The following is a 60,948-nucleotide window of genomic DNA, read 5'->3' on the forward strand; positions in this document are numbered from 1 at the left end:
AAACTAGACGCAAATACTTGGTAAGATTTTGTGTTTTTGCAGTGTATCAGACAAAACCACAATGAAAGCAAAGCTTCTTCACCTGACCTGACCTCTGACCCCCGGTGACCTTTGTTAATTAGTGGAGAGTCTTTAATGACAGAATGCTAGTTAACCCCAGAGATTCTGTTATCTGTCAGGTAAAAGGATCATTTAGGAGATCATTCCTGGTTCAGCAAAAAACAATAAGGAGAGATAAAGATGAAAGCAGATTTAATGGACTCTTCCAGGATGCATCCACCTCCTAACTTTACATTTTATCATTAAATTTACAGCTGAAGTCCACAAAACTTATCTTCTATTCTTTTTAGATGTGTGCAGGCCAAACAAGAGCAGCATTGGAGGAAAAAAACTTATTTCTGTCTGCATGGCTGACCAGCTCAAAACAAAACGCTGCATCGTTTTGTCTTTATAATGCAGGAAAGTCTAATTTAAACAATGAGCCAAACTTTTCTTCCAGGACGTCAAATCTGGTCCACATCCAGTAAATACCATCTAAAAGCTTCCAACATATAATTTTAGCAATTTCACTACTAACAGTAACAGTACATATTTACTAACTACATTTTGTTTAATTAGTTTAGATTAAAACACTCGTTTTATGCCAAACACTTTCTTCAAAATGAGTAATGAAAATGTCCAACAACAGTTAAGAATTGGGCGGCTTTCACAGTCTTTTGTGAAGGCAAAAACAAAACATTACCAAACATTTTGATCTAGTTTCTACAGCAAATATCTTACTACACTTGAAACAAGACTGAACTAACTCACAAAGAACTTTTCAGTAAGACACAGGAGTCAACAATTCATTAATAACGATGAAGAAGTTCTAGTTCCTCTGGTAGATTTATTCACTTACAAGATATTTTTCCTGTTATGAGTCAAATATTCTGCCAGTGCAACCAGAACTTTTCATCAAAATTAAGGAGTTATTGATTTAAAACAAGCTCCTAATCTTACTGAAACATTTCCCATAAGCTAGCTGTGTCTCACTTTAGAAGTACTAAGATAGTTGAGTTGGAAACTAAACATAAAATACTGGATTTCTGCAGTGGTTGCAAAACTGTTTACTGTGTATTTTTGAATCACTTTAGGTTTTGTGTTGTCGTAAATCTAATTTACATTTAGATTTAAATGTAAACTAACTAAATCATAGTTAGTTTTGTCTTATTTCACAAGTACTAAGATATTTGCACTAGAAACTAAACAAAAATACTCAATATTTGCAGTGGGTGCAAAACTTTTAAACAATTAAAAGTAGTTTTGTCCTCAATCTAAATGAGATTTAGACCAAATCTACACCAGGTGTTGTCCTCAATCTAAGCCAGATTGAGGACGACACTACCTGTCCTAAATCTAGATGAGATTTAGGACGACACACCTGTTGTCCTAAATCTGGATGAGATTGAGGACGACACACCTGTCGTCCTCAATCTAAATGCCACTTAGATTTATTACGACTAAATTGCTAAAATTACTCTGTATCTTCAAAGCTCCTATTTCTTGATGAAAAGTAACTTGTAAGTGATTTTTTTCTTATTTCAAGTGTACTAAGATATTTGGCCTGGAAACTAAACCAAATTGGTAACTCTCATTGTTTTAGCAAACAATGAGAGTTACTCTCCAAACATTTATTTTTTAGCCCAATTTAAGTCACCATCATGGATTAAATGTCGCACTGGGAGATTGTTTCACTTAAAAATGGGGAAATGTCATTAGTTAAACAATCTGCCGTTGGAACTAGTCGTCTCTTTTTTATCAATGTAAGGACTTAAAGAAAAGCTCCTGATTCTTGCTGAAAAGTTACTTAAAGTTAGTTTTCTCAAGACCAACTAGACCAAACTCCTTGGTCGGACTGTGTTTTTGCAGTGTACCAAAGTTTAAAGGTGAACCACCTGAAGCTGACTCCACCTTCAGTCCTCCAAGCTGTAAAAGGAATCCGTTTCTCCCTCTCCTTCTTCCTGGCGTAAACTCGTCCAGCGGCAGAGATCCGACATCGGCTTCGCCTGCAGACACAGAAGGCCTTGTGTCCCATCATGTACTCTGCGGGCCTGGAGATCCTGGGGATGATCCTGGCGGTGGCAGGCTGGCTGGGGGTGATGGTGGCGTGCGGCCTGCCCATGTGGCGCGTGGCGGCCTTCATCGGCCAGAACATCGTCATCTCCCAGGTGATCTGGGAGGGCCTGTGGATGAACTGCTCGGTGCAGAGCACGGGCCAGATGCACTGCCGCGTCCACGAGTCCATGCTGGGGCTTCCCACCGACCTGCAGGCCGCCCGGGCCTTGGTCATTGTCTCCATGGTGATGAGCATCGTGGGAATCGGCTTGGCGGTGGCCGGCGCCAAGTGCACCAACTGCAGCCGGGACGTGAGCAGCAAGCCGCGGCTGGTGGTGGCGTCCGGCGTGACGTTCGTGGCGGCCGGGCTGCTGATGCTGGTGGCCGTGTCGTGGACGGCCCACGCCATCGTGCTGGGCTTCTACGACCCCATGCTGGAGGAGACCGGGAAGCGGGAGTTCGGGAACGCTCTGTACTTTGGCTGGGCCGCGTCCTGCCTGCTCATCCTGGGGGGCGCCCTGCTCTGCTGCTCCTGTCCGTCTAAAGCTGCAGCAGCTGCAGCTGCAGCAGCTGCAGCTGCTGCAGCAGCGCCGAGTGGCGGCGTCTCCGTGGCGCCCAGAGTGGATTACTCAGCCATCAAAAGCGCTTCGGTCAACGGATACACCAGGAAGGATTATGTCTGAATGACTGACATGACTGAAAATGTTTGTGGATAGAAAAACAGAGACAGAGAACCTTCCCAAGCACTTCCCTCTAGTTTCTGATGCAAAACTGAACAAAACTGACTTACAAGGAACTTTTCAACAAAATAGGAGCTAAAGCTTTGAAGATGATTGAAACTATTTTGTAACTAAATTTATTCATAAAAATCTAATTTTGATTCAGGACGTTATCGTTTATTGAAAAGTTTTCTAAAATATCAGATTCTTAATTAAAATGTTCAAAACAAGCAAGAATTGTGATGTTTTACAGTTTTTTGCAACCACTGCAAAAAAAACAAACAAAATCTTACCAAGTAATTTTCCTCTAGTTTCTAGTCGGATATTTACTTACTAGTAACTTTACAGATAGATTTAGGAGCTTATTCTAAGTCAATAATTCCTTAATATTAAAACACTTAAAACATTGGAAAAATGTTTTGTTATAAATAAAATATCAAACCAGAGGAACTAGAACTTTTTCATTAATATTAAGGAATTATTTACTTAAAACAGGCTCACCTATCTTGCTGAAAAATTTCTTAAAGTTAGTTTTATCTTACTTCATATGTGCTAAAACTAAAATACTTGGTAAAATGTTGTTTTTGCAGTGAAATAACGTCTTTTTGCACCTAAAGACGTAGATTCTGTCCCTATAAACTTTTTGTTTCTTAGATTTTATCTTTTATTTAAGACTAATTTGTTACTAAAATGACTATTTACTTCAAAACTTTGGATATTTTATGCAAATTACTTCAGTACACTGTAAAAACACTAAACTTTACCAAATACTTTTGTCTAGTTTATACTTACACTTGGAATAAGACAGAACTAACTTACAGGTAACTTTTCAGAGGGATATAGAATCTTGTTTTTAATCAATAATTAATTATTATTGACTTAAAATCTTGCTGTAAGGTTACTTCAAAGTTAGTTTCGTCTTTTCAAACCAGCTGAAACAGAGTTTATTTAAAACAAGACTGTTTAGAGTTATCTTTGATTGGTAATAAGTGAATCATTGATCAATATATTTGATGTGTATTTCACTGATGAGTTTTATATTTGACCAAATCTACTAACTGCTTCATAATTGATGTTTTCATGATATGAAGCACTTTGAACTGCATTGTAACTGAAATGTGTGAAACAAATAAACTTGACTTTATTTAATTCAAAGTGAACTGAGATATTCCACCAGAATTAGACCAAAAATACTTGGTCAGATTTTATTTTTGTACATTTTGTTCCTAAAAAAGGGAAAATGTTCCTGTAAAATGTTTCAATCTGAGATTTTAGCTTTTCATTAAAACTAATTGGTTATTAAAATTAATAATTACTTTAAAACTTTTGGTCTTTCTTCAGCACACTGTAAAAACATAAAATCTTACCAAGTATTTTTGTCTAGTCTCTACAGGTAATATCTCACAGTACAGTTGAAATAAGACAAAACTACCTCACTATTAAATTTTCGGTAAGATACAGAGTTTGTTTTAGGTAAATAATTTCTTAATAATGATGAAAAAGTTCTAGTTTCACTGGGAAATTATTTCGCTTATGATATGGAAGAAATGTTTTTGTTATAAGTGAAATAATCCTCTAGAGGAACTAGAAATGTTTCATCAATATCAAGGAAATATTTACTTGAACCAAGCTCCTGTATCTTGCTAAAAAGTTACTCATTAGTTTTGTCTTAATTCAAGTGTACTAAGATATTCTCAGTAGAAACTAGACCAACAAACACGTCGTTAAAGAACGCCTTTTTGTACATCTTGTATGAAGATTTTGTTCCTAAAAATGGAAAACCAAGTTTTTAATTCTGTGCTTTCAGCTTTTCTTTAACTCTAATTTGTTGTTAAAATGAATACTTTCATACTACAAATTACTTGGGTATGCAGAAGCTCGAACACATGCCAGGCCTGTCAGTCGGCAGCGTCTGACCAATAAGACCGGTTCTGGTGCGAGTCAAAATGAGGAGTTTTATTTCAGCGTAAGTGCAGGTAAGGAACAATGGGGGGCTTGTTTCCGAGGAGCGCCTTCTGCTCTCCGTCCGTTGTGACCTGTCCTCCACTTGCAAGGCGAAACTGACTAAGAGATAAAGGTCTCCATCTGTTCGGAGGGGGGATGAAATTTGGACTGCAACTGAGTCCAAACTGAGACAAAGAGTCTATTGATCAGTTGTTTGAAATTGTTTACCTCATCCTTCTTAAGGTGCCGTGCAACACAGGTAAAATGCCTCCATAACTTACAGAAACGTGAACATAAAAATAAAGGAAAGTGCTTCAAAAAACTCATACATGCTGAGATATTGAGATAAAACAGAAGCAAAAAGCTTCTTTTCAGATTGAATTGCACCATTTTGCTTCCTGGAAGTCACACAAATGAAGCCAAAAATGCACTGCAAAAACACAAAGTATCACCAAGTACTTTTGTCTCATTTCTAGTGCAAATATCTTAGTGCACTGGAAATCAAACAAAACTAACTTACAAGTAACTTTTCAGCATGAAATATGAGCCTGTTTTAAGCAAATAACTCCTTAATATAGATGAAAAAGTTTGAGTCCCACTGGTAATATTCTACTATGCCGTTACCTAGCAACCCCAGCCCAGCCCGTTACCTAGCAACCCAGTTATAGCTCTACTGGCTCTGAAAACATGGGGAAAATGTCTTATGAGTGAGATAGCCTGCTAGTAGAAGTAGTACTTTTTTAAAATCAATATCAAGGAATTATTGACTCAAAACAAGAGCCTATAACCTCCTGAGAAGTTACATCTAAGTTAGTTTAGCCTTATTTCCAGTGTACGAAGATATTTGCACTAGAAACTAAATTAAAAAAATACTTGGTAAGATTTTGTTTTTGCTGTGTGTTTAGAATGACTACAAAAACACACAGCAGTGGAAAGTTAGAGTTTTTGGGGGTTTTTTTTTTAGCTCAGACTCATCTGAATGTGGTAGAAACCTCCATTCAGTGACCACAGATATTTAACTTTCCTGTGTAGACATATTTCATGATAAACTGAAAAAAAAATCTGCTAGAGGTTGTGCCAAACCCACAAAATAAGTAGACTATCTTACATTTAAGAGGAAGCTAATCTACAAAGTCAGTCGCAAAACCATTTATGTGAGTAAAAAATGAGAGCAGAACCCTGACATTTACTGAACTCATTTAAGGAAGTGAGGAGTCCTCAAGTAGCAGTAATGAAGGACATCATGAGGATTTAAATGGACGTTTAGACAGATACTTTAACACAGTGGCTCAAGCTTAGCTGTAGAGATACAATCCCTTTGCTCCTGAGGTTACCACCATTTATGGTCCTGGAAAAATCTCCATTTTGGTTTTTTTTTCTTCTGGTTTTCATTCACTATGACAAAGGACACTTTACAAAATATTTGATTATATATGGATTTTGTGGGGTGGCATATAATGCAGTGTGATTGTAACCAGAAGCTTGGTAATACTTGGTACCAAATCTCTAATTCAAAGGCTGGTTATTTGGTTAAAAATGATGATTCATCATTTACTTTAGTAGTTTTACCCATTTCTGCTCAGTTTGATCCACATTCTACTTCCTTAGTGCACAGTTCTATAAATTAAACAAGCAAAAGAAAACTCACTAATTAGCACATCGGTTATATAATCTTTTCAAAAGTGTTCATTCAACTTCTCTCATCAGCTTATTAAAACAGGGCAACTTGTCATGGCGTGTTGTGGAGAACGGTGAGAGAGACGCCGGGGAACCCAGGTAGTCATGATGAAAAGATGATTTAATGATAAACTAGGAGGAACAACGGAAAATCTCTGGCAGCACAGGAACAGACACAGACGTGAGACGAGGGTGAGACACGACGAGGGTCCGACAACGAACACTGACAACAGGTGGGACTAAATACACTGGGAGGGTAATCACAGGAACGACACACAGCTGGGATCAATCAAGACAGAGACTCAGGGGAAAACAGGACTAGACAGACAAAAACTCGAACTCAAAACACAGAACCTAACACAACTGTTAGTAACGAATTAAAAGTAGTACATAATTTAATCAATATCTTAAATAAAAAATATATTAAAGATCTGCTTACATAAGCAAACTATTAATCCCCTTCCGCATTTGTCATGCCAACAGTTGCATTTAGCTAATTCCGAATTAGCTTATTTCCTAATTGCAAATAAGATAATTTAGCTTATTTGCAATTAGCTAAATCCAACTCAACTTAGTTATTGGTTATTATAATCAGCAAATAATATAAAACTTTAAAATATTACTCACTTAGTTAGGTGTACACAAATACAGCTTCGTGGATAGAATAAACCACGAATTCCCGAACTTTCCAATGCCACGGCCCCCTGAACAGCATTAGCTTCTGGCCATTACTACGAAACAGGTGAATAAACATCGACTTTTAGAATGATATTGTCTCACTTTTATTCACTATTTAGTAATTATTAGTCGTTTACCTTCTGATTTTTGTAGCCTTCCATAGCAGGGCTTCTGACGCTTCCTTTTGTCCTTTTCTTGACGGAAACATTTCGTTTCGCGCTAGCTGTGCTAGCTTGAGGAACTAGCATTGGATTTGACAGCCAGTCAGAACAAAGAGCATAGCAAATAACAGTTCAAGAAGTTATAATAATCTGTCATTTTAATAATGATTAAAAAAGATTAAGTTTTATGATGAAAAAAAGTTGTTTTTATCTGTGCCTCTGTGGGTTGAGTAGTCATCTTGTGATCAGAAGGTTGTAGGTTCGTTTCCTCCTGCCACATGTTGATGTGACTCTGACCCCAAACTGCTTACCCACAGACATAATATAAGCATTTTATTTATATTTTATCCTTATATTATGTATATGTGCTTACCGAGCTGCGTATCGGTGTAGAAATGTGTGTGCGTTTGTGAAAGGGTGAAGGTGACTCTCACGTAAAGCGCTTTGAGTAGACAAAATGATTTTTGCATTCCCGCCCCCACCATCTCCCTTTCAGTTTTCTACATTAGATTTCTACCCTATACGACCTCTCTGGAAAGTCCCTTAACATTTTGGGCTTTTGGTTCTGTTATTTCCCTGTATTGACTATTTATTTTTCCCTTATCCAAGTTTATTTACTGCAAAAACACAAAATCTTACCAAGTATTTTTGGTCTACTTTCTAGTGGAAATATCTTAGTACACTTTAAGTAAGACAAAACTAATTTACAATTAACTTTTCAGCAATATATAGGATAGTGTTTAAAGTAAATAGTTCCTTAATGTTAATTTTAAAAAGTACTAGTTCCACTGGAAGATTATTTAATTCGGAACAAGACAGTTTTCCCTTGTTATAAGTGAAATAATCTACATGTGAAGCCAGCTTTTTTCATCAATATTAAAGAATTGTTGACTTAAAACAAGCTCCCATCTTGCTGAAAAGTTCATTGTAGGTTAGTTTTGTCTATATTTTAAGTGTACTGAGAAACTAGACCAAAAATACTGTGCAATATGTTAAGTTTATATTTAGTTTTGGATTTGTTCTTTTGCATTTATCTTCCTGTTTGAGTTTATTTCTTCTGTTAGTTGAAGTTGCTCCTTCTTGTTGAGTATTAGATGTGTTTGTTGGATTTAGTATTTATTTCTGTTATTAATGTTTAGGCTCCGTCTTTGTTCTGTCTCACTCATTTACTCCCCTTCAGCTGCTCATCATTTTCTTATCAGTCTAACTCACTTCCCTCCTTTTGACTGAAACTTGCGGAGCATTTTTGAAACTAGCAGACTCAAAAGTTTCACCTGAGAAGGGGAAAGTGATAAGCCCATCCCCCAACTATGTGCACACACAGAGTTTCATCAGCCTCCACCACACCGGCTCATTCTCTATTTGCAGTTCTTGTCCTTGGAATCCTTCAGACCCACGTCGGTGTGGAGTTATGGGACTTGCATTTATTTAGCTTTTTGGCATTTTGTAGGTTTCGGATGTGTCAACAGTGTAGTTTATTCACAGAATGTTTACCAGACTTTTTGTCTTGGTGTGTAGTTTTTAATTATTTTATATTGTGTGTTGTTTTTCATTGTGATTTGATTGCTTGTCATTGTTAGTTGCTTATTGAAATTTTGTTCTTTGCTGCTGTGACATGAATTTTCCCCATGGTGTCTATATGTCTGGGTCTCTACTGCTTCTAAAAAATACCCAGATGTTTTTGGCAATAAGTTCATCTTTTTTTGGAGTTTCAGAAATAAGTCATTTCAAAAGCCTTCTCAATATAAGGGGAAAATGAGCAGGCACTGCCTGTCACCTAGCAACCCCACAAACTCAGTCCGTTACCTAGCAACCCAAGCAGAGCTCTAGCACGTTTGATTAACTGGTTTTACTGCCGTACGCTACAAAAACAAAAACTTACCAAGTATTTTTGTCTAGCTTTTAGTCCAACTGTCTTAATACACTTGAAATAAGACAAAACTAATTACAAGTAAGTTTGAAGCTTGATACAGGAGCTTGTTTTAAGTCAAAAATGATGAAAAAGTACGACTTCTTTGGGCAGATTTTTTCACTTAACATTTCAAAAATACATGAAATTAGTATTTTTTTAAATCAATTTTACAGCATTGTTGAATTGAAACAAGCTCCTGTATTTTTCTGAAAGCTACTTGTAAGTAGTTTGTCTTTGTTCAAGTGCACTAAAATATTTCCACAGAAATAGACCAAAAACACTTGGTAAGATTTTGTATTTTTGGAGTGTGTGCCCTGTACAATGGCTGCTGGAAAAGACAAGTGTTTTGTTGTTGACTTACAATCCACAAACCACTTGCTGCATTCTTGTTGGTTGTGCAGGAGGTTCCACCAATGCTTTTCAAAGATGTATGGTTGTATAATTACGTATCTGTTTGCAGCTATTTTCAAATGCAAGTGTAAACATTGAGTTGGGGGCGTGGCCAGGAGCAATACATTCTAAATTAAAGTCACAGAGGCCCTAAAACAGCTCAAAGTAGTCTGAAATGAGCAGACTAAAATCACATCATCGTCTCAGAATGAGATAATGAGAATGTTTTGTTTTTCTCAAAGACCTGACCTGACCTGTTCTAGGAAGCGTATTAGGTCACCTTTAAGATGACTGAATGTGCTTCTCAGCAGCAGCAGAGGCTTTTAGTTTGCTGCCTGCTTTCAGTCATTCATTCTCTGTTAGGTTTTAACCACTCTCCACCTGTTTACGCCCCTCACCCAAACAGGTGGGAGAGCTACTGGCTCTGTGGGAGTTGAATGATTAAACTGGAGCTGTTTACATTCCAAGGCCGAGCTTTCCACTGTTCAAACGAGAGAGAATTTGAATTCTCCAATAATCAAGAGGTTCCGCCTTCGATTCCTCCCTCAAAGCAACCTGCTGCTTATCTGGAAGTTCAACCTGCTGGACGCTCACTCGATCCGTCGGTGGGTGCTGATCGTGGAGGGGATTTCTTCAGACATGCCGTCAGCGGGATTTGAGATACTAGGCGTGACTCTGGCTCTGCTGGGATGGATCTCCGCCATCGTTTCCTGCGCTCTGCCCATGTGGAGAGTGTCGGCGTTCATCGGGGTGAACATCGTGACGGCGCAGACCATCTGGGAGGGCATCTGGATGAGCTGCGTGGTCCAGAGCACCGGACAGATGCAGTGCAAGGTCTACGACTCCATGCTGGCTCTGAGCGCCGACCTTCAGGCCGCCCGCGCCCTCACCGTCATCTCCATTGTGTTGGGGGTTCTGGGACTCCTGATGTCCGTCATGGGGGCAAAGTGTACCAACTGCGTGGACGAAGAGGCGGCTAAAGCGCGGGTGATGATCACCTCAGGAGGGGCTTTCGTTCTGGCCTCCCTCACCCAGATAATCCCCGTGTCCTGGTCCGCTCACACCATCATCATGGAGTTCTACAGTCTGGCCATACCAGAGGCGCAGAAGAGGGAGATTGGTGCTGCTCTGTATTTGGGTTGGGCCGCCGCCGCCTTCCTGCTCATCGGAGGCGGCATCCTGTCCTCCAGCTGCCCTCGGGGGCCGGAGAAAAGGTACAGAACGCCGTACTCCCAAACCAGATCGGTGGTACCGAGCGGCTATGACAGGAGAGACTACGTCTGAAGCAACATCTGCTCCGCTCTCACGCGCCGACCAACATCTGCCAGCTCATCAAAGACTCCGGAAGCAGAACTGAAAAGGACAAAAACATCTAAAAACTGAAAAAAAACACAAAACCTTACCAAGTATTTTTGTCTAGTTTCTAGTGCAAATATCTAAAAAAAACAAAACCTTGAAATAAGACAAAACTAATTAACAAGTAACTTTTCACCAAGATACAAGAGCTGTAAATAATTCCTTAATATTGGTTTTAAAAAGGTTTAATTCCATTTAAATTACAACATGGGGATATAAGTGAAATAATCTGCCAGTGGAAGTGGAGCTTTTCATCAAGATTAAGGAATTATTGACTTAAATCAAACTATTTCTTGCTGAAAAATGACTTTCATGTTACTTTTGCCTTATTTTAAGTGTACTAGAAAATTTCCACTAGAAATTCAGCTAAAACTACTTGGGTATATTTTGTATTTTTGCTGTTCAAACTTTGTTTTTCACTTACTCACACTGGGTCAAGTAGTTTTTGCCACCAAGAAAAACCATAAAAATGAAACTTTCTCTCTGTTCAGTAAAAATCCTGCACCATAGTTTTCTTTCTTACTTTTCTGTGTTACATTGGAAGCACTGAGTAAATATTGTGAGTTACATATGGTAGAATTAGTGATTTCATCAGTTTCTTTTAAAGTAGTTGAGAACGTTTGTTCTCAACAAAAAACAAAAAAATTACATTTTTAATTAGCTCATCTGGAATGTCTGCATTTTTAAATGTTGTTGGCTTAATGAAGTGCTGTTGGAGAATAATCCTAAGTATCTGTAATGTTTTAAGGAGCTGATTGATGTTTTTAATTTGGTTTGTATTTCAGTGGAAATATTTTACATGTTGCACTTATTGCCCTTTTTATATGTAAAACATGCATTTTTGAGCCCAAATCAATCCTTTATGGTGGCTCTACTTATTTTACATTTAAAATCGATTGTAAAAATTTGTAGTTTTACTTACCACAATTCTAAACAATAAAGAACTTTGAATAAATAATTGTTGTGTAAATGTATTAATGCTCCAGTTTGATCAGGAGGAGATGCTGATTGGAAAACCACCAAACCAGCTAAGCTTGTCATAAGACTGCAGTGCAGTAACTCTTGTTGCTAAATGCTAGAGCTAAAAACTAACTGAGCAGCAGAGAACATTTAAATATATTAGTTATATTTTTATTGTACTAAAGATGTAAGATACCCGGAAATCCAAACTGCTTGGCAAACCCTTTAAACAACAACATTATTCTAGAGTTAAATTTTTTAAATAAAAGGTTTTAGTTTTCTCAAGTTGTCCTCTGGAATTGTAATTTTATGTTTAATAACTTAAACATAAAATTGTTAAACATAATTTTAATAATTATGTTTAATAATTATTAAACATAATTATCTTGCCCTACAAGCTGAAATGTTGGTGGCTATGCAGCAAAAAGGTCTGCACTGCAAAATCCCAGAATCTTACCAAGTAATTTTGGTTTAAAACTTAAACATCTTAGTACATTTGAAATAAGACTAAACTAAAAGTCTTAGTTTCATTGGCAGATTATTTCATTTATACCAGGGGGGAAAAAAATCTTTTTTAAGTAAAATAATCTACCAGTGGAACTAGAACTTTTTCCAGAGGTAAAAATCAGAGGAAATAACTTTATTTTGCATTATTTTGACGCCGCTGCTTCGAAAAGGTAAAAGGAGAAGTAAATTTGTTTCTGCAAGCCCAGACCTACAGTGAGGGCTGTCCACCTTCCTCATCCATGAGTTGACTTTGTGATAACTGGTCAGGAGGCAGCCATCTTGTTTGGTTTCAGTCAGCAGAGGGAGGCTGGGGAACGGCAGCATTCCTCTGGAAACTGTCCAGACCCCAGAGAAGCTCTGGATACAGACAGACTCATCGAAATCCCCCACAGTCCACCGCTAACTTCACTGCAGCTGCAGGAATCTGATGTTTTCTTTACTGAAGTGAATCATAAAACTATTCACAGTTTTCAATATTAAAACTGCAAACTTTCACATATGTTTTTTTACATTTCTATATAAAAGACTCCAATAAAATAGAAAGACTGAAACCTTAAATGGAAACAACAAAGAACAACAATTTGTACGTCTAGCCCTAGTTTCTCAATTCTGACTCATGTCTTGACTTTGACTAGACCATTCTAACTGATAAGTCATTACACTGAATCCCTGGAGCCCACACTGCAAAGACAGAAAATCGCATTAAGTATTTTTGGTTTAGTTTCCAGCACAAATATCTTAGTACAATAGAAGTTTGAAAAAAAGGAAAAAAAAACTTACAAGTAACTTTTCAGCAAAATATGTGACGTTTTCACTCTTAAAATGTTCCCCCCATTTTTCTTGAAGTAAAAATCTGCCATAAATCTTTCATTAATATTAAGGAATTACTAACTTAAAACAAGTTTCTTTATTATGCTGAAAAGTCATTTTCAAGTTAGATTTATTTTATTTCAAGTGTACTAAAGTACTAAAACCAAACCAACAATATAAGACTTTGTGTTTTTGCAGTGTACCAAAGTAATTTGTAGCAAGAAAGATGAAAAGTTTGAAGTAAGCAACGATTTTATCAACAAATTAGTCACAAATGAACACTTTCTAGGAACCTTTTTCTATTTCTGTGAACAAAATCTGCATGCAAAATGTCTTTGGGTACAAAAAGACGTGTTTCACTGCAAAAATACAAAATCTCCCAAAGTATTTTTGGTTTAGTTTCTAGTACAAATGTCTTAGTACACTTGAAATACGACAAACCTAACTTTTCAGCAAGATACAGTAGCTTGTTTAAAGTAAATAAATCCTTAATATTGATTAAAAAAAGTTCTACTTCCACCAGTAGAATGTTCCACTGCGCGTTGCCTAGCAACCCCAGCCAAGCCCAGCCCGTTACCTAGCAACTCAGTTCTAGTTCCACCGGCAGATTATTTCACTCATAACATGGAAAAAATGTTTTGTTATAAGTAAAATAATCTGCCAGTGGAACTAGTACTTTTTTTAAAAAGCGTTTCTGAATTTGAATTATTATTGCAGTTGCTGAAAAGTTCCGTATTTCACTTGTGCTATAATATTTCCACTACAAACTGATCAAAAATAAGGTTTTGTGTTTTTCATTTGAAAAACATTTTTAGTCTGGTTTCTAGTGCAAATATCTAACTTACCAATATGTCTTCAGCAAGATATAGGAGCTTGTTCTAAATCAATAAAACGCTCTAGTTCCACTGGCAGTTTATTTCACTTTTAAGTAAAAGAATCTGCCAGTGGAACTACAACCTTTTCATCAGTATTAAGTAGTTATTGGCTTAGAAAAAGCTCCTATTTTGCTGAAAAGCCACTTCTAAATCAGTTTTGTTTTATTTAAATGTATGAAGATATTTTAACTAAAACTAGGCCAAAAACTCTTGTTGAGACGTGTTTTTGCAGTGTACGGCCTTTCGGCTGTAAAGAGCCTCTTTGTGGCCGGGCCCTTTGTGGTGCTGGCCCTGTAAGCCGATAGCAGAGAGTCCTGAGAGTCCCCAGGTCCTTCCTCTCCTCCTAGTGATGTCACCTCCATCCCAGACTCCTCCCCTGCTCCAACCCACTGGTATAAAACGGATACTTTACCAGTCCAGGTAACAGATCATCACACACTCACTAACACTAACTGGGCGACATCAGCAGCCAGTATGTCTATAGGACTGGAGCTGATTGGCATCTCCCTGTGCATCCTGGGATGGATCATCGCCATCGTGGCGTGCGCCCTGCCCATGTGGCGGGTGACGGCGTTCATCGGCAGCAACATCGTGACGGCGCAGATCATCTGGGAGGGCCTGTGGATGAGCTGCGTGGTGCAGAGCACCGGCCAGATGCAGTGCAAGGTGTACGACTCCATGCTGGCGCTGTCGCCGGACCTCCAGGCGGCCCGCGCGCTCACCGTCATCTCCATCCTGCTGGCCATCCTGGCCGTGCTGGTGGCCATCGCCGGGGCAAAGTGCACCAACTGCATCGACGACGAGGCCTCCAAGGCCAAGGTGATCATCGTATCCGGGGTGCTATTCATCGTTTCTGGCGCCATGCAGCTCATCCCCGTTTCCTGGTCGGCCCACACCATCATCAGGGACTTCTACAACCCGCTGCTGACCGACGCCCAGCGGCGGGAGCTGGGGGCGGCGCTGTACGTCGGCTGGGGCGCCGCCGCTCTCCTGGTGCTCGGAGGAGGACTTCTCTGCTGCTCCTGTCCGCCTCGGGAGACACGGTACAACAGCTCCAGGATGGCGTACTCAGCCCGGTCCGCGGGCGGCCCGGTTTTAGAGAGGAAGGACTACGTATGAGTGGAGGTCAAACATGACCGGATCCCACAGGAACACTGAGTCCGGAGGGGAAGGGACTTGAAGAAAACAAGAGTTTCACTGCAAAAACAAAACTTTGCCAAGAGTTTTATCTGCAAATATCCTCCTGAAAAAAGACAAAACTAACAAGTAACTCTTCAGCAGCTTGTTTTAAGTCAATATTGCTTAAATACTGATTTAAAAAAATACTAGTTCCTCTTTACAGCAAGACATTTTTCCCAAACGTTAAAAAAAATCTACCAGTGGAACTACACTGCAAAAACATAAAATCTTACCAAGTATTTTTTTGTGTCTATTTTCTAGTGCAAATATCTCAGTACACTTAAAATAGAACAAAACTAACTCAAGTGATTTTTCTGGAGCTTGTTTTAGTAAATAATTTCGATGGAAAACGTACTGGCAGATTATATAACTTAAAACACTGTGGAAAATATCTTGTTATAAGTGAAATAATTTGGTGATGATAATAAAATATTGGTTCAGGACAAACTCCTATATCTTACTAATCAATTACTTGTAAGTTAGTTTAGTCTTATTTCAAGTGTAATAATTTATTTGCACTAGAAACTAGATTTTAAAAAGTACTAGCTCTGCTAGTACCAGAAAAACATTCTTCCATAAGTACAAAATATAAAACAATTAATTAAATTATTTCTTCAAAATAATATTAAAAGTTTCCATCGAAGCAGATTGCATCAAGTCATTGATTTCCAGAATTTAATTGATCAATATGAAGAAATTAATTACTTAAAACAAGCTCCTATATCTTACTGAAAAGTTACTTGAAAGTTAGTTTTGTCTATTTTAAGTGTAATGAGATATTTGCTAAAATCTGGGAAAAAAATACTTGGTGAAATGTAGTGTTTTTATAGTGTTGAAACTGTTTATACAAATAGCACGTTTATTCAAATTTCTTTGTGCACTGTCATTTTAAGAGCCTTTCACTGTAAAAATCAGTTCTTTTTATAAGATTGTAGCTTTTTAATGTTTGCAACTGAAAACTGATGTCTGATTTTTATCACCAAAACCCACTTTAAATAAAAACACGGTTGAATTTCCAGTAAACGGAGCTCCAGAGTTGTAAATACCAGCTGTAGAAACAAACACAGATAATAACTGTATTCAACACAACTGCTAGTTTGTTGTGGTGAAGAGAGATTATGGTGTTTCCAGACATTACGTATTAATTTACAGTGAATCACCTTGAGGTCTTAGACACTCACTCCTGTGATGTTTATGTTGGGTTTTTTTTTATAAAAGTGTCTCTAGCTGCTTATTTGTCTGGTTTTGTGTTAAAAGTTGAAGCTTTCTGCAGCGAGTCCAGGTGAGAAAATGACCTCGGCGTTTATCAGAGATGATGGAGTGTGCGCCGAAGCTTCGTAAGACAAAACCTCGACATTCAATCCAGGAGGACGGCGTTACGTCAAGGTGGCAACGCGGCTGTTAGCGATTAGCCACAAGATCGGTTTTACAGGCAGGGGTGAGAAGGAGGAGCACCAAGGGAGGCGAGTCGAGTTACTCAAACTTTTTACACTGAAGCTTCAGTTTTCAGATGTGGACACATTTTAAATTGTTGCAGAATGGTTTCAGAGGCAGAGAAATGAAAAATTGATGAGCATTTCACAGTAAATGTGGGAGAGGTGCTTGATTCCATATCAGGTTACTCATATCGGTGTCACCGCCACCAGAGGGGAGGTTACAGTAACTACAGATTAGGAGACATTTTACTGTAACAAACTGCACAGCAGGGGGCAGGGAGCCTATTGTTCACAATCTGAATTAGCAATAATCCTACAAATTCCTGCGATTTCTGATAAATATAAGGCTTAAATCTAATAATAGAACAAAAATAAACCACTGGTCTGCTTTCCACCATGGTTCTTTTTAACATGGGTAAAAATAATAAACCGATTAATATTTTTAAATAGAGATATAATAACAAATCCAGGTTTTACAATGTTTTTTCATGGCATAATTGCATTAAAAGACATGACAGCGTATTATGGTGATGCTAAGAAAAATAAAATAAAAAGTCATAATTTTATAAGAATAACCATGATAGTGGTAATGTGAGAATAAGGTCACACTTCAAAAATAAAGTCAAAATTGCAACTTTATTGTCGTAATTTTATTTTTTATTAATTTATTTTTCCTAGTATGGCCCTTAAACTTTATCAGCAACATGTTTTTAAATCTATTTTTCTTGTCATTGGGTTGAAAACTGTCTCTAATATTCTCCAGAAAAATCAACAACCCACTAAAGAAAATTTATTCATCCTCTTTTTGCATTTTTTATTTTTTTTTTAAATGTTCTATTTTATTCTAAAACACAGAAATCTAAATAAAATAGTGGTTATCTAAGAATGACAATGCATTTCCTGCAGTAGATGTTCATCAACATTATAAATTGTTCTAAATAAGTTTCATTAAGCCGAACTGAGGGCAAAAATGGCTCTTCGGTTTGTAAAGGTTTCATGTTTCTGAAATAAACCAACACAACTATTGTGTTAAAACAACTGCACTCCAAAAACACAAAATCTTACCAAGTACTTTTGTCTAGATTTTATAGCAAATATCTTAGTACACTTGAAATTTGAGGAAAAGAACTTAGTAACTTTTTAGCGAAATATAGTAGCTTGTTTTAAGTCAACAATATTTCAACTTTGATGACAAAGTTGAAATATTGTAAATAAGGAACTTTTCAGCAACATGGGAGCTTCTTTTAACTCAATAATTTCTTAATATTGATTAAATTCATAATTCAACTTGAAAAATACTTTTTCAGAAAAGTTACACTGGCAGGTCATTTCACTTATAACAAAACATTTTCCCTATAAGTGGAATAATCTGCCAGTGGAACTAGAATTGAGTTGCTAGGTAACGGCCTGGGCTTGGCTGGGGTTGCTAGGTAACGGCGGAGTGGAATATTCTACTAGTGGAATTAGAACTTTATCACCAATATTAATGAATTACTGACTTAAAATAAGATCCTTTACGTTGCTGAAGAGTTGATTCCTAGTGTGCTTCGATATTTACACTTTAAACTGGATCAAAACTTCTTGGTAAGATTTTGTGTTTTTGCTGCAGTGTAAGATAATTTCCTATTCCACTGACTTGCTAAAGACCTTCAGGCATGTTTGGTCATTGCTAAACTAATCACTGGATCTCTGATTTGCATGTTAAATCCAGGAAACAACCCCCTTTTCTTGATGTGAATAATTTCCAACGAGACCAGCAGGTTCAGGTCGTTTTGAATCAAACACAAAGGAAAGTTGGTGAATGCTGACCAAAACCCCCGAGGCTCCGATGAAACAGTATCTCATCACATACCTGGACGGCTGCAGGAAAAGAGAAGAAAGGAGGTTCTGTGAGCGTGTCTTGTCGTGCTCAGTTGGTTCTGGCCAAACTCTGCTCACGTGACTGATACTGGGGAATGTGAAGGGCAGGGAGGCGGCCTGGACCCTGAAGGTAGAGGAGGAAAACTCAGCCCCCGCCTGAGACTAACACAGACTCACTGTGTCCACTCAGTGGGAACAGAAACTCATCCTTCTGGTAGAGTTAAGGTTTTAACTATTTGTTTTCAGAGGGTAGAGTGGCCAGAGTAGAACTACTTTAACATATTTTTACTCAAGAAAAAGTAAAAAGTGGCCTTCCAAGAAATTACTCAAGTGTAAAACAGTATTCGGTAAAAACACGACTCAAGAAACTGATCAAAACTTCAATCAATTAATATTTAAAAATTACATCATTAGAAGGACCAACATTTAAAGTTATGTGGATGTTTTTGTATTTTGAGGACCAAAATGAAAATAATTTATATAACTAATATAATTACAAAATTATGACAGAGTATAAGGGCCACACTAAAAAAATATCATAACTTTATCGTAAAACTATCACTTTTGACTTTACTCATGCAATACGTTATTGTCATAATAGTACTTTTTTATTGCTATAGCCCTAATACTCCATCACACAAAACAACAAAACCAGGCAAAAGAAAACATTGTCCAAATTTTGTCCAGGCAAAAGAAAATATTGTCCAAATTTCAAAATGTGTCTGCTGAATTTTTGGTTAAAACATGTTTTTCATTCAATGGGTAGAAAATCCAGAAATTTGACTCAAGTAAGAGTAGAGATAAGTACTCAAGTACTGCTAATAGTACACTTTTCCCAAAAAGTTACTCAAATAAATGTAGCTAAGTAAATGTAACTAGTTACTAACCAACTCTGTTTTCTTGCGGTTTGGGCCGCGTTTTTCGTTTGATTTTTACCCAGGAAGCACATTGGCTAAACCGTGAGTGAAACAGTCACTGGGACTGACTACTATATATTACATTGAGGGACAGCAACTGTAACATTACATAAACCTTTCTGAACAGGAGCTTCAGGCGAGGGCGCACTTTCTCCGTCTATTATCAGACATTAAAGCGACTTGAAGACCAGACGGGCCAGGGGGCAGCCGCCCCCCTCAGCCTCCCCCATAGATCCGCGCCTGGCTCAGTGAAATAATCGCTGATCATTTGACCATAACGTCATATAATGAGTTAGTTCGATGCTATGAAGCTTACCGGAAATTGCCTGCGTTGTAAACAACCATCCTCCACTGCAAAGAGAGAAGTAGCGAGCCGAACAAGATGGCTGTTGATGTTAATTCCATGTTTGGAAGCATAGCCTACACGGACTCATTTGTTCACCTCCTCTGACGCCATTGCTAAAGCTACAGGTGGCGCAGAAAATCGACGTCATCGTTCCGTCTCTCCTTCCGTTCGCTGATTGGCCTGGTTGAAATTCTACCGGAGAAATCAAAGTAAATGGGAGATTAAAATCGAGCGGGATTGTAGCCAGATTACGGACATATAAAAGGTGTATATTTTTATGTGATATATTTTAAAACCTCAAAACGAAAATAAAATTATTGCTAATCCATCAATTGTCCAATTACACTTTCCTAGCGCCTAACTAACGTGCAGGTCACCATTACTGGGGAAGACTGGTGATCTGATCTGGACAGACGTTATGAAAAACATTTGTTAATAAACACATTTGTCAATGTGTTTATTAAAATCCATTTGCTGGTCCACCTGCCAATCAAAATGAACAACAACCAATAAAGGATTCAGTCTGTAAATGTTTGTAAAAAAAAGAAAAAAAAAACATTTGGCATTTTCTCTTTAACAGGAACATTTGCAGCACTCAGTAGGAAGCTCCACTCGTCTGTTTACGCTACAAGTATTCTTCAGAAACTTAAATTAAATGATAAATTGTGAGCATTTATTCATATAATGTATGGGAATGTTATGTGTATAACATTTAGGTGTTGGATCGGGTCTTTGTCTCAGTTGTTTCAGGTCCAATCTTTCAGTGATTAACTCATTTGGACGCAGCGGACTCTACTGCCCTCTAGTGGAAAGACATAAAATACAGAAGAACTAATGTGAAAGCCTTAAAACCTCTAAATGTGCATCATAAATAATCTGCATCACCACTTTTCATTTAAACTAAACGATTTTCTGAGATATTTCCAACAGGCTCCATCTTTCATAAACCTAAATTTTAACCATATTTGCAGATTTTGTTCCTATCTGTGAATGTTATGATGCATCATTTCAAACTATCCACATGCAGAAAGTGCAGTTCACTGATTTGTGGTGACAGTTTAACGCAGACCAGAAGCTTTAGACTTTTTGTAAATTTATTTTTAATGATCTGTACATTTTCATAAAGAAAAATAAATTAATAAGCAAAGAAAAGTCAAACAAGAGCTGGAGTAGAAAGCAAAGACCGTAACAAAAACATTCAGTATTGCCCCGTTATTCATTATTCACAGCAGAAGGAAGAAGTCACCTTATTTTGATCATGTATAAAGTTCTGATTATGGAAAACAACAAAATTAGCCCCTTTAGTTAATTGTTTGGCACAGACACAAACAGAATATCCAGTCATTTCATTTCTCGTCTGTATTCAACGCCACCCCTGCATGGTCGCTCAGTGGAGTGTAAAAGTACGCAGCGTCGTCGTCTCCGTAGATGATGGCGACAGTCTCACCGGCGTCCGACACAGATGCACTCGTCTGCAAATACGCCTGGTGGAGAACCAGCAGAGAAAACATAAGAATGATAACTCTACTGCCGGAGCGTCAAGCTCATTTTTATTTTGATCTAAATTAAGATTATGAATTCTGGTTGTGCCAGAATGTATCGATAAAACCCATTAATCTGTTAAAATATTAATAAATATCTGGGCCTGCATTCAATAAGTGCTTCTTAAAGTTTAATAATATTGAACAACATTTTGTGATTGTTTTTCTGATTTACATCTGTGCTTGTGTATGAAGCTAAGTGTGACTTTACAGACTATAAATTGACAAGTAAGGCTGAGGCAACAGTCATAAAAGTAAGAAATGCTGCCCCCTGAAGGTGGGACCAAGCATTACATAAATGGGGGAAAATTAAACAAAATTCACATTTTCCAGGTTTTTGTACTTCCATTTAAGTCTCTACTGCTTTAAAAAACAGCCTTAAAAGTCCTTTAAGTAAAAAGGACTTTTTAACACTGCCACACAAAACCTTTATTTTTTTTTGGCAAGAAGTTGATGTTCTTTGGTATCTGGAAAATGAGCCGTTTCTAAAAACCTTCTGGAATGTAACCCCTCCAATCAGCAGGCACTACCCGTTGCCTAGCAACCCTTCCAAAGCCCAGATCGTTACTTAGCAACCCAAGCAGAGTTCCAGCACGTTTGGACAAAACTTGCAAAGTATTTTTGGTCTAGTTTCTAGTGCAAATATTTTTAATACACTTGAAATAAGACAAAAGTAACTTACAAGTAACTTTTCACCAAGATAAAGGGTCATTTTTAAGCTCAATAATTTCTTACTACTGATGAAAATATTATAGTTTCACTAGCGGATTATGTCAGTTGTTACTTGTGAAAAATGTTTTGTCTTGTTTAAACTGGAATAATCTGCAAGTGGAACTAGCACTTCTTAGCTATACTAAAGGATTATTGACTTAAAACAAGCTCCAACATCTTGCTAAAGTTACTTTAATTGATTTTTTGTCTTTTTAAAGTGTACTTCAATATTTACAATGGAAACTAAACAAAAAATACTCATTAAGATTGTGTGTTTTTGCAGTATATACACTGTATAATGGCTGCTGGAGAAGACAACTGTTTTGTTGTTGACTTAGCATCTAGAAACCACTTGCTGCAATATTCTTGTTGACCGAATAATGTTGCATCCGTTTGCATAAAAGTGTAAACGTTGAGTTGGAGGGGGCGTGGCCAGCAGCAGCTTACTTGGATTTAAAGGGACAAGACGCCCTAAAATAGCTCTAAATAGGCAGAACTGACTAAAATCTCAATATCTAAGAATGAGTTTGAGCAAAATATGTAATGAAAATGTTTTGCATAGGCCACAGACCCAACCTAACCTGTTCAAGGAAGCATAACGGGTGAAAAACTGGAGGGACTAACTGATGTAACTTGGCTCATGTAGTCTAGAAGACCACATAAAATAGCTAAGGTGGGCCAGATTCGGCCCCCGAGCCTTGAGTTTGAGTGAGTGAGGTGTTTGGATAAATACCCTCTCCAGCAGCTGCAGCCGCTCCTCGTTGAGCATGTTGCTCTGCCTCAGCTGGCTCACGGTGTTCTCCAGCCCCAGCAGCTTCTCCAGGTGCCGGCGGTGCCGCTGCTGCAGCACCTTCACCTTCTTCTGCAGCTCGGCCACGATCGCCTCCAGCTGCTCCTTACTCAAGCTGTTCTTGTGGTAGCTGCTCGCGTCACAAAGACACACAAGACGTGAAAACTGCGATTACACATGAGGAAAAGATCTGAGCAAACTGTTGTTTTTATGCTTCCAAGGAACCACGTAAGAATGTCGACTTAAAAAAAAAAAAAAAAACAGACGGTGTTTTCTTTCAAAGCTGTTCAAGGAAGCATAATGTCACCTTTAAAACGCCTGACCTGCCGATTCCTGGTTGGACCGAATCCGATTTTTCGACAGTGGCTGATTTTCAGACGTTTGCAGATTCAGAAAATATTGGCGGATAAGATCGATTTCTCATGCAAGTATTGGCTGATTGTCTAAAATTAAGGAATTTAATTTACCCATGAACCTCTAGCATGTATGAACACAAATTAGCTACCAGTTAAAAATGGTCAAAGCCACGATGGATGTGGCTTCTAATAGTTTGGAGTTTTTCTTTATGTTTTAGTTTTATTTCACTGACTTTTAGCCCAATTCTTTTAGTTTTTAGCGTTTTGCTAGTTTTAATTAGTTAAATGTTTATTAGCTCTATAAAAACTAAAGTGAAAGTTTTTATGTAAAATTTTGCCAAAAACTTTTTGCTAATTTTTTTAGCAACAAATGTACTAAAACTTTGTTTGCTAATATTAGTTTGTAAAACTAATGAACAGTTTTATTTGGCCAATTTATTAGTTAAATATGCTATTAATTATATAAACAGTGCACTAAAATGTTTTAGTTTGTGTAAAAGCCAAAAACATAAAAAAAAAATTAAATTTTTTGCAATATTTTTTATTATTTATTTGATAAAATTAGTTTTGCAAACAATTTTTAGCTGAAAACTAATTAGGAAACAAATTAATTAGTTATGGTGTGTTTGATACTTTATATTAGTTAAATGTTTAGCTTTTATTATAGCAGTAGTTTAGTTTGTCCACATTTTGGCTCATTTTTAGGTGCAGAATTAAACAAAGTATTGTGATTATATTTGGATGCCATTTTCAGAGCATCCAGCTGTTGATGGTGAGGTAAACGGGTATCTGTCCTCACCAGTGCTCCTCCAGCTGCTGGTCGTCCCTCTCCGTCTCCTCCGTGTCCGTCATGGCGTCCCCGTCCTCCGCTTCGTCCAGCCGCTCCAGCGTGAGGACGAGCGACGGCGGCGGCGGTGGCAATGTTGGGACGTGTTTGGACACGATGGGCAGAGTGGACGAGATGGGCTTGGAGCTCAGCGCCGGCGACAGCACCGTGTCGGGGGGGGAGGTGACCCGGGTCGACGTCCCGCCGGGGAGAACGTTGGGTACCGTCTCAAAGTAAGCCACCACTTCCTGCGGGACGTCTTCGCCTGCGAAGGACGCGAGGTCCGGATCGGGCGCCGCCTCGTTGAGGACCAGCACGCCGCCCTGGCTTAAGATGGCAGCCGTGATTCCGTTCACCAGCTCCACCTGGCCGTCCTCTGCGGCGCCTTCTGACATCATCAGCAGCTCCGCGGCGCCTGCATCGCTCATCAGGCCGTCTGCTGTCTGGTAGAGAGTCAGTGGAAAGTTCAAACCCGACGCGACTCCATCGGCCTGGTCCACTCCTGTCTGCAGAGAACCCACGCTCGCCTCCATCGGACCGGTTTCTCCATGCGGCGACGCGGCGGCGGCGAGCTCCAGCAGGCGGACCGTCTGGTCGGCCGTAGTCCCGTCCGCCGACACGGTGAAGCTTTGGGCTCTCAGGCGCTTCGGCTTCCTCTCGCTGTCGTCCGACGCTTTCCGTTTCTGAACGTGAAAAATAAAGTCCGTCAGTTTAGTTTAACTTATTTAATTTGAGCAGAATAATCAAATATGCAGAAATTAGCACAAATAAAACAACTTAGCAACAATTCACAGGACAGAAAACATTTTATTAAAAGGATAAAAAAAAACAAAAGAAAACATTTAAACAAGAAATAACAGGATGAAACAGGATAAAAACAGAATTCAAGACCTGCTGTAAGCACTGGAAGAGGTTGTTGCTCTTTAAGCTTCCTTTTAAACAAGTTATCATAAATCTACGGAATCTTCTGAGATAATGAGATTTCAGCTGCCTATAATGGAACAAAAATATCAAATCTTGAGTATTCTTGTCCAGTTCTAGAGGAAATATCTTGAAATAAAACAAAACTAAATTACCAGTAACTTTTCAGCAAGATATAGGAGCTTGTTTTAAGTCAATAATTCCTGGACATTGTTGAATTATTTCACTTTTATCATGGTAAAAATGTTTTTTATAAGTTTATCTGCCAATGGAACTAATTTTTTAAAATTAATATTAAAAACTTATTTACAAAAAAAAGCTTCTTTGTATTGCTGAGAACTCTATGCTTAATGGCTACAAACAGTTGCACAACTGTAAAGCTGTGCAGCTTTGAAAAGCAGAAGTGGAGCCTCCTGCACAACCAACAAGAATCCAGCAAGTGGTTTCTGGATAGAAAGTAAACAACAAAACTCTTGGTGGATAAAATCAGCTGGACAATAGTCCTGGTCTTCTAATAATAAAGTGGGCGGAGCTCCGCTTAGGTTGCTAGGTAACGAGGGGCGTGCCCACAGATTGTTGTCCAAACACCAAAGAACATTGACTTGGTTTTTTTTTTTTTTTTTAGAAGCAGCAGAAACCCAAGTGGAAGAACGAAAATGTGAAAAAAGTGAATCTAATCTAAAAGGGTTTTATTTCCATTACCTCGGTATCCGGGAAGACCGTCGGCACGGCGTCGGCGTCGAGGTAGCGGATCCCCCAGCGCACCTTGAAGCACGACGGGGAGAAATGTTCGTGGCAGATGTACTGGTGTCGGGAAGGAGTCCAGTTCTCCCGGCCCATATTCCTCACCCACTGCTGCAGCCGGGCCGGGTCCTGGAGCGGGAACCTGGGGAAACACGGCTCAGGTTTACAGCAAACCTCACAGTGGTTCATGGAAGCAGAAAGAATCAGAGTTCATTATGAGCCGAAACCAACAGAGTCATCAAGTTTTAGCTTCTGCTCTCGGTTTCTAAGCTGTGATTTGATCCGACTTCTTTCTCAGCTGCAGGTTGTTCTGCTGATTAAAACAACTTCTGCTGAAAACAGAAGTTAACAGAAGACTAACTGTGTTTTAATGACAGAAAGAGGAATATATGAAGCAGGCATGTATTATATTTAGCAAGGTTTTATGGATGAGCCTGTCGCAATAAGAAATTAATCAATAAAGCACATGATAATCATTAAAAAACAAACAAAAAATATTTTTTATCATTTGTGACTTTTTTTTCTAGGGCCGAACAAAATCATTTCAAGTGCCACAAATGGCCCCCGGGCCTCACTTTGAACACCCTTGTTTGTCTTGAGATTTGATTCGATATTTTTACAAACCCAGTAAAATGAAGGAGCTTAAGTAGAGATAAAAATAAAATTTTTCACAATTAAATTTAAAAGCAAACATTTGCAATATTAAAACAACGATATGCTCTGTCATAATCGCTTCATAATCTCAGAATATCCTGGTTTTAATATTAGTTGTGGGGAAAATGAAGCGCATTGTCTGACGTAGATCAGATAATTTTCTCAAGGCACAAGTTGTTTTTTCAGTTAAATCATTTCATAATGACAGGGTTCATTTCTGTCCAGCACATTATACTCAACCATGTGGGTAAAAATCAGCTTCTTACGGTAAATAAAACGTAGACCAAAGCTGCACTTTTCTGTAAATACGAATGAAAATAGATTTACATTATTTTCTATGGGTTGCAGTCACTGCATTGAGTTTGCAGTTGTATGATGACTCGCAGGTAAATGTCACGTGGTTGAACAAATATCTCACAGAAAATTAAAGAAAAACTTTTTGACATCAAAAATGCATAATCTGATTCTGTCGTAACAGAAAAGTCAACCAGTTTTGGATTAAATTATAAATAAATAATTAATGTAAACATTACTTTTAGATTAGTATCGCAGTGAAATCTTCACATGTAATATTCCGGAAGAACTTCAAAATAAAGTCAACATTAATAATACTAGCGTCATTAATATATAAAAATATAAACGTAGACCGCGTGTCTTCGCTGGATGTAAGTTTAGACGCCATCTCTACCAGCGAATTTGAATCAACCGTTTTCGAAGGTTAAAAACAAGAAAACAAACGAGCCTTACTAACTTGTAAAAGCTCTTCCTCTCGCTGCTGTTCGCGGAGTCGCTCCTGCAGTTCGGAACCGAGCAGTACTTCGGCATTGCTCCGGGATTCTTCTCTTCTCCTACCCAGCCGGATTCATTACAAGGTGAAACCAAAGTCCTTCCCTTCCTGTAGTGATACGTCTGCTTTAACTCGTGTCGTGCGTGTTGTCAATTCACGGCGCTCGACTGACGAACGAAGGATCAGCTGGTTTACAAAACGGGACACGTCAAATACCTGCGACCTGTCACGTTGCGAGACGCTCCGCTCGACTCTGATTGGTTACTTCGCGACCGATTACGTCACGAAGATTCGAAAATGTCGGTTCGTAAACAAGACGAAGCGGCGCTAGTTTACAGGTAGTAACGTCGGTTCGAAACGCTCTTATGGATTTAAACCTTGATTGAATAAGCCGTTATCTGCTTTACAATTAAAAAAATTCTAAAAACAACAAACACTGTGAAGAGTCATTGTAACAGTAAAGCTTTTAAAATAAGCTTCTCGTTAAAAATGTTTTAATCTTGTCCAACAGAAACCAAATGAGAAAAAGGCTGAAACGCAAGTGTATTGGGACATTAGTTAGTTTGAGATATGAACAGATATAGATAGTAACTAGATACTGTTACTTGCTTACTTTTCCTGAACCGTTTATGGTTAAATGAGACCACTTGTTCATTCACAAGCTTTGATCTGATGTTATTTTCTATCTGCTTGCGCCACTTGAAGGTCAAAAGGACACATTAAAATATATTATCACTTCACCTTATGTTAGCTGACAGTATATTTGATTGGTAAAGTGGTGTTTTGTAGATAAGATATTTAATGGAAGACTTAAATATCTAAGCCTTAAAGAAGCAGTATCGTGTATTTTCAAGGTCTGTAGTGCAGTTTTATAAAAATCAAATAACCGTTACCTTCAGTTGTCATAAAAATGCCTTATACATCAAATACGACTTTTTAAAAAATTGATATTTTAATTTAACAGCTTGAAATTGGGCCTCTGTCTCTTTAAAAACTCCTGCTCTTTCTAAAACTCTGCCTTCAGGAAGTCATCACAACATGGCTCCTCTATTAACCCTTTAAAAACTTCTCTCTTTTTTTACCAGCATTTCACAAAGTAGCTTCTAGAATGAGCTCAGCTGATATGCATTTCCTCCAGATGTCTGCTAATTGCTGCTGGCGAGTCTGAAAGAGCTGAAGGGGGAGGAGCTGTTTCTTGAAGGCGGAGCTAGGCCCACCAAGACGTTTTGCACAGTGATTAAAGGATTTCTCAAACATGCCTGACACACACCGTTTTTAACGAGGGAACAACATGGTAACGCGATTTAAAGTTCAAAAAAGTTAATTTTACATGAAACTGCCCCTTTAATAAATCAAATCAGTAGGTGATTTGCAATTTGCAGGTTCTTTTGGTTGTTTTTCCAAATATTTAAAGTCAAACAGTTTCATGTTAAGCTCATTGTGAATCTAAGGCCAGACTTTGATTATGTCTTGCTGTCAAAATGACACCAAGCCATCAGGAAACACAATGTGTGTAAATATCTTTGTTCATCCATCCACTGTACCTGGTTTTCCTTGTGGTGTTGCTGAACCTGCTCCACTCTGCAGCCCTACAAACATTTCAAACACGGGAAACAAGAGCATTCTATAAACAAAGACACCAGTTTGTTTCAAAAATCACTGGACTGTCTTTTTTTAATTCAATAATTTTCTCCAAACATTACACAGAATCTTTAAATGATACAGTATATATACATACACTAAAGTGTATTCATTTATCTAAAAAGTTCAGGGCCGTTAGACAGTATAGCTGTGCGTTTCACGACAGGATTGTATTCTGGACGTTTTTGTGTAATGTAGTAATTCACACATGGGATAATAAGCCTGAATATGAATTGAAGACTAGAGTGCCATCAGTGTTTGCTAGCTAGCTAGTTAGATGAGCGGACTGTGCAGGAGCTGCCGAGTCGGTGGCACGACAACGATGAAGGATGAAAACATGGAGCGGCGGTACCTTCCCCAGCAGGAAGCAATGCAGAAGTGCAAAATAAACGGTACCAGCAAAATACATCACTAATGGCAAACAGCACCTTTAAAAGTGTACCCAGAGTGGTTTTTTTAGATCACAAAGAGTTCAATTTTGTATTCTTGAAATAAAGTGGAACATACTGTAAGTTGGTTTGAGAAACACTGACAGACATGCGGCTCCTTAAACCGTTTTACAAACTGCTTAACTGTGAATGCAGGCCAACGTTGCGATGCTAATATCCAGAGTCCTCTTGCTAAAACTGAACAATCATTTTCATTACGTATCTTTGGTACAAACCAGCTAATTCGAGCCATCTGCTGAGCGAATCAGGAGTTTTAAAAACCACAGATCTTCACTACAGAAATGCTAAATCTTACCAAGTCTCTTCCATCTGCGAATATCTTAGTACGCTAGCAATAAGAAAACTAATTTACAAGTAACTTTTAGCAACATGTAGGAGCTTGTTTTAGGAAAATAATTCCTTTATATCAATGAAGGAATTATTGATATAAAGGAATTATATCAATAATTTTAGATTAATTTACTTCTAACAAGATATTTTTACTGTGATAAAAGTGAAATAATCTGCTGTGAAATTAGTATTATTAATCTAAATTAAGGAATTATTTACTTAAAACACGCTACTATATCTTACTAAAAAGTTAATTTTGTAAGTTAGTTTAATCTTATTTCAATAGTAATAAGATATTTTCACTAGAAACTAGACAAAAGTACTTGGTAATATCTGGTGTTTTTGCAGTGTTGGTTCGTAACTCAGTAATGGCACGCATGAAGCAGGCAAATGGACAACGGAAATTCTCCAGGAAAAAAAAAACAACGTGAAGGAATAAAAAGGAAATCTGGACTGGGCTCGTCTAAGGTCGCTCTCTTCCCATCAGAACTACGCCTCGATTTCTGCACAACAACTAGCTGACGTTTGTGTGGGAGAGAGACCCCTTAGACTAAGCAGGAACGACGACATGACCGAGCCCCGGAGCGGCTGAGCTGGGAGGGAAGGGAGCGACTGCAGGTCATCGCCGCGCGCGCAGCCTCTACATCATCCCCAGCTGCATTAGCGTGTTGGCGTACGCCATCGGCTTGACATTCGGATGAGGCTGTGGAAGCAGAGAATCAGAAAGATAAATCTTGGGGAAAGTTCTGACAACAAGAAGAATTGATGATTGTATTGTAGAAAACATAAAAATCAGAGAATATACTGACCACAGCAGTGAACTGGTGAAATTCAGGTTTGAGGTCTGACCCCCTGAGGTGGATGTATGCTCCTTTGTTTCCCATCTGATCACTGTTGGACAGCAGCGAAACAGACAAATGAAGCAAGCAGCAGTGTTTAGTCCAGGGTTGGCCAAACTTTTTGTCACATCTCAAGTCAAAACAGACAAAAAGTGTTTCCCCCTAAATCAAAGGTTTTTCCAAATAGAAGACTAGACTCTGCATGTCCAGTATGAAAGGCCAAATGTTCCACAACGTACCAGTAGTTGGGTGCTGAGAACACGGTGATGCACTTCCCTGAGTGAGTGACCTCGTAACCCTCAGCTTTGACCTCATGACTTCGCACGATGTAGTCCAACTTGTTCTGTTCCAGGAAGTGCTGCGTCACATCGGGACCAAACTGACAGCTCACGCCTCGCTTGCTGATCGACCGGCCGTTCTGCTCCAGACACAAAATAATAACTCAGTAACAGGAGAGAAGGGAGACTCCATGTTGATGACGGAGGCAAACTCACCTGAGGCTGTGGATCGGACCACAGGAGGTCGCACATCGGCCCTGGAGAAAGGGGAGCAGACGGTGTGATAATTATGACAGCGTGTTGGGCAGCCGTAGACAGAAAAGAAGACAAAAAGGACGAGTTCATTTCTGCCAGAGAATTTTGAGATTGATCTCAGAAATGTTCTAGAAACAATCTTGGACATTTCTGAGTTTGAACAATCAAAAATTTGGGAGAAAAAGCTCAGAAATGTTTAGATTAATCTCAAAAATGACTACATTTCAAAAGTAAAACATTTGCAAGAAGAAACACATTTTTAGATTCATCACAGAAATTTTCTCAAAAAAATTTGGAAATGTCTGAGTTTGAGAAGTAGAAAATATGCAAGAAAAAACTCTGAATTTTGTACTGCTTTTCTGCTCCGTCTACGATGGCTGTGATACGCCGCCGTAAAGGTTAAAGGTAATTTTATTCATACAGCACATTTTAACCACAAAGGAAATACAAAGTGCTTGTAGAAAACTTTCTGAGGCATTTTGTTTTAGACGTTTCATAACGAATGCTGGAGTTTGGCCGTACCTGAGTCCGGCGGCTGTCTGTTCCTATCAATCTTCCTCAGATCCTCCAATGTGACACCGTCTTCGCTGAAAAGTCCTCCATGCATGACCTGAGAGCAACATTATCGAAACATTAGCAGTTATTGGGATCTAAAAGCTGAAGATGTCTTCATATGAATTGTTTAAAATGTATTCTTTTAAACTACTGTTAAAATCCTGAATTAATTTCAAAACAGGAGATTGATTTAAAATTAAGCTGTTTCACTGAATATTTAAAATTAAATTATACATTATAATCTAAATTAGAGGCGCACCAATTGCAGTTTTCTTGCTGTTTTTATGCAGCCTGTTCGGTCCAAACAGGATGCCCAGTTTGGACAGAAGGGGGCAGTAGAGAGTAGTTATCAATTGTTTGCAAGTAGTGGCTACTGTATTCAATTCAGTTAATTTATATTGCATTAATTTAGAAAAAAAATTATAATTTCAATTCGGTCTTAAATACAATCCAACTGATGCTAATTATCAAACATAAGCATTAAGTTTATTATTTAAAAATTATTATTCCAACCCTGGGAGTTTTAAAAGCAAAGTGTCAGAGTTATTTTAAAGTTATTTTCACATCAAAGCCTCCAGTATCTGTTTTTAAACATCTGTAATATTTTGGTTTTATCACCAGACAACAGCTAAAGGATGAGAAATGCAACAAATGATTATAAATTAAATTTAATTTCTGTTACTGACTGAGAAATGTATCTGGTTTGGTGACGTACGGCAAACTTTGATAACATCCCTGCAAAAACACAAAATCTTATCAAGTATTTTCGGTCTAGTTTCTAGTATAAATATCTTATTTCAGTTGAAATAACAGAAAACTAACTTACAAGCAACCTTTAAGAAAGTTATAGGAGCTTGTTTAAAGTAAATAATTCCTTTATATTGGTGAAAACGTTCTAGTTCCAGTGGCAGATTATTTTAATTATAACAAGACATTTTCCCATGTTATATGTGAAATAATCTGCCAGTGAAATGGGTTGCTAGGTTACGGGCTGGGCTTGGCTGGGGTTGCTAGGTAACAGCACAGCAGAATATCCTACCAGTGGAACTAGAAACTAGACCAAAATACTTGGTAACATTTTGTTTTTGTTTTTTTTGTAGTGAGAAAACTTTTCTAAAATGAATAAGAAAGAACTTAACACCAAAAAACACTCTGAACCTCAGACGCACTTAATTAAAACATAAAATAAGCCTAAATCAAACTGAATAATAATAATAATCCAGTGAAACTGAAACATTTATGACTTCCTACCAGTACTTTGTTGTTGATGCACTGAGCAAGAGGAAGCCACTGGAAGACCTCACTGAACAGCTGGAACATCTGGGCTGTGTATTTGGCTTTGACCTCGCCTTCAAACCCGTACATCTGGTTCATGTTGTCCGTCTCATGGTTCCCTGCAGGTACAAACATCAGTTTATTTCCTGTTTTCGCCTTAAACCAGCCTTTCTCAAACTGTGGGAACCCTGCCCCCCCCTAGTGGTCCGGAGGGTACTGCATGTAAACGACCGTTTATTTGCCGAGACGTGAGGTCAAAGTGCGACGCTACAGTTAGCTTAGCTAAAAAGAATAATGGATACGTGGCTTAAAACCGGGTGACTCTAAAGAAAAACTAAACATACCAGAGGAAAGAAAACAACGTCCGGACTATTTATATCAGAGGAAGCCGAGTCAGACCTACTGAGAGTATTGAGTCGTTCGCAAGCGACTCGATTCTTTTCAACGGCTCTATGTCGTGAACGGTTCCAGTCTCAGCTGGTGAAAACTGTTCTTTGCTTGCTTGTAATGCTCTGCTCACACTTCAAAGGCTATTGTTATTTTTACTAACTAAAATGCTTAAATTAATTAAATACGATAGATAAATACAATTGATTCAAATGGATGGATTATTTTATATTTAATAGTACAGAAGAGTATTTTTTGTTTCTGGCAGAGCAACTCAATTATATTTTTCTTCTACTGTGCTTCTAAATTACAAATAGCCCTAAAATGTTAACTTTCAGAATCTGCAAATAACTCAAAATGACCCAAATGAACGTGTTCATTCCTTTGCCAGTCAGAGCACTGATTAACAAAGAAAACAACAACAAGCAAATTAAGAGACTAAGATTTTCATTTCAGGTTGTACATATTAACATGCTGTTATTGCAATTTCAAGTTAGGTGGTCTGTGAGTGTTTGGGTTAAGTGGTTCTTAGCCTGAAAAGGTTTGAGAAACACTGCCTTAAACACTTGAATATTGGACGCAGCCATTAAAGCGGTGGAGTTGTTGTTACAGCTGCTGTCACCTCGGAGCAAGTGGAAGTGGTCTGGGTAGAGCAGCTTGAAGCCAAACAGGGTGAGAATGACCTCAACAGAGAAGGAGCCTCGGTCCACAAAGTCGCCATTGAAGAGCTGGAAGCTGTGGTTAAGGTCAGTGACGCACAACTTCTGAGGCTCCTGACGCATTTTCGACCAAAATAGATCAAACCAGGAAAAACCACTGTATGAATAGAAAACATGATCTGTTTGTGTTTTTTTTAAAGGAAAGGATACGTAAGGGTTGGTCTCTGAGGGTAAACCGTTCAACTCAAAGATGTTGAGGAGGTCGTAGTACTGACCGTGGGTGTCCCCACAAATAGTTAGTTTGTCTGTCTGTTGGTGGAAAAGCAAAATATTATGTAGACACCAAATAACACACGAGGATTAGGGTCACTACCAAAAAAGAAGTCTGACTTTTTCTCAGAATTATGCCTTCAATCTCAGAACTGTTACTTTCTTCTCAGAATTGTGACTTCAAACCTAGAAATTCTCACTTATTCTGAGATTAAAATCAGAATTTTTGGGGGAAAAAGTCTAAATTCTGATAAGAAAATGTTCAAATTCTGAGATTCAAATCAGAATTACGCGAGTAAACTCAATATTATTAGATTAATGTCAGAACTATAGGATTAAAGCTACAATTCTGAGTTTAAAGTCAGAAATCTGAGGTTAAAGCCCAAATTCTGAGATTAAAGTGAATTATTTTTCCATGGTCCTAATCCTCTATGTTCCCTGCGAAGTTAAATCAGCCTAATCTTACCTCTTTTATTGTGATTTCAACCAGACTTGGTAGCTTTGACAGAACGTCCTTTACTTGTACTAAAATCTGTAGGAATACAGTGAAGGTGAGTGGGACGAGTTAAATCCAGGCTGAAGCTGTTTGGTATCAGTGAACGAGTGCGTTTACCTGATAAGCACATTTTCTATGCAGCTTCTTCTGGTCTTTGAACCAATCCATCATGTCTTTCATGAACTGCAACGTCACCTTCCCATCTTCAAGTTTGGGCCCTACGTAGTCGTCCTCGATGGCTGCAGGAGTAAAATCAGCTTTGACTGACTTGTTCATAATTTTAAATGTTGAATCCATTTCGCATTTTGGGACAGAAAACTTACTCATGCTTTCTATGTCCAGAGAGTCGACGACTGATTTCTTTTTGTCATCACTTGCGATGGCTCTCTCGAACGCCTTCTGCTTCACAATCTTGTTGCATTCTTGGTACTTCATTCTTGCATCCTTGTCATTCGGTCGAACCCGGACTACCTGTCATTAAAACAAGGAAATTATATAAAATATTTATCATTTTCTATAATTAACTTGCTTTAGGTTGGCTTTTGTTTTCATATGCAATTCCATTCAATTCTCATCTCTCCTCAGAGCGCTGTCTTGGATTTCTCCCATTGACCTTGATTTCAGTTACAGTTAATTTAAAGGAACTCTGTGTTTTGGCTTTTTTTGCAGTTTTCTGGAAGTTCAATCAATCAGTTAATCAAGTTTATTTCAGCAACAAAGCAGTTTTAAATGCTTCACGTCATAAAAACACAAGAATAATAAATCATGACAACAAAACATTCAACAATTGTGACAAATAATACATTTTGACGAGTGCCATCATCAAAATCATCACACACATTGAACACATCTATTATGGTTCAAAAGCAACTATAACCAGCTGGGTTATAGTTGCAATACAAAAGTATTTTAAAGTCTATTCTCTGAGCTGCAGGGAGCCCGTGTAAGGACTTCAGAACTGGGTGATGTGCTCCATCTATTGCAGTAATCAATCCACCTACAGATAAACACACAGATGAGTTTTTCTAAATCTTACTCCTTTAATCCTAAAAATCTTCTTCAGGTGACAGAAGACTGACTTTGTAACTATCTCTATGTGTCTCTGAATGTTCAGGTCTGAGTCTAGTTGTAATAACTGAAGCTGTGCATTGGCGTTCATGATCGTCAACCATAAACTCATGAAGCACACCAACAAGCCCAGCTCTGAGGGTCTCAAAGGTATAGAGCTTTGGGAGATAACACTTACTGATATTTGAAAATGTCCTTGTGTTATTACGTTACATAATTGAAAATGGTCTCAAAACAATATTATCGTTTATCGCGATAACTTCTGGGACAATTTTTTATTGTGTACAGCCCAAACATGATGATAATGTTTAGTTTCTTACCGTTTCATAGTCCTTAAGTGCAGCTTTGAATTTGCCCAGCGCCATGTTGGAGGTGGCGCGGCGGTAATATCCCTTTATGTAGTTCTTGTCTACCTCCAGGGCCTTCGTAGCGTCTGCCAGGGCGTAGCCATAGCACTCCGTACGCAGATACGCCAAGCTACGGTTGCTGTAGTAGATGGCATTGGATGGATTGAGCTCCAGGGCCTCTGAGTAGTACTTGATAGCATTTTCATAGTCTTTTTCTGGAAAAACAGGAATCATAATGTTGGTTAGATAAACAATGAGAGATAAAATGTAGTTCATGGTAAACACAGGGCACCAATATTAGTTTCAAAACATCAAAACTGAATGAAATTGTGATGGGATCTCTTAAAAGTCTGATGTAAATGTAGTAGTGGGTTGTTTTCAAGGAATATAACAAATATGTCATCAATGCAATATCAGTGTGTGTCATATTCAAACAACAAAGGATTGTTTGCAATGCAATAATTGCAGAGTTTGGTTAGTAACTAGCTACATTTACTCAGTTGCATTTACTTGACTAACTTTTTTGAAAAAAAAAAAAAGTATTTTTAGGAGTATTTTTACTACGCTGCACTTTTTACTTTTACTTGAGTAAAACTTCTGGATTCTCTACCCACTGAACAGGGTTTTTATGTGTTTGTCAGGGTGATCTTTTGAGTTAGTCACTCTGGAGGTTGACTAAGTGAAAAACAGAAACACTCGAGCTGGTGATCAGGAATTATAATCAGTCCAAAGTCCATTGAAAGACTTTAAACATGAAGAGTTACTGCCCAAAATCACAATATGCACTGGTAGAAAGCAGCAGAGATTTTTTTACCCAAGTAAAAAGTATCCCTCTAATAAAATGCAAAAAAAAAAAAAGGTGACTCTTAAGTAGGTCATGTGCAATGTACTTTTCCAAATGAAATAATTTTTCTGTTGCATAACACTTATGAAACCATATTCTCTAGTAGATTTTATGTGTGTGTTAGAACAGGTTAAAGTACTTTCAAATGGCTGAGCAGATAGAAAATAGCACAAACTTTAATATTAATTGTAGGCTTTTGTCTGGTTCAAACATTTGTTTTTCATTCAGAGAAGTTACTCAGTGGGTAAAGTGTTTAGAAATTTTACTAAGGTAAGAGTAGCGATACAATGTTACTGAAGTAAAAGTAAAACGTACATAGTAGTAAACCTACTCATGTTAGTATTTTTTTACTCAGGTAAATGCCACTAATTATTACCCAACTATGTTTTTAAGTAAAGTTGCAGAAAAGTGTCAGCAGTTCAAGGATTCAGTGTAGGACTTTGACTTGTTTTGTTAGTCAAAGAAGCCACTTTATAAGCAAGTTAAAGCGCAAAAACCAACTCTGATAATCAGGAAATCAGAAATCTGTGACTTAGAAGCAGTGTCCAAACTGACATTTTCTCTACTACTGTGTAATAATGACAAGTCAGCCCAATTAAAGCTTACATTGTAAGAAAATGACAATGCTTCATTGACAACAGAGTACTGGCAAGAAGTTAGGAAGGCTCGACAATCCCCCGCTTTATAAACACGCGATGGCTACCAGAACATTCTAGCAGTTTTTCCTTTTTGTCTCCCTCTAAACGCAACTAAACCCCGCAACACTGCATCTATTCACGCATCTGCTCTCAACCCCAAGTCCGAGGTGAGCATCAGTTCCCTTCAGGTTCTAAATCTAACCCGGTTGCAGCGTGTTTCACCAGAACACGCTGACAGCTACGGAGCTAACGGCTAACCGCTGTTCGAATGAATGGAGTTTAAAGTGAGCGTTAGCTTTGCGTAACATCTGAACCCGTCTGCGATTGAGGGAAAATGACGTAAAATTAGAGCAGAAAAATAAATGATTGTGACGTGGTAGTCGGTGGGAATCTCCTGTAATAAATCCCAGACTTGACAGGTCCTGCGATTTACCTTTGAAGAACTTATTTGCCTTCTCCTTGAGTAGCTCTGCTTCATTTGTTACCTCCGCCATCTTCTTCTCACTGCCGTATTCCGATGGTCGCAAAGGTCGTAAACGAAGGCGTTTGTTTCTATTTTGTTTTCCCCCATGTGATCTAAACTTTCTCAACTGTAAAAACGAAAGCTATAAAATGTGGGCAAGACACTTTTATTAATACAAACGTGGGAAAAGTTTTAAAATATTGTTTGCAGTTGTTTGCTTTGCTTTTTACGTTACATTTTTAAGACATTTTCTGTTTATTCATACAAAGTCCCAATTCAAGTTGAAAAACAAATGTGTTGAGTTCAATTTACTGATATGTCAATTATTTTCCATTTGAAAAAAACTTTTTCAACCACCAGGGGTCAGTATACACCCCACTATAAAGGCGTCAGGTGATTATTTATAGCCCAACAATGTCCCTGGAAATACCCGTGTAATTAAGCAGTTTAAGCTTTTAGTCATCCTTATAATGTAAGCTGCATTCATGGGAAGTTACGAGGAAAAGATTAAGGCGATGACACATACTATTAAGTGTTTGAACGTGTTACGTGTTCATCATTAGAAGCCGATTATGAGGTAGAGTGAATTATGAACAGGCATGTCTGGAATTACACCCGTGATTTTCTCCAACTATATTCTAGAATAGGGGTGTCCAAACTTTCCAAAATTGACAAGTATTAGCAGGCCAAGAAAATAAAACTAAAATTGAGTAAATAAAGTAGTCTGATTGTAGAAGAAGAAGTCTTATTTATATAGTACCTTTTCAGCAACAAATTTCAGTTTGAATCGTATTTTATGTTTTTATTTTGTTTGTTTTTTTAAAAGGATGTTATTCGTTTAGATCCAAAAATCATTTTGTACGTTTGGTGTGGTAAAAGAAAGCATCTAGTTCTCAATTTGAACAAATTTATTAGGAATAAATAATAATAACAGGATTTGGTTCCTTTCTTTCAAAATGCTTGCTATATTATCCAAGTTTAATAAATTAGAAAATACTTTTCAATTAAAGTCTCCTAATTATAAAAACTTGGTTATAAAATGACAAAAACTTTGTGTTGTACTCAATATGTTCAATGGTAGGGAAATTATAATTTTACTCTGATTATAAATAAAAAGTCTCAATTGGCATCTCTTTGGAGCAATAGGTGAGATTTTATTTGGCTAACAACATAAAATAGTGATGGGACATTTTACTGAACAATAAAGAAATACAAAGCCAAACAAATAACCAAAGTTAGAAGCAGCTAGATCAGTTCTTCTCGATTATTCTCTCCCTATTCCCCTTTTATGATTAATTTATCTGGGCTGTGGTGCAGTTAGTAGAGCTGTTGCCTTGCAGAAAGAAGGTTCTGGGTTCGATTCCCAGCCCCAGCCTTTCTGCATGGAGTTTGCATGTTCTCCCTGTGCATGTGTGGGTTTTTTCCAGGTACTCCGGTTTCCTCCCACAAAAACATGACTGTCAGGTTAATTGGCCTCTCCAAATTGCCCCTGTGAGTGTTTGCATGGTTGTTTGTCTCTATGTTGCCCTGCGACAGACTGGCGACCTGTCCAGGTGACCCTGCCTCTCGCCCAGAACGTTGGCTGGAGAGGCACCAGATTAACTTATCTATACAAACCACTGTCACCTGATTAACTAACTGCAACAACTTAAATTTTAAGCTATAGGACTGGCTTAGTTGGAAGGAACCAACCAACGCACTTATTATTATTAATATTATTAATACATATTATTAAAAATAATATTCTTTGTTGTTCAGTTAAGTTGGTGTTGAATCTTTAATAGAAAGAATAGTAAAGAATAGTTAAAGTACTTTTTTTCTTGCCTGCCCCTTTTATGGCGCCCCTGGATAGCTGGCGCCCATAAGCATAATCCTATACTGCAGATGCTACGGGTTAGCCTGTGTCTGTATTTTCGATACAGAAAAAACCTTGTTCTTTTTGGCTCTACTATGAATAAAATCAATTTTCTAGAAAATAATAAAGTTGGACGACTTTATTTGTGTGATTTTGGTTAATTTTCATTTCTTGGCCTGCTGCTACTTTTCCCTGAACATTTTTGGCCTGTGTGGTAAAAGTTTGGACACCCCTGGACTAACCACTTAAAATCAGGCCAAGAGCCACACATTTCTGCTACTAAAAACTGTGTTTCATGTCACACTGGGTCTCAGTTTCACTTTGTTCGTCTTTTAAAAACCTCCAATGTTGTAAGATGTTTGCGTGGAAATTTCCCAGCGTAAGCGACAAATAAAACCAGAAAGTAGCCGTGGCACAGGTGCACGACTTTACTCACCCATACATGGCTTCTGACGCACATCCAGCCTCTCATTACTGGTTAGCAAAGACATCACGCAACCTTAAGAAGAAACACATTCAGCCTTGACAAGCTGCTTCTTTTTATCCCTCAGATATTGTTGTCAAACATTCTGTGGCGTCAGAATCCAGACATGCCTTCTGCAGATTTTGGGTTTTGTGGTTTTAGTGTATTTTTGTGATTAGGGTTAGAAGTTCAAACGATGAAACACGCTCCAGAGGAGTGTGTGTGTGTCACAGAGGATGCTGTCCAGTCCAGTCTCGTCCAGTGACTCACCAGTGAGATGTCACTGTGTAAACGGCGAAAACCGGAGTGACTCACTGCGAAGCCTGTCGTAGGAAAGCTAACCCAGAGAGTGAGTCCACTTTCTCTCGCTGCGAGTGGCCCCTGACTCGTCACTCTTTCTGAGCCGCGCAGCTTGTAATTCTGTCATGCTTTTACTAGTAGCCATTGTATGGCAGGCTGTTTTAACATAAAATCGGTTTTGTCTAGCAATCTGTAATTTACAACGGTTTTATTATTTATTTATTTTTGCAACGTTTTTTTTTTTTTGTATTTTAGGGACCAAAATGAAAGTAATTTATCTGAATAACGTAATTATGACAGAATATTAGGGCCATATTAGGAAAATAAAATAAAATCACAAGATTACAGTCAAATTAATTTGAGAATAAAGTCATAGATTTACAAGAAAAAAGTGAATATGCAAGAATAAAGTCATTATTTGGAGAATAAAGTCATAGTATTGCAAGAAATAAGTCATAATATTACAAAAATAAAGCCACATTATTACGAGAAAAAAGTTTAAGTAATACAAGAATAACATCGTAATACTATAACTATTCTTGAAATACTGTGATATTTATTCTTGAAAAGTTTTAACTTTTGGCGCTCAGAAATTTTTGAGCTTTTTTTAATAAAATTTTCTGAGATTAATCAAGAAATTTCTGAGTTTTTTCTAGAAAATTTTTGTGATTAATCTAAAGAAATCTGTCTTTTTGAGCAAATTTTCAACTTTTCAAACTCAGAAATTTCCTCAATTTTTCTAGAAAATGTGAGATTAATCTAATCTAATCTTTTTTTGAGAGAGAGAGAGGGAGAGAGAGAGAGAACATTTTCAACTTTTTAAACTGAAATTTCCAATTTTATTTCTGAGATTTATCTGAACATTTCTATGATTTCTTGCAAACTTTAAATTTTGAAGACTCAGAAATTTTCAAGTTTTTGTCTAGAAAATTTCTGATATTAATCTTGTTTTTGGCATAAATTTACCTCTCCTGTTTTCTTCTATGTCCCTAATCCACCACCTTAAGAACGTAAACGCAGTGCAGCATATTTTATGCTATAACGGCCTGCCGTAGGGCACAGAGGGAGGCGGTGGGAGGAAGGAAAACACAACAAGGTCGGCTGGGATCGAGCTGACGTCCCAGCCTCGGTAAACGCAGACAGTGAGTGGGTGAGACGGTGTGGGAGGGGGATTGGCAGAGGAAATCTGGCTGGCGGATAGCAAGCAGAGGGGCTCCGGGGAGGGCTGTCCTCACGGGGGGGCGACGCATGGGCCTTGGAGGGGTCCTGAGAAAGTTAAAACAAACACGAACGGAGATATACGAGCAACCAGAGAAAGAAGCAGATGAAGGTCAGGGTGAACGTGAGTGGCATTCCAGGGCCAGTGAATGATGAAGTCTCAGAGAGTCTGGAGGATTCGGTTACATGGGCTCGTTCCAGACCTTTCTACTATTTATTATCTTACTGTAGGTTGCAAAAGTATTCATGACCCTTGAACTTCGCCACATTTTGTCATGTTAGAACCACAAACTTACATTAATTTTATTGGGACTTTGCGTGAGAACACAGAATCATGAAAATGATACTGAAAGGTGCGGAGTGCTTTTGTATTCTGTCCCCTAAATCAGTGGTGCCCAAACTTGTGGCCATTGGGGTCAAAACTGTCAAGCAGAGAGTACTCCAGGACAACATTTCGTTTTTTAAATTAAAGATTTATTTCTTAAGACATTTGTTGTTTTCATCTCTTCAAGAATAGACTAAATCTTTACTATTTAAATAAAGCAAAGTAGTTTAATTTGGAATCTATTAATCATTGTTGGCCCTAAATATACACATGGTCTTGCACAGTTGCTGTATTAAATGACATCCAAAGATTTTTTTGAGGTTTATTGACTTTGTTTTTTCAATTTTCTTTAAACTTTTGTAACCACAGTTGTACAGCATTTGTTGGTTTTAGCAAAGTGAAATAAACGAAAACAGAAACATTGCTAATACAGGAAAATACTTTGTCTTTCTAAATAAATAAATGTTTAAGATTTAATTTTTCTGTAAAAATATCGGATTATTCACAAATTCACACCATTTTTGGATTATGGACCAAACAAAATTATCCAAAGGGCCTCAAACAGCCCATAGCCACACTATGGACATTCCTGCCATAAATGCATTCAGGATTTTAATAATAAATAAATACAGAACATTAAACTAGAGAAATTTACACTGCAAAAACACTAAATCGTATTTTTGTCTATTTTCATGTGCAAATATCTTCTTACCCTGGAAATAAGACAAAACTATATTACAGGTAACTTTTCAGCAGCACACAGGAACTAATAATTCCTTGATATTGACAAAAAAAGTATTAGTGCCACTGGCAGATTTTTCCACTTATAACAAGCCAGTGGACCTTGAGCTTTGATACTTGTCTTGGCTTTAGTCTATGGAGCAAAATTAGGACCAAAAAGTTTGTTTAAAAGAAAAAAATTAAACTGAAAAACAGGATGTGAAACTGAAAAAAATGTCAAAACTTCTTTCCAGATTCAAGGTTTTTTCAGTTTCAAACTTTTTTCTTTTGAACAAATTTATGGTCTCAAGTTAGCTCCATATTAGTGTTACTTCATGAGCTGGCAACAGTTTATCGACATCAGCCGCTGCTCCTTGTCCATAGCTCCTCTATCCCAGGGTGTTCCTCTAGGTTGAGTGTTCGGTCCTCTGCTATTTGGCCTCCATTTCCTCTTCTGTGCAGATGATAAACACATAAACCCTAATATCCACTCCTCACCCCTCACCCACTGCCAAACTGACCACAAACTAACATTAAAATCTGGATGAAGTTTTTTTTTAATTACACACTATGAAAACTAGTCCAAAAAATTGGTATATAAGAAGACATTTTTCCCATGTCATAACTGAAATAATCTGAAAGCGGAACTAATACTTATTTTTTAATCAATATTCAAGAATTATTTACTTAAAACAAGCTTGTATATGTTGCTAAAAAGTTATTTGTAAGTTAGTTTTGTCTTATTTCAAGTGTACCAAGATATTTGCACTTGAAAATGGACCAAAAATACTTGTTAAGATTTTGTATTTTTGCAGTGTACTTCTGGATTTGATTCAGTTTAAGACAAACAAAAGTCTGAGTCAGGTACTTAACTTTTAAAATCCTTTTAAAACCACATATCTGTTTAAAAAAACCCCAATAAAATACGGTGAATTTGTTGTTTTGGCAACATTTGAAAAGGTTTTATTAGCATGTAGACTTTTGTAAGGATCTGTAAGAGTTTTAAGTTCTCAGTACTGAGGAAACTGCCCCTAATTCTTTTCCTCCACCCTTTTAAATGTTGCTTCATCCTGGCAGAGATAGCAACAATCTCCTCTGCCTCCCTCCCAACTGTCCAAGTAATTCACTAATGAGTGCTTGACTTCAGGGAATCTGCATGGGGGGGGTTGCACTTATCTGAACCACATGTTTTTCTTAGAGGCAGGGCAGAGATTTCAAAGCCAAACGAAAGATAAATCTGAATTAAAAAAAAGGACTCCACCCTCTTCTTTACTGCGTTTACAAGTTCAAAAGTAATCCAGCGTTTACGTCCAATTGTTTCTGACTCACAAATTGCAGCGGTTGCTCAAGCTCTGCGCTGTTACAAAATCCCATGTCTGTGTTCCAGCGATCGGCGTTAGCCTCCGTCGGCGTTAACACGACACACGGAGGGGTTCAGTCAGCAGAACGAGGAGCTGGAAACTTTATGTCAGTGGAAAAAGAAACGTGATGCATACCTGCTGCCGTTTTACCTTTCCACATTAAAAGCCCTGTGTGTCTTGGAAGCAGAGCGGTTAGGGCGGGGATGTGACGAGCGTATAGAAAGCGTTCATGTTTACGTTTTGCTCAGCTTCTGTTTACATTTCCTGCAGGGCTGTTGGGGGTTTAAAATAAGGTCGGTACCTCGAGTTCACGCAATAAAAGCAGCTAACTGAAACTGGAAGTGTTTAATTTTTACTGACATTAAAAGCAGAAAATCTCACAAAATATTTTTGACCTGGTTCCTAGTGCAAATATGTTGGCAGCTTATTTGACTTATAGGGAAATGTCTTGTTATAAGGGAAATTATCTCCCAGTAGAAGTACATTTTCATCAGTATTTAGGAATTATTTCTTAAAACAAGATCCTATACCTTGCTGAAAAGTTATTTGTAAGCTAGTTTACTAATATACTTGCAATAGAAATTAGACTAAAACTACTTGGTGAAATGTTGTGTTTTTGCAGCAAAAGGAGAGAATCAGCAGTATCATATTGGAAAAGCAACGCTGCAAAAACACAAAATCTTCCAAAGTAGTTTCAGTCTAGCTATCTTAGTACACTTGAATTGAGACGAAACTAACTTAAAAGTAACTTTCAAGCAAAAAAAATTAGCTTTAAGTCAATAAGCCCTACACATTGCTCGACTATTCCACTGCACCGTTACCTAGCAACCCCAGCCAAGCCCAGCCCGTTACCTAGCAACCCAGTTCTAGTTCCACTGGCAGATTATTTCATTTATAACAAGTCATTTTTCCCAAGCTACAGGTGACATAGACAGCAAACTCAATTGACCAAATAACTGCACAATTTGACATTTCGGAAATAAATTTGCCTAAAGGAAACACAGCAATTTTGTAGAAAACATTCATTTTTAGATTAAAAAAAATGGCAGTAGATTGAGGTGTTGTTTTTTTTTTTTTTGCAAAAATGCAATGGAAACACCTTTTCTTTCGCATCCCAGAAGTCACATGATCAACAACCGGATGTTGCCACCGGTGGAACCACAGAGAAGAAGACGACAGGAAGTAGTTGGAGGATGATGATGCTTCATGTTTTTTAATAATAAGTCACAGAAAATATCTATAAAATAATCCTTTTGCAAGGTTTTCTGGCAATTAGCAAATAGAGATAATTTTGGTGATTTTAACTAACCGAAAACAAGAAAGGTTTAGTCTGATTTAACTTCATATAGTTCGAAAAAAATATATTTTTATTTGGTCCATATAAACTTATGATCCAGCATTATACATTTCTTATCAATCAATTCAAGTGGATTTCATTCAGTTTATTTAGTCACTAGGATGATTAAATGCTTTAAAAATCCCTTTTTCCCTCCCAAAGAAGTAGTCAAGAGGACTCTTGAACTAATAAAGCAAGGATAATTATGTTAGCCTCTTAAGCCATGACTCCATATTTGATTCTGAGCCCACACACAGCCCGACTGCAAATGATTCTTCATGGTGAAAATGTGAAGCAGACCGGAGGACAAAGTTTCTGGGCTGTTGAACTTCAAGCAGCTCTCTCATCCAACCGACTGGCACCACAGGAAATTTAAAAAAAGAACCGGCTGAACAGATAATTACACGAAATAAAAGCAGATTACAATGGGAAGTGAAATCAGCCCACATTCCTCAAAAGTTAGATAAGGATAAAAAAGCCATCTTGCAGGATGAGCTCATCTTTTCTGCAGATTTTTTTTGCCTTATTTGGACTTTGTAAGTAAATAACCACCTTGCATTTATGACCTCCTTTTTCCACTTTCTTTTGTTTTGTCTTTTTCTGTGTGTCATTGGTCAAGATTTTCTGATCCACCACTCACACCATCACATCTTATTTAGCCATCATTCTCAGAGCTATATGCCTTTAGCATATCCTCTGCTGCCTTTTTCTTTCTTCTCTTTTTTTTCCAGCAGCAGTTTTGTGTTTGATGTGTGCTGGGCATGAGAACAAGGGATGGGATACACGCCCCAAACAGGAAATGAGAAATTCAGGCAAGCAAACCCATGCCTGTGTGGTTGGAGAGAGAACGACAGAACCTTTTACGAAGGACAGCAGATAGACGGAACTGGAGGATGTGAAATAGACGGCATGAATCAAGAAGCTGTAAACGTTCAAGTTGAAAAGGCTGACATGTGTGGGCACAAGGAAAGAAAGATGGTGACATCCGGGATGTATTAATAGACAGCGGCCACCCACGATGCAACTCTTCATTTCCCTGCGACAACAAACACCCGAATTAATCCAAGAATAGCAAACATTTCCAATGATCTCACATTGTTTTTCAGAACCACTTGTACACTCCCTTCCAAAATGTGTGGAACTTTTCCACAATTTGTCACATTACAATCACACACCTCCATGTATTTTGTTATAATTTTATGAGAACATGAATCAAATGAACGGCTCATTACACAGCGTCAACAAAGCTGAACGAATGAATTCAGCCATTTAATGCAGGTGTGTTGGAGAATTAAAGAACTGGAGTTGGGAATCCCTGAGACAGGCCAATCTAAAAAGTGTGGCATGCATTTAACCTGATTCCTCTCATAAAATCTAGTCCAACCAAGTTCCTTTTAAGGTTAGTAACGTAGAGTCCAACTGCGGGTAGTTTAATCTCAATCTAGAAATACACTGCAAAAACACAGAATTTTACAAGATATTTTTGCAAATATCTATGTACACTTCAAATCAGACAAAACTAACTTAAAATTTTACTTTTCAGAAAGAGATAGGAGCTTGTTTTAAGTCAATAATTCCTTAATATTGATTAAAAAATACTAGTTCTATTGGTACTTATAAAAAGTCAGTTGAATTAGTATTTTTATACTTAAAACTGCTGTCTTGGTTTTATTCTATGGAGCTACATTGTGGCCATAAAGTTTAGTCAAAATAAGAAAAAATAATCTAAAAAATTATTTTTGAAACTGAAAAAAAAAAAATTAAACATAAAAACAAAAGTTTGGAAACTGAAAGAAATTTTCAAAACTACTTTTAAGATATTTTTTTTCCTGTTTCAAAATAATTTTTAAATTTTGATTCTTTTTTTCTTTTGAACAAATTTTATGGCCCCAATTTAGCTCCATATTAGCTCTACCTCATAAACCGGTAACAGTTTATCGTTGTAAACTGTAGCCCATCCACACCAGGGTGTTCCCCAAGGTTCAGTGCTTGATTCCCGCCTATTCATCCTCCCACTTGGTAACATGATCCATCTTCATGGCCACTCCTGCCATGAAGATGTCAATATTAATGAATTATTGACTTAAAAACAAGGTCCTTTATCTTGCTGAAAAGATTCTTGTCAGTTAGTTTTGACTTACTTCAAGTGTAAGAAGATACTTGCACTAGAAAGGAGACTAAAAATTCTTGCTAAGATTTTGTGTTTTTGCAGTGTAAGGAGAACATTAATCATTTTGTACAGACAGCACTGCAAAAACACAAAATCTCACCAAGTATTTTACTTTAGTTTCTAGTGTAAATATCTTAGTACACTTGAAATAAGGCAAAACTAACTTACAAGTAATTTTCAGTATGAAATATTAACCTAATATAAGTCAATAATTTTTTTATATTTATGAAAAAAGTACTGGTTTCACTAGCAGATTATTTCACTTACAACTAGACATTTTGTTGTAAGTCAAATAATGTGCGAGTGGAACAAGTACTAAGAAATTATTGACTTAAAACAGTTACTGTATCTTGCTGAAAAGTTACTTGTAAGTAAGTTTTGTCTTATATCAAGTGTAGTAAGATGCTTAAAGTAGAAACTAAAAATACTTGGTAGGATTATGTTTTTGCACTGAAATTATGGTGGTTTTGTAGTGTTTTACTGTTAAAAAAAAGACCTTTAAAAAATACCCTTTTCTGTATCTGTAGGTAACTGCACATCTAGGCTGAATATAATTATATGCGGAGTTCCCCAAGGTTCCATCCTAAGTCCTCTCCTTTTCATCATCTACATGCTTGTTGGTGTTATTGTTTATTTATTTCAAAATGTACAATACATAGTACAAAATATTCCAAAGTTAGCCAAAAAGGCATCTGTATTCTCTACTTGTGTTGTTCCATCACATAAAATCCCAATAAAATGCATTAAATGAAAGAGTTAGAGGTTTTTCCACTTTTTGGCAGCACTTTGTATCCAATTATAAAATATGATGTTAGATCAGACGGAAGTGTCCGTAATTTTTGGATTAATTTGTGATTTCTTTTGCCAGAAAGCATTAAAAAGCTGCATCATGGGTGGCCGCTGTTGCATAACCCAAGATGTTCTTTCTACCCTTTTCAGCTCCAACATTAACAGGCTTTTGATTGATAGTTTTGTATTCAGTGTTTCTTTAAAGCTGCGTTAATCTCACCTGGAGGTAACAAACTCCGTGTCACTCCCACATCCTACAGCTGTGCTAGCATGCTAGAGAGGTAGAGCCGTCCAGCGGCTGAGCCCATGAATCAGGAGGATTATTTATCAAAGTGACAGTGGCACATAAACAGAGCGGCAGCCTTTTCATCCGAACGAAATAACGGCTGTCATTCGGTTCTTTCTCTTTTTAAATATTGCTAGCTCACTTATATGGCATCAAACTTTGATTTATCTGTTTGCTCTTGCTGTTGTAACCAGTGGTGTAGGAAGACTTGTGGGTAAGTTAAACTTAGATATAATAACGGCCGACAGATCGTGTTAGCTTGTCCGACATTAGCTTCTCTTCCCGCCTCTAAAACGGACAACGTCCGGTTACATTTCAAAATAAAAGCATCAACGTAAATAACACTGTTCCGTGACAAAGTATTATGTCCATACCAAGAAAAAAATAAAAATAATAAGGTCATAGGATTACAAGAATAAATTCCTAATATGCTGTTGTAATAATATGAGCAAAATGTCTTAATATCTAATAAAACCAGGACTTTATTCTCGTAATACTTTCTACATTTTATTTTGTTAGTTTTCCCCTAATATTTTGTTGTACTGTTTTAATATCTAAAGGCTTATAAGGAGGCCTAAATGTTGATACTTTACCATTACATTAAAAACAAAGTCAGTTTTGGTTATTGAAATAATATAAGACTGACATAAGTAGTTAAAAAGGAACAAAAACGTGATAAAATTATACAAAAGTGCAAAAATAAAGTCTCTTAAACTTGCCATGAGACAAAGAAAGTGTAACCATAACCGTAACTTTTTACTGCAGTCACAGCAGAAGAGTGATTTCTGTAAGTTTCTGCTGCTGGAACGATCCAATCAGTGTTTGCTCTTTAGAAACGCCCACCTTGAGTCTGCAGAGAAGCCGCTCTCCTTTCATCTGGCCTGTTTTTTTTTCCCGTTTAGCAGTTGACAGTAGCGGCGACATGTTGTGGCCAGTTTATTTTACTTCACAGCCTCTGTTTCTCCTGTTTATGAGCAATGAACAACACATGGTCAAGATTTCCCACAAAAAGCAAACACAGCATCATGAGTGACTCAGGCTGTCTGGTTCGACACACTCTGACCATTTCATGACTGTTGGACATGAAAGAAAGATACGACCCTGCAGACAGTTTTTAGAGAGAACGATGGCAGGAAAAATCGTCTGAAATGGTGTGAGAAGCTCAAATATGATGCGGTGAGACATCAACAGGCCAGACTAGGGTTCAAAACAAGCTTTACATGACAAAAACACGACATTTTACTAATTATTCTTGTGTTTCCAGTGAAAATGTCTTAGTTTTGTCATTTTTCAAGTGTATTAACTTATAAGTAAGTTTTCAGCAAGATATAGATCTTGTTTTAAGTCAGTAATTCCTTAATAGTGATGCAAATATGGACGATTATTTCACTTACAACATGGGGAAAATGTCTTTTTATAAGTGGGAAACCAATCTGCCGGTAAAACTAGTTCTTTTCCATCAATATTAAGGAATTGCTGACTTAAAGCAAGCTCTTATATTTTGCTGGAAACTTTCAAGTAAGACTGGGCAATAAATCAATCACAATATCTATAGCGATAGACAATGTGATCAATATCAATAGATAATACATATAGAATATTATAGAATATTCACTGAACTCCGATCCAGACGGGGAGATGTACTTTAACAGCTCAGCCTCTCACGGCTAGCTAAGCTAGGTTGGTGGCACCAACTGACACGCTCACTCTTTGGTTACCTAGCAACTCGCTCACTCTTTGGCTACCTAGCAACAGCCTGTTGAGTAACTGACGCAGAAGCAGTTTAATGTTTCCCCACTGTGTCTCTTAACTGCTTAAAAGTAAAAAACAACGGCGTAGAGTGAAAACTGGATAAAACAGGAAAGGCTTGGCGGTATTTCAGATATTTAAAACAAAAAAATGAATAAATATTTATCGATATCCACTGATATGAAATGCTTGTATTGTAATCCATTTTTCAGCCATTTTGTCCATCCCTAATCTGAAGTGTATTAAGATATTTTCACTTAAAACTAGACTAAAAATACCAAGTAAAATTTTTAGTTTTTGCTTTATACCGAAGTAATTTGTAGAATGAAAGTCTCAAAGTTTTTAAGTAAGAAAAGCTAAAATCTCAGAATCAAACATTTTACAGGAACAAAATCTACAGTAAAAATTTTATGTTTTAAAAGACAATTCTTCAACTGCATGTTTAAAACACAAAATCTTACCAAATATTTCTGGTCTAGTTTCTATCACAAATATTTTATTACACTTGAAACAAGACTAAACAAACTCTTAAATAAAAATTTCAGTAAGATATAGGAGCTTGTTTTAAGTGAATAATTCCTTAATATTGATGAAAACGTTTTTGTTTCATCTGCATTGATGAAAAGACAATATAATAAGTCAATAATTCCTTTATGTTGATTTTTTAAAAGTCAATGTTTATGAAAATAAGTAATCCCAACCTATCAGCAAGATATTGGAGCTTGTTTTAATGAATGATTCACTGGTAGATTATTTTACTTATGCCAAGGCATTTTTCTCATGTTGTAAGTGTTTTAATATTAATACATTAGCTCCTATATTTAGCTGAAAAGTTACTTGCAAGTCAGTTTAGTCTGATTTCAAGTTAAAACATTTGCACTAGAGACCAGACAAAAATACTTGGTAAGATTTTGTGTTTTTGAAGCCGTTACTTTCCCAACTGTCAAATAATTTCACACTTAGAGAAACTGGAACGCAGCTGTTTTTGTGTCCTAAACGAAGCATGCCAATTCTAGCTGTGGAGCACAAATACATCCAGGATGTTGTGGGGGGAGAGTTTCCTTTTCCTGTTGCTTTTGCTGGTGGACTTTCCTGTAGGTTAGCTCTGACTGTTGGTAGACCTTTGGGTACCTTCCAGACTCATCACCGGGCGCCTCGGTTTTTATCTCTAGGGAGTGGAGTTCCTTACTGTAAAGTATTAGTTCATATCCTGCTCTCCTGGGTGGCCAGGCTGAGGAGAAAGCTCCAGATCTACGCGTAGGTGCGGAGAAAACGAGGACCACACGAGGTGATGAAACATCTGTTCTTCAGGTGTCGTTACAGAAAAAAGAAGCAGATATCACCCTCTTTTGTTTCACTGGACCACAGTGGCAAACATTCAACTTAACTGAGTCCGGTTTTAAAGGGGAAAAGCAAATTTGTGAGTTAATTATACTGTCAAAATCCAGGTTTTGTTTTACTATTCCCTCCTTTTTTATTTTTAAATCCATGTGGAAGCTGTTGTCAAGTCTGATTTATCTGTTCGACGCCTTGAAGCGCAGGAAAAAGAACCTGAAAGCAAAACTATTACATACAGAAAGTAAGCATGATGGAAATCAGTGGTTGAGCAAGTATTTAAGATGATTGATCTAAATTAAAGCAGCAAAACCACGTTAGCAAAACATTCAATTACGGCTACAAATCATGCTTTCAGGATCCTGAATGCCAGACCAAAGCGTGCCTTTTCCCTGACACACGGAGAAGGATCTCTCCCTCTGTCTGTCTCCACAATCACTCATTTCAGAAAAACATTGTGAGATGGGCTAATGCTACTGGATGATGATGATGATCATGATGATGATCATGATGATGATGATGATTGTTTTTTGTGAGCCATCCAGAAACAACTGCCTGATCCATTTTGTATTTTTTTACAGTGATAATTCTCTGGCTAACCACTGTTTGTCATAAAAGTTTATGGTTATAAATCAGTGTTGTGGCAATATTGCTCCGTTTTCCTTTGCAAAATTCCACGTTTTTCCAGTTAGGACAGACTGGAATACAATGGAAATACCAGTTATTGTCCCCAGGGGTTTGCTTTGTTAAAAACAACAACAAACCCTGTTAGCCACTGAAAAAATCAAGATGGCGGCCATTTCTAAAGATGAAGATCAGACAATAATCTTTTTATGTTTGAAAATGGTCGCCATGGTTGCAATGGCAATAAAATCAGCTGAATTTACTGCTAATGGTGGACACTGCTAACCAAACAGTTTCAGTAACCACATATTGGCTAAGTATGACTCTTAGCTCTGCAAATGCTAAATTACTAAGCACATAAAAAACTAGCAGAAGCTAATGCTAACTAATTAAGACAACTGTTAGTCTGTGCCACAGATCTTCATCTCCTTCCAGTTGACGACTGGTGTGAGACTCAAACTGCAAAATGCTGAAACCATCAACTCTAGAAAAAGAAATCAGAATTAATTTAATGAAGTTAATTTCACTTGTTTGAATCCGATTTGATTTTAACTCATTTTATTTCTACCTCATTTGAACTTGCTGCTCAGTTAAATGCCTTATTTTACACCATGATGTCCTGGTTTCTCATTTGATAACTTTTCAAATCATAATTTGGATTTTTAATCAGATAAAAGCTAATTCCCTCAGCAAACACTTGATAACTTTATTTTTATTTGTGCGATCTGGATGACGGAGATATCAGTGGAAACGTCTTCTTATCATTTGGACTCTCAGTTCTTTTCATTGCAAATTTAAAAGTAGCAGCAAGTTGTGCAGTGGTTGTTGTTAGCATGCCTGCAAACAGGAAGTTGACTTTTTTTCCCTCTTTTTCCCCCATTAAAGTGATCACTCCCAAAAATATTTTAGCTGGCAACTCCAAACGGGGGAAGATATTATATTTTTCCGAATCCCAAGTTGGAAAAACTTAACTGAACATCCCCTGAAGTCAGAACTCCTACATGGAAAGTTGGAGGTCTCTGCATGTTGAATCGACCGCAGGGCCAGATTCAATATAAGTATGCAGGAAAAATTGTAAGGAAGAATATTTAGACAGTTCAAATGTTATTGAATCCATCACCAAACACAGAATTATATCTTTATTCACTGCAAAGTGGTTTTTATGTAGACACACAAGACGTTTGATTTAGGACTTATTTTTCTGTTTTCGACATAGCCTCACTGATTTATTTTAAATTGAAATAAACAGCAGGTTGATGAGTTCATGCGACACACATATGCATAACAATGCGTGCCTCTGTAGGAAGGGCGTGCATCAGAAAGGTTACATAAACCAAACCCAGAACTTCACCCAACGTGCCCCAGTCACAGGAAATGGGTGTAAAGGAATGACTCAGCTAGCTTTGACCTCTGCCGCTGCTCCACCTCCCCACCCTGCAAAAACACCAAAATATTACCAAATATTTTTGTCTAGTTTCTATTAACAACATCTTACAACACTTGAACTAAGACAAAACTGACTTTTAAGTAACTTTTCAGTAAGATATAGGAGCTTGTTTTAAGTAGGTAATTCCTTAAAGGTGACATATTATGCTTCCTTGAGCAGGTTAGAATAGATCTATGGGTTATAAAAATGTGTTTACTACATTTTTGGCACAGAAATCATTCTTAGAGGATGAGGTTTTAATCTGCTCATCTCTGCCTATTTTCAACTGTTTTAGGGCGCCTTGTCATTTTAAATCCAAATAAGCTGCATTGTGGCCACGCTCCCCCCCCAACTCATTGTTTACACTCGCACCTGAAAATGGTTGAAAACAGATGCGCAATTGTATAAACATACATCTTTGAGAAAAGCATTAGTGTAGCCTTCTCCACAGCCAAAATGAATGCAGCAAGTGGTTTCTGAATCATAATTCAACGATAAAACATTTGTCTTTTCCAGCAGCCACTGTACAGCACACAAAACCAGCTGACCAAACGTGCTGGGGCTTTATTAGGGTTGCTAGGTAACGGGTGGAACTCTGCTGGGGTTGCTAGGTAACGGGGCTGTGCCTGCTGACTTGTAACTTTAAAATCTGAAGGTTTTTTAACAACTCATTTTCAAGGCACCAAAAAACATCAATTTATTTCCAAAAACGACTGTGTGTTTTTTAAGCACTTTTTGTTTTTAGAATCAGAAGAAACCCAAAGTGAAACACAAAAACATGCAAAATGTGAATTTGGCACGATATCTCCCCTTTAATATTGATTTAAAAATCAATATTGACCCATCATTTCACTTATAACAAGACATTTTTTCCATGTTTTAAGTGAATAATCTGCCATTGGAACTAGAACCTTTTCATCAGTATTAAGGCGTTATTGACTTAAAACAAGCTCCACTCCTTTGCTGAACAGTTACTTGTATGTTAGTTTTGTCTTATTTCAAGTCTGCTAAGATACTTGCAGTTGAAACTGGACCAAAAAATATTTGGTAAGATTTTGTGTTTTTGCAGTGCAACAGACCCCCACCCTCTTTAGGTCAACTTTAATTACAAAGAAAACATACTTTTTCCTTTGTCTCGACACCCTTACTCTGTAATTTTTTAGGAGTGCATCCCAAGTTTTGCGGATGAGTCACAGCTTTCTCCTCCACCCTTCATAAACTCTCCCTCTCTGCAACCCGAATAGCCTCCATTTTTGCAAAGCGAGAAACAGCTGCCACACAGCTGTGCATCCTTATCAAATCCACGCAGGTGTGCACGATCGCAGGCGATGCTCCAGCGCACGTGTGCGGCGCTGAAACTTTGGCGTTAATTTGCTCGGAGACAGCACACACTCATGCAGCCGTGCACGTACACAAAAAAACTCACATGCAGCTTCAAAGGATGGATGTCATAAACAGGACTGGGAGGGAGGAATGTGTTGTTCATTGGGGAATTCAGAGCTGGTGGAGGGGAAGAAAGGGAGGGCTGTGCTGACCCTAATGTCCCTCTGAATGAAGGCAGGGGAGGAGAGGCTTTCTCTCTGCTGTCATAACCCTTTCACCCATCAATACGGCAGGGAGCGCCGCTGACACCGGAGGCCACAGATCACGGCTGACTAACGTAAAACAGACCCTGAGCTCCATCAAACCCCCAAAACCTGAATATTAGGTGTAAACATGAGGCGACTGCCTGCCTGTGCTTAGTGTTAAAGTCTACCTGACTAGTGACACAACCTGCGTTAAATTAACCATAAAAGTCTGCAGGTTTGAAATTACAAAAATAAATTTGATTAAAACACGTTAATTTAAAAAAAAAAAAAAACTTTTTTATAAGATGTTTTTATGCCAAATCAACCTTATTGAAATAGATGTTTTTCCTAAAACTGAAACTGAAGCACTTATTTTCACATCACAGGAGTCACATGATCAACAACAGGATGTTACTACTGCTGGAAACCACAAAGAAGAAAGACAACAGGAAGTGGTGGGAGGATGATGGCGCAGCATGTTTTTTAATGGTTTATTAGGTGAGCGACGTTATTTCCGTGTGATTTTAATTGCAGTTCATACTTCATGGAATCACAGCAGTTGTGAAAATAAATTTGATCAATGGAAACACGCTAATTTATGCATATATATAAAACAAGTTTTTTGAAATGTAGTTTTTGTGCTAAATCAGCCATGTCAAAATAGATGAAATTGAAACACATTTGTTCGCATCACAGGAATCACATGATCAATAACCGGATGTTACTACTGCTGGAAACCACAAAGAAGAAGACAGTAGGAAGTGGAGGAAGGATGATGGCGTGTATTTTTAATGTGTGTGATTTTAATTGTGTTTCTTATTTAATGGAAACACAGCAATTGTTTTTTTTCCCCCCCCGACATCAATGGAATATCAACAAAGATTTGCACACATTGGTAAAAGAAGCGCAGCTACACCCTCAGAAATTTTCTAGAAAAAAAACAAGTACATTTCTGAGCTTGAAAAGAATAAAATTTGCTGGAAAAATCTCAGTTCTTTTCTCAAAAACCTCTGAGGTTAATCTCATCATCTATCAGCCACCAGAAGAGATGTCAGCGTCTTATTCATGAGTTGGAAGGACAACGCTTACTTGGGAGCAGTTTCGTATATTTTGGAGAAATTGTAGTCTGCCGTATTACAGAAGATCTATGGACTCAACATTTTGAAATGACACAACTTTTTTTGAACTGTTTTGCTGTGAGAACACTGGTGGAGCCAAAAAAAACAAAATCAAACCATCATCCTGCTACCACTTCCTGTCGTCTTCTTCGTGGTTTCCACCAGTAGTAAGTAACATCCGGCTGTTGATCATGTGACTCGTGTGATGCGAAAAAAGTGTTTCGATATTGCTGAAACGCCACTTCAGCGCAAAACCGTAAGATTTTTTCAAAATTGGTGTCATTCTGAATCCCCTCTAGAGGGCGATGTTGGACGGACAATATTAGCCTCATTTGTATGTAACGAGATAGAAAATGTGAGTTTTGTATTTTATGTTTGATTTTTAGAAATTAGCTTGTTTCTATTAATCACATTTATTTTTGTCATTTGAATTTGCACAATTTTGTGTTTGATGGAAATAAAGCTTGTGTGTAGAATATCCTAAATGGTATGAATATTATATATCATTTATTATTCTTGTTAATTTTTACTCTATACTAGAGAGGATGAAGAAGAAGATGATGATGGAGATGGAGATGCTGACGAAGAAAAATTTGCAGAAGAGGCTGATGCACTTTTTTAACCGAAGTTTTACAACATCAGAGCTACAGTGTGAGTCAGTGGAAACAATCAAACTGGTGCTGAATAGGCACCAGGATCTGTAGAAACCCCGAATGAGTCCCTCTTGGGCTGCGCATGTGCAGATGGAGCAGAGGACCCTGGCACTGAGCAGCTCTGCAACCTAAAGGAAGTGGCAAGGAAGCTACTGGTGGGGAAGAGGAAGCGGCTACTGGTGCTGCTGGTGACCAGAACGTTGATCCTGCTGCTGCTGCTGCAGGTGATGGTGAGAAGAGACTGCAGCAGGGATGGCGTGCTGAGGAAAAGCCTGGACTCAGAGCACAATGAAACACACAGGCCATTAAATGTTGGGGCAAAAAATAAGTAGTAGCTCGGCTAAGCAAAGGCTGGGGGAATCTATATTGTGCGAAAGCATCAGTTGTGTACGGCAGCATATTAGGGTCAAAAATGGAGTAAATTTCCATCAAACTGTCAATTTTATAGGAAAAAATTAAATTTCTGGGTTTGAAAAGGTCAAAAAAACCTCAGAAGTGTTCTAGAGAAAAACATGAATATTTCTGAGCCTGAAAGTTGAAAATTTGCTAGAAAAAATTCAGAAATTCTTTGGGGGAAAAAACGTGAAAACTTCTGAACCTTAAAATTTCCTAGAAAAAACTCACATTTTGAGATTAATGTCATAAATTCTCTAGAAAAAAAACAACATGAATATTTTGGAGCTTGAACAGTCAAAAAAATAGCATGAAAAAACTCAGATTTTGAGATTAATCTCATAAATTCTCCAGAAAAAGCTAAAACTTTCTCAGCTTGAAAAGTTCCAAAATTGCAAGAAAAAAAAACTCAAACATTTTGAGATTCATCTCAGAATGTTTCTAGAAAAAAAACTTACTATTTTTGAGGTTGCAAAGTTAAAAATTTACTGGAAAAAATTCTGAATTTTTGGGGAGGAGAAATGTGAAAAGTTCTGAAAATGAAAATTTGATAGAAAAAACTCAGAAATTTTGAAATTAATCTCAGAAATGTTCTAGAAAAAAATATGAATATTTCTGAGCTTAAAAAGTCTAAAATCCGCCAGGAAAAACTCAGAAATTTTGAAATTAAACTCAGAAATTTCTCTGAATAAAAAAATGTGAAAATTTCTGACCTGAAAAAAATCTAAAATTACTCTCCTGAGGTTTTGCGTGCTTTGGAACTGGAGCTCAGTTAGCAAATTAGCAAAATTCAACAACTATAAAACTAAGAGTGAACGTTTCTGTTGTAAGTAAACATGTTATTGACTCATTGCTGGGTATCAACATGGTTGAAACTAGAGCTTTAGTGTTAGCTGCTGTTCATTAGGGGAACAAATGTTCATGATTAGTGTTTTATGACTAGCACAACTAACTGGTTAGCTAACATCGCCCACCACTGCCTGAGATAAAACCCAAAGGATCAGAGCGTCCATGAGCAGCAGAGGTTAGGCAGGAAGGTCTCACACCTGCAGCTCCAGTTGCCTTCCATGATGCACCAATTTGCTGTTTGGAGCCGATCCTGCCGACGCTTCCAAACACCTGCTGGTAATCTGCTCATTGTGCCCGAATGACACGATCCTACGAAGTCTGACTTCAGTTAGTCATCCGGGTTTGTTCTTCTGTTATTTGTCTCCAGTCAAGATCCCCACACATCTGCAGCGCATTCAGTTTAATACACTTTATATTTTCAACGCTCCATGTGGGATTCTTACGAACGAGGATTAGGGCCAATGAAAAAAACAAAAAACCTCAAAGAATTCTGACTTTTGATCTCAGAAGATTAAAATCGAAATTTTGAAAGAAAAGAAAAAGGAATTCTGAGATTAAAGTTGGAATTATGAGAAAAGTGAGAATTATGAGTAAAAAGTCAACATTCTGAGAAAAATTTTATAATTGTGAGACTTTTGAGAGTTTTGAGAAAACAGTCAAAATTGTGAGGAAAAAGTCAGAATTCAGAGATTATAGTTGGAATTATGAGAAACAATTCATAATTATGAGATTAATGTTTCAACTATGAGAAAACATTAAGAAATCTATGAGAGTGCACAACAGTTTTAGATGGATGAATAAAAAAATTGTACATGTCCTGGCAAAAAAAATCTCAGAAATTTTTAGAGAAAAACTTGGAAATTTCAGAGTTTCAAAAGGTAAAAATTGTTGATTTCTGAAACTGGAAAAAAAAAAATTCCAAAAGTCAAAAACTGACTTTTAAAAACTCAGAAATTTTCATGTTTTTCTCTTGCAAATTTCAGAATTCTTTCTAGTAAATTTTTGGCTTTTCAAAATCGGGAATTTTCTTGTTTTGTATAGAACATTTCTGAGATTAGTCTCATATTTTTCGACAGGAATGTGCTCCTCTTTTTCTTTTTCTCTACAATGGCCCTGATACACAGCCGTAAATATCACATCTTTTGCTCTTGCAAATTTTCTAGCAAATATGACTTTCATAGATTTTTTTGCGAAAATTTACTCCTCTAATTTTTCCTTGTATTCCGTCGTACAATTCTGGCCCTAATCGTCTCCCATACATTTTCCTATTGTTACCTGTTGTTTCCCACAGTTTGTTGCTCCTCCAGAGTTTTTCATGGTGGTTCTGTTTCTGTCATTTAATACTTTTATTTCCACATCACTTTATTCTCTTTTCCTCCTTTCTGTTTTTTTCCTGCCAAAATAAAAGATGTGAACCAACCTGACAAACAGCAGCAGCAGAAACGCACCTCAGCTGCCAGATTCTTGTCAATGGTTGCAAATTACTGACTCTGCTTCCATTGAAGCGTCTTCTCTGTCCATCGATTAATTCAAAAACAATAAATTCACCGCTTTTGCATCAGAATCAACAAGAAGATCTAAAAAGAGGAAACTTTTCAAGTTGAACACAAACCAGAGATGTAACCAGTTACGTTTACTTTAGTAACTTTTAGGGGGGGGAGTACTTTTAGGAGTATTTTGACTACGCTGTACTTTCTACTTTTACTTGAGTAATTTTATTATGAAGTATTGCTTCTCTTACTTACTTTATACTTTGATATAGAAAGAAATTTATTTGGAAAATGTTTTCCTTTGCCTCATTACATTATTTTGTTCAATGGAGCATTAGGGCCATAGTAAGAAATTTATATAAAAACAAAAAAGTTAAATTACGAAAATCAAGTTGTAATGTTACAAAAATAAACTTGAAATAATCAGAGAATAAAGTAGGAATATTATGACTTTATTTCTGTAAAAGTTTATTCTCGTAATTATAAAATTTTATTTTCTTAGCTAATAGTCTGTAATAATGTTATTTAAATAAATTGTTTGCTTTTGTTTTACATTTATTTTGCTTGTATATGACTGTTTAATCTTTATTACATAAAGTCAAACTCAACTCTATTATTGTCATTTTGGTTCTTTAAATACTAAAATTTCCACTTAACTTAATATTTTGGCCCATCTGATGATGTCAGTTTTAAATATTAAATGATTGATAATCTGATCAGTTACTGAGAACTTGAAGAAACTTTTTACCAAATACCTTTTTACTCTTACTTGGTAAACATTTTGGCTAATTGGATAAAAACAAAGCTGATTTAGGAGTTTGCTTTAATTCGGTTAAACTCAAACGTTTCTTCTTGCTAACATCCCAAATCTCCACCTTGTTTGTGTTAGATTTAGCAGCAGAAGCTTTTTACTGGGTTTCATATAAAGCCGCTTTTCTTGGCTTTAATTTTTACGACTTAGAGTGACATGAAATG

General features: G+C 37.4%; 5 protein-coding genes and 1 long non-coding RNA gene across 6 annotated transcripts; 4 read left to right on the forward strand and 2 right to left on the reverse strand.

Moving 5' to 3' along the window:
• Nucleotides 1-1,977: 1,977 nt before the first annotated feature.
• Nucleotides 1,978-3,606, forward strand: LOC106921169 (claudin-3). Its single transcript, XM_014992701.2, has one exon. It carries the CDS (start codon nucleotides 2,076-2,078, stop codon nucleotides 2,775-2,777), a length of 702 nt encoding a protein of 233 aa, XP_014848187.2. The 5' UTR covers nucleotides 1,978-2,075; the 3' UTR covers nucleotides 2,778-3,606.
• A 6,530-nt stretch (nucleotides 3,607-10,136) lies between these two features.
• On the forward strand, nucleotides 10,137-11,889 carry LOC106921450 (claudin-4-like). The gene has a single exon (XM_014993194.2). The coding sequence runs from the start codon at nucleotides 10,215-10,217 to the stop codon at nucleotides 10,857-10,859; it is 645 nt and encodes a 214-aa protein (XP_014848680.1). The 5' UTR covers nucleotides 10,137-10,214; the 3' UTR covers nucleotides 10,860-11,889.
• Nucleotides 11,890-14,311: 2,422 nt separating this feature from the next.
• Nucleotides 14,312-16,285, forward strand: LOC106921239 (claudin-3-like). Its single transcript, XM_014992828.2, has one exon. The coding sequence runs from the start codon at nucleotides 14,558-14,560 to the stop codon at nucleotides 15,200-15,202; it is 645 nt and encodes a 214-aa protein (XP_014848314.2). The 5' UTR covers nucleotides 14,312-14,557; the 3' UTR covers nucleotides 15,203-16,285.
• A 4,612-nt stretch (nucleotides 16,286-20,897) lies between these two features.
• LOC106920593 (THAP domain-containing protein 5-like) lies at nucleotides 20,898-27,313 on the reverse strand. The gene is made up of 5 exons (XM_014991746.2): nucleotides 27,116-27,313; nucleotides 25,669-25,852; nucleotides 24,019-24,728; nucleotides 22,807-22,993; nucleotides 20,898-21,305 (listed from the first exon to the last, which is right to left on the reverse strand). Exons 1-5 carry the CDS (start codon nucleotides 27,187-27,189, stop codon nucleotides 21,168-21,170), a joined length of 1,293 nt encoding a protein of 430 aa, XP_014847232.2. The 5' UTR covers nucleotides 27,190-27,313; the 3' UTR covers nucleotides 20,898-21,167.
• Nucleotides 27,314-28,807: 1,494 nt separating this feature from the next.
• On the reverse strand, nucleotides 28,808-38,025 carry ppp5c (protein phosphatase 5, catalytic subunit). Its single transcript, XM_014991477.2, has 13 exons — nucleotides 37,916-38,025; nucleotides 35,974-36,215; nucleotides 34,909-35,056; nucleotides 34,703-34,824; nucleotides 34,556-34,621; nucleotides 34,030-34,128; nucleotides 33,783-33,888; nucleotides 32,750-32,892; nucleotides 31,466-31,553; nucleotides 30,905-30,945; nucleotides 30,650-30,828; nucleotides 30,381-30,462; nucleotides 28,808-30,274 (listed from the first exon to the last, which is right to left on the reverse strand). Exons 1-13 carry the CDS (start codon nucleotides 37,974-37,976, stop codon nucleotides 30,212-30,214), a joined length of 1,440 nt encoding a protein of 479 aa, XP_014846963.1. The 5' UTR covers nucleotides 37,977-38,025; the 3' UTR covers nucleotides 28,808-30,211.
• Nucleotides 33,168-60,586, forward strand: LOC106920513 (uncharacterized). The gene is made up of 4 exons (XR_001418848.2): nucleotides 33,168-33,253; nucleotides 33,773-33,906; nucleotides 55,857-55,968; nucleotides 57,129-60,586. It is a non-coding gene; the product is annotated as an uncharacterized LOC106920513 (long non-coding RNA).
• Nucleotides 60,587-60,948: the final 362 nt, after the last annotated feature.

This window comes from Poecilia mexicana, unplaced genomic scaffold, assembly GCF_051168715.1.
Source record: "Poecilia mexicana isolate PSO_F unplaced genomic scaffold, ASM5116871v1 scaffold_13, whole genome shotgun sequence".
Classification (NCBI taxonomy): domain Eukaryota; kingdom Metazoa; phylum Chordata; class Actinopteri; order Cyprinodontiformes; family Poeciliidae; genus Poecilia; species Poecilia mexicana.

What these genes read in the sequence shown, in the direction of transcription:
- LOC106921450 (XM_014993194.2), top strand. Translation starts at nt 10,215, where the DNA reads ATGCCGTCAGCGGGATTTGAGATACTAGGCGTGACTCTGGCTCTGCTG.
- LOC106921169 (XM_014992701.2), top strand. Translation starts at nt 2,076, where the DNA reads ATGTACTCTGCGGGCCTGGAGATCCTGGGGATGATCCTGGCGGTGGCA.
- LOC106921239 (XM_014992828.2), top strand. Translation starts at nt 14,558, where the DNA reads ATGTCTATAGGACTGGAGCTGATTGGCATCTCCCTGTGCATCCTGGGA.
- LOC106920593 (XM_014991746.2), bottom strand. Translation starts at nt 27,189, where the DNA reads ATGCCGAAGTACTGCTCGGTTCCGAACTGCAGGAGCGACTCCGCGAAC. An exon ending in CGGTCTTCCCGGATACCGAG is followed by an intron (nt 24,729 to 25,668) that starts GTAATGGAAATA and finishes TTTCACGTTCAG; the next exon opens with AAACGGAAAGCGTCGGACGA. An exon ending in CAGCAGCTGGAGGAGCACTG is followed by an intron (nt 22,994 to 24,018) that starts GTGAGGACAGAT and finishes TGACGCGAGCAG; the next exon opens with CTACCACAAGAACAGCTTGA.
- ppp5c (XM_014991477.2), bottom strand. Translation starts at nt 37,976, where the DNA reads ATGGCGGAGGTAACAAATGAAGCAGAGCTACTCAAGGAGAAGGCAAAT. An exon ending in CCTCAGAGACCAACCCTTAC is followed by an intron (nt 33,889 to 34,029) that starts GTATCCTTTCCT and finishes CACAGCTTCCAG; the next exon opens with CTCTTCAATGGCGACTTTGT. An exon ending in CAGACAGCCGCCGGACTCAG is followed by an intron (nt 30,946 to 31,465) that starts GTACGGCCAAAC and finishes CCCTTTCTCCAG; the next exon opens with GGCCGATGTGCGACCTCCTG.